The sequence below is a fragment of the Sycon ciliatum genome, chromosome 7, assembly GCF_964019385.1.
Source record: "Sycon ciliatum chromosome 7, ocSycCili1.1, whole genome shotgun sequence".
Taxonomy (NCBI): domain Eukaryota; kingdom Metazoa; phylum Porifera; class Calcarea; order Leucosolenida; family Sycettidae; genus Sycon; species Sycon ciliatum.
In genome coordinates this window covers 4,577,477-4,648,967 of record NC_088649.1, presented here as the reverse complement: position 1 = coordinate 4,648,967, position 71,491 = coordinate 4,577,477, and the positions used below count along the sequence as shown (strand labels likewise).

The 71,491-nt window shown below is 47.4% G+C and overlaps 4 protein-coding genes across 4 annotated transcripts in view; 2 read left to right on the top strand and 2 right to left on the bottom strand.

Moving 5' to 3' along the window:
- LOC135821527 (probable poly [ADP-ribose] polymerase DDB_G0278045) overlaps nucleotides 1–7,955 on the bottom strand; it is a 15,505-nt gene extending 7,550 nt beyond the window's left edge. Inside the window, exons 1-2 of the mRNA XM_065334526.1 lie at nucleotides 7,481–7,955; nucleotides 2,466–2,555 (exon numbers count right to left, since the gene is read on the bottom strand). Coding sequence (XP_065190598.1) covers nucleotides 2,466–2,555; nucleotides 7,481–7,495 — 105 coding nt within the window. The 5' untranslated portion in view covers nucleotides 7,496–7,955. The remainder of the gene's footprint in view (nucleotides 1–2,465; nucleotides 2,556–7,480) is intronic.
- An 11,280-nt stretch (nucleotides 7,956–19,235) lies between these two features.
- LOC135821526 (uncharacterized) lies at nucleotides 19,236–20,918 on the top strand. Its single transcript, XM_065334525.1, has one exon. The coding sequence runs from the start codon at nucleotides 19,236–19,238 to the stop codon at nucleotides 20,916–20,918; it is 1,683 nt and encodes a 560-aa protein (XP_065190597.1).
- Nucleotides 20,919–22,241: 1,323 nt separating this feature from the next.
- On the bottom strand, nucleotides 22,242–26,486 carry LOC135821525 (uncharacterized). Its single transcript, XM_065334524.1, has one exon. It carries the CDS (start codon nucleotides 26,484–26,486, stop codon nucleotides 22,242–22,244), a length of 4,245 nt encoding a protein of 1,414 aa, XP_065190596.1.
- Nucleotides 26,487–33,345: 6,859 nt separating this feature from the next.
- LOC135821524 (protein NLRC3-like) lies at nucleotides 33,346–36,252 on the top strand. The gene has a single exon (XM_065334523.1). It carries the CDS (start codon nucleotides 33,346–33,348, stop codon nucleotides 36,250–36,252), a length of 2,907 nt encoding a protein of 968 aa, XP_065190595.1.
- The last annotated feature ends 35,239 nt before the right edge of the window (nucleotides 36,253–71,491 follow it).

The window sequence follows — 71,491 nt, the reverse complement described above, 5'->3', positions numbered from 1 at the left end:
CCAGTGAAGGTAATACTTGGTACTACTAGTGTGGGTGGCTAAATCAGAGTGGATCTGATACAAGCTTCACTAGCACCATTATTACACAAGAGTTAATCTAGCCAGAAGTAGTCCATGGTTAACAGGTATGTATACTTCAAATAGAAAGTATTTGAACCCTGAAACCAACAAAGGTGGTAGGTACAACAATACACAATATTACAATACAATACAATACACTCTCACACACATACATACACACATACATACATACACACACACACACACACACACACACATACACACACATGACAAACCCAAGGACTGATTTTCTAGCCATACCCCAACTCCTAGAGGCTATTGGAAGGCCGGAGACAACATTGTGATAAGCTGAGGATACAGGGGAAAATGGTATAACTGATCGGAACAGAAATTGTCATACACTCGGTTGAGATAGGTACACTGTAGCATAATATCAGTACTGATCATATCCACCACACTTGTACATGACCAACTCCACATCGGGGGGAAATCCCCTTGACGATACAATCGGTTGAGATCAGTACTCTGTAGCATAATAACACTACTGATCATATCCACCACACTTGTACATGACCAACTCCACATCGGGGGGAAATCCCCTTGTCGATGCACTCGGTTGAGATCAGTACTCTGTAGCATAATAACACTACTGATCATATCCACCACACTTGTACATGACCAACTCCACATCGGGGGGAAATCCCCTTGTCGATGCACTCGGTTGAGATCAGTATACTGTAGCATAATAACACTAAGGATCATATCCACCACACTTGTAAATGACCACCTCCACATCAGGGGAAATCCCCGTGTCGATACACTCGGTTGAGGTCAGTATACTGTACTGTAGCATAATAACACCACGGATCATATCCACCACACTTTGATAGGTGTGTGAACTGGTCCCATAAAGCTGAAGCAGTTTTCAATGCTAACAAATGTGTCCATGTTCCCTTTTGCAGACCTAAATCAAACCCATCTGATCCCAGGACCGTCACCATCGCCGGTACGTTACTGACCCAGCCCTCTTCCCACCGTCATCTGGGCATCATCCTCACTCCTTCACTCAATCTGTCCCCCCATACTTAACACATTACAAGGCAATTTCGAGGTCGGGTTTTTCTTTTAAACCACATGTCCAACTTCCTTCCGTTTCCTGCTGTGAATCTTTTGTATAAATGTTATGTTCGTTCCCTCCTTGAATATGCTGTTCCCGTTTGGCTGTTTTCCGTTTCAGCCACCATGTCCACAACCCTTGATAAACTGCAGGCTACTGCTGCTAGAGCATACTAAAATAGTAAACTCAAGCGTCGGCCTGACTGGACGACTTCCAAAGGAGACCTCAATGTTCTCTCCCCTTGGGAATCTTTAGCATGGCGACGGCAGATTCTTGGCCTTGTCCATTTCCACCATGTATTCTCCCAATACCCCTCCTTGTTGTCTCACTTCCAGCTACCCTCTTCCCAAAGCAGTCGTCACCCTTCATCCATAATTCTTCCTAAAGCTGGCACCTCCTTTCGTAGATCAACCCTTTTTCTTTGAGTGTTGCCTGGAATAAACTTCCTGAAGATATTCGTTCACTCTCTACAACAGTGAAATTTAGTATTGCTGTTCGTCGGTATCATTCGCAATCTATGTTTTCTTTGAAAGGTATTCCTGACTTTTGTGTCTAGGCTAACCATATCTATGATATTTTCAATAGTTTGTGTATATGTCAGGTATAGTAGTCCGCAATGCTGCTTTTCTAATTCTCATCATGATTAGCATGCAATGTACTACCCGAAGTACTGAATTTACTTCTTTTGTACTCTATATTCTAATGTATCTTCTACCTCTTCTCGCTTACGAACATACTTTCTCATTTTCCATACTTGCTTAGGAGACTCCCTTCGATAGGCATCTATTTGCCTCTGGAGGATCCGTGAAATAAAAATAAATAAATAAATCAATCAATCAATCACTTGTCCATGACCACCTTCACATCAGGGGGAAATCCCCTTGTCGATATAGATACTACTTGATTCTCTAGACATCCTGCTTTCACCATCAGAGACCATCTATGTATGTACTTGTATATAATGGAATCCAGGGGGGTGGCTGGTCATGAAACTGGTTATTGGTCCCCGAACCTTTGCACTTTCTATACAGAAGTTTCCCGGCATGAAAAAGAGCTAAATGTACATGGTGAATAAACACTGGGCTGCTAAAGGCAGGTGGTCACTAAAGACAGGTGGTTACTAAATGCAGGTGGTCACTTGATGCAGGTGGTTACTAAAGACAGGTGTTCACTAAAGACAGGCGGTCACTAAAAGACAGGCGGTCAATAAAGAAAGGTGGTCACTAAAGAAAGGTGGTTACTAAATACAGGTGGTTACTAAAAGTTGCAGATGATTGTTCCCCATAGCAACCCGGTTTACCGTACAGGTTTCATTCTATATTCTTACCTGCTTCAATTCCACGTCTTTAGTCTGCGACTCCCATTCTCGTGGAAGTGGATAGTCTACCTGCTTGGGGACACTTTTAGTCTTCCACAACTGTCACAGGGAAAGTCAAACATTGCGACGCAGAGAATTAGTCGGCGTGGAGACAATGATTTCAATAAAGCCATGAACAGTATCAAAGGCGCAATCACGAGGAGTACCAAACCGATCTCGCCTACATGTGTGTACATGTATATACATGTACAGTCGACCTACCCTTATAACGATAACCTCTATAACGATATTACCCTTATAACGATATTTTTCTGCCAAACCAAATCACTCCATTGACTTTTGTATACAATGCCCTACCCTTATAACAATATTGCTATAACGATATTACCCCTATAACGATATAAAATGGGCAGACCAATCAACATTTTCCATTTTATAACAATATCTAGCAGGGAAGATGTCGAGCCCACTATCCAGGTAGGGCAAGCTTCACTTGATAAGTCGCTGGGACATGACGACATGCAATGGGGGCACCAGTGGGCACCTTGCTGTGTACATAATGTGCATGTATGTTAGTTTTTTATGCTAGGAAGAGTGTAAAAAATGAACAAAATCCATGCATCATGACGTATGTGTATGAAATGAACCAGTTACCCCTATAACAATATTACCCTTATAACAATATTTCTTGGTCCGACGCAAATATCGTTATAAGGGTAGGTCGACTGTACATGTACATGTGTGCGCATTTTATACTGTTCATAAGTTTAGAGCCCGGAGATTTGATTTATTTCGAAAACAAATACTTGTTGCACTCCTACAGGTACACTAGATTTCTACCGATTTATATATTCTCACTTTGTTGTAATGATTGATTACCTGAACAACACATATTTATATGTTCTCACTTTGTTTTAACGATTGATTACCTGAACAACACATATTTATATATTCTCACTTTGTTGTAAGGATTGATTACCTGAACAACACATATTTATATATTCTCACTTTGTTGTAAGGATTGATTACCTGAACAACACATATTTATATGTTCTCACTTTGTTTTAACGATTGATTACCTGAACAACACATATTTATATATTCTCACTTTGTTGTAAGGATTGATTACCTGAACAACACATATTTATATATTCTCACTTTGTTGTAAGGATTGATTACCTGAACAACACATATTTATATGTTCTCACTTTGTTTTAACGATTGATTACCTGAACAACACATATTATATTCTCACTTTGTTGTGAGGATTGATTACCTGAACAACACATATTTATACATTCTCACTTTGTTGTAAGGATTGATTACCTGAACAACACGTATTTATATATTCTCACTTTGTTAGGCCTTGACAGATTATGCTAGCATAATTTTTCGCATAATTCCTACCAAAATCGAATAATCGCATTTTTCGAGGCAAATTGCATACGAATCGCATAAAATTGGACTAATCCGCCTGTTCGCATCAAATTCCATACAGTTGTACATGTTCTACAAGTACAAGTGCAAGTAGACACACCAGGAAGTCGTAGGTTTACGACTCCCTTGATAACATGTCCAGTCCACTACAATCAGTGACCAGGGTGACGGTCGTAGCTAGGTCGGACGGTGCGTTGACCCCGTTGAACTTTTGCTACTACAGTACAATGCCCTCTACAAAAAAATTCACCTGTTATTTTGCACAGAACCATCATATACATCAGCAGCATATGTGAGCATAATGCCGCATAATATGATAACTTTTCGCATAATAATAGCATAATTCTGCAATTTTTTCAGCAATGCGAAAAGCATAATTTCACAAAAATATTAGCATAATCTGTCAAGGCCTACACTTTGTTGTAATGATTGATTAGGCCACCCTTTGTTAATTCATTGTTTAACGTCCTTTTTTTCGCGAAAAGGTACGCGGGAGGGCGGAAAAAAAACAAAAGCCCATTCCAAAAACTGGAAACCCCAATTAAACATTTTGACCAGTAAAGCATGTGATATATACAATATTTCTGGGTCTAACGGCACTTGCAGGCATAGAACAACACTCTTTGATGGTACATTGGAGCACATGCCTGATGAATCCAACAAAACAGGTACATAGCATGGAGTTAGCATGTCATGAATTCATTACATCTGGATTTTTACTAGGACACACACCGTACGATATTTAAAAGCCAACAAAAAAAGAAAAAGAACACAAGACAAAGGCATGCCCGGGAGGCAAGATTATAAGTTTAAGGTCATGATCGGCACACTGTGAAATTACACAATCATGTATTTACAACTTCGCATATTATTGGTACTACTACTTTCTTGTTTTTTTTCGGGTCGGAGGCAAAAAGGTACGCGGGCGCGGACGATAAACAACGAAAAAAGAAAGGGTGGCCTTACCTGAAAAACACATATTTATAAATTCTCACTTTGTTGTAACGATTGATTACCTGAACAACACTTATTTATATGTTCTCACTTTGTTTTAAGGATTGATTATCTGAACAACGCGTATTTATTAGACACCCTTAGCAAACAACGGTAACGCTATTTTTTACGGTACTCGTACCTTGATCACCCAAATAGCGTTGAAGCTGCAGCGTATAAACGTTATGGGGGCTGATTTATCGTTGTGACCAACGGTACGTGTTTTGGCCAAATATTGCATAGTCCGTACGCATTTCACCTTGTATCGCGTATATGGTGACAAAAATGCGCGAAATCAAAGCTATTCTCGTGGCAACAGCGTACTAAAAATAGCGTGCATCTTGCTAAAGGTCGAACCCAAATCACGGTATTTTCCCCCTTATGATAATACCGTTACAACATAACGTTTTTTATATCAAAAAGTATTCTTTCTAGACACAAGAGTGGTATATTTGATAACATTTAATAACGATAGAAATTTTTACGATACTTCTCCAGACGTTTCGTTGTTCTGAACAACATCGTCAGTGGATAAAGAAAATGATGTAATTAATGTTAAAATTCATTTTCTTTATCCACTGACGATGTTGTTCAGAACAACGAAACGTCTGGAGACGTATCGTAAAAATTTCTATCGTTATTACATGTTATCAAATATACCACTCTTTGGTCTAGAAAGAATACTCTTTGATATTACAATGAGAGTGAATAATCAACGGCTTGTCCACCAACTCTATAACGTTTTTTGCTAAGGGTGTCTATTCTCACTTTGTTGTAACGATTGATTAGCTGAAGAACACGGTTTTTTTTTTTGATTGATTGAAGTTTTATTTTACATCGCAAACCAAACGGGCATTGATGCCCAATATTATGATGGCGATAGAATAAAAAGGGTGTGGCTCGAATTTATAATGTTCTCACTTTGTTGCAACGATTGATTACCTGAACAACACATATTTATATATTCTCACTTTGTTGTAATGATTGATTACCTGAACAACACATATTTATATATTCTCACTTTGTTTTAACGATTGATTACCTGAACAACACATATTTATATATTCTCACTTTGTTGTAAGGATTGATTACCTGAACAACACGTATTTATATATTCTCACTTTGTTTTAACGATTGATTACCTGAACAACACATATTTATATATTCTCACTTTGTTGTAAGGATTGATTACCTGAACAACACATATTTATAATTATATTCTCACTTTGTTTTAACGATTGAGTACCTGAACAACACGTATTTATATGTTCTCACTTTGTTGTAAGGATTGAGTACCTGAACAACATGTAGTCAGCGGTTGCTCCTGCACTCATAATATCTCTTATCAATATGGTCTACAGTTCATTCAGAAAAAGATGAGCGCTGGCTCTGGAGAGCGCCCGTCTTTGGCGATTTCGTGGTACACTGTGAAGTGCTGCGAGATTCGAAACTTAAGAAAGGGTCCAAAAAGGTACCTCAACTGGGGTTCACACCACAAATGTACTGTTATGCAAGTGGAGTAAATGGCCTGGATTTTCGTGGTTTTTACCCAATTCAGTGCTTTGGGGGCCAAATCTGGCCCAAATCCCATTCCTGTTTATGGCTTGCTCTTTGGAGAAGTAGACTTTAAAAGTACAATTGGAAGAGCATTCCATGGGGGATTGCCAAAAATTCTGACGAAAACTCAAAATTTGACCCATTTATGGCCAAAAGCTAGGATATCCTCTTTTTCTGAATGGACTGTAGGGTCGGGAACTGTCTGTAGGTTGGACTTGTCCAGAACTCAGCATCAAGTACATTTTGATGGCGACCTGACAGACATCGGGCATATTACATCACTTTTCCACAACAGTTGGCAAAGAGTAGTGATATTTCACTGAGGAGCTCTCAATGAGCGAAACAGCTGTCTGGAGGATGTGCAACATCTATCAAAGAAAGATTTAACTCGCTATGGTGTTGTGAATGTGGGCCAAGAGCACAGTGTGGAGTGGTGGAGTATCTCAAAAACTAGTATTTTCAGTAAAACCTTGTCCAGACGGTGCCCAGTAAATCCAGATGCCCGTAACTAATTACTTGGAGGTCTGGGTAAGAGAGATATGAGCGTATGCAGAGTACATGTTCCCTGAATACCGTCATGAAACACGTTTCTCAGTGAGCTAGCGGTGCGTCCTAGCAGGTTTGCTAAGTGCATAGGTCGATGTGCTGCCAAAGATATTGTGAAAAAAATCATCAGCGTTCTATTTTCGGTGTTTTGGGTCAGTGCCAAATGTAGCCAAAATAATAAAATTTCGGCTACGTTCGACACCAAAAATAGCTGATGAAATGTTGTATGCATGTCCATGCATTTACAGTATCCTGTTCCTACATCACATGTGACATGGAACTATTACTTGGAAGAATTACACAGGTCACACAAAACACGGTGGACAGTTGTTTTGCCGTAATACTGAAACGATTATAAGTACTGAAACGATAATACTGAAACAATTTGGTATTATTACATGATCTCATCATCATTATTGTACGCACGAGACACACAATAGTTAGGGTGCCAATTTGTCATGAATACCCTGTCTGTAGTGATTGATACTCACCGAGTTCATAGCCATACGTGATTTCCTCTCCCTATCCCCTCTCGAGTGTTTGACGTCACGTCTGCCCGCGTGTACCGGTGAACGTCCACTTGCCTCGCTACCGCAGTGTGTAGTGTGGACGACAGGACCTTGACTCGACAGGTAGTCAGCACGGCCGACAAATCCCCACACCACCGCTCACTGGTGTTTGTTCGTCGCCGCACTGTCTTCACTAACGTTACTGTCTCGTTTCCGCTTGGTGACTGTTATGTTTCCAGTGCCGTTCCGTTTCTCTACATTTCCACCCTACAGATGATAATTACACCGGGGACCGATAGCTAGTAACAAGCGGAAGCCGTCTCTGTTTGGCAAGTAGATAAAAGTGAAGCCAACAGCAGAACTAAGAAGGTCTTGGTTGAACAGCTAAAATAGTAGTGCACCCCACGGCAGGAGAACTAGCAAAGGGTTTTGTTCCGCTGTGAGCTCGCAAATCGAGCCTAAAATCGTCCGACTCAAAATTATTATACCATACAGGGCGCAACTAAACTAAAGACTAAAGTTTTAGCGGGCTGTGGCCGTGGTGTGAGCCCGAATCTCATTTCAGTGCAAGACAGGGATAAGATCGAACTTTACACTCATCAGTCTGCAGCGCCAACGACACATACCACAGACACAGTGCTGCTCAGTGGAACCTGTCATTCAGCGCCTTTCACCATGTCGCAGACCAGTGTTCTGTTCGCAGGTCTAGGGCTGCGCAACGTCCAGTCACGTGTACTTGAGTCACGTGACTGGATTTTATCGAGCAACACTATCTATAACTATTTTCTAGACGTGTTTCAACGAGCTCCTTCATCCTCCCTCCTAGCTACCGGCAGTACAGTATCTGCATAGCGTCATGTGCAGACGGCAACGTCCAATGCTGCCAAAGTACTCGGTGCGGTGGTCGGGTGCACCAAACAACAAGATTTCGCCGAACAGAAAGTACTGTGCTTGGGAATCAGAATGGCAGTCAGCTAGCGAGGACTGAGGAGTTTCGACGAGAGTTCAGCCAGTCGACTGTACTAACTAGACTACTAGATGGGTATAACAATTATTAACATAGGAGGGAGGCTGAAAACCTTTTGAAGGAACTCCAGTTTACAATCCATTTGGCTGTGTTAGAACGGTTGCCTGGCGATACCTTTACTTCACATGGGGACTGAATCAGCAGTGACCTTTATTTTGACAGTTTGTTTCGAGCGGATAATCATGGCAGCGTAGGGACACACCCCATTCTCTTGCTCGATTCTCACCACCCACACTTCCGAAGCCTCTGCTTCGTTTAGGCCTTGACGGATTATGCTAATACTTTCGTTAAATTATGCTTTTCGCATTGCTGAAAAAATTGCAGAATTATGCTATTTTTATGCTAAAAGTTATCATATTATGCCGCATTATGCTCACAAATGCTGAAAAGCAATCATCAGGAGACTGGGGCTATAGTCGGGGTTGTGTGGTCTTATTCACTATAGGTGTCGTCCCATGGCAGGTATGCAATGCTAGTGTTTCAGCGCGAAGGCGGTATAAGTGATCAGTAGAGTGTTATGCGGTTGGCATGGGAGTACATGTATTATGAAGGCAGTGTAAGTGATCAGTACAGAACTATGTGGGTGGCGTGGGGGATATTATGACACCAGCCATGACGCTACCGGACGGCGGGGCAAAGGAGAATACAGGCAAAAAATGCTAGCCATGCCATTTTGGCTTGGTGAGAGTTGGCACCAACTCGGGGTGCTAGTGACTCGGGGAGGGCGCTAAGTTATAAAATTGCAGAGGTAGAACCTTGATTCGTGTCGGCACTTTGACACCAGCTCTGTGCGCTTGTTGAGGGACGTTTCCTTGTCTGCATTGCTGATGTATAGCTTCTCTGTTAGGCACAGGTCACACCGCTTGGTGGTGTTGGTGTAGGGACGCGCCCTGCGGGCGCTGTCGGAATCCACGTGAATTTCCGTCATGTACGGTAAATGAGTTCGTCCGTTAGGCACTGTCCGTTGAGCGGGCAGGCTCCCTTGGACCTGCAGTTGCACATTTACGTTTTTCCGATTTTTGGATTTACGTGGATTCCGACAGCGCCCCACCCAAAATCTACCATGGACTGTCCGAGAATACAAGTACATTCAAGCAGCGCCTCAACAGCCACAACACCTCATTCCGTCACAAGAAGTACGAGAAAAGCACACGGCTGTCGAGATACGTTTGGGAGTTGCAGGAGTCGAACAAGACCTACAAGATCTGCGGGTCGATCCGAGGCAGGGCGCATCCCTACACCAACACCACCAAGCGGTGTGGCCTGTGCCTAACAGAGAAGCTATACATCAGCAATGCAGACAAGGAAACGTCCCTCAACAAGCGCACAGAGCTGGTGTCAAAGTGCCGACACGAATCAAGGTTCTACCTCTGCAATTTTATAACTTAGCGCCCTCCCCGAGTCACTAGCACCCCGAGTTGGTGCCAACTCTCACCAAGCCAAAATGGCATGACTAGCATTTTTGCCTGTATTCTCCTTTGCCCCGCCGTCCGGTAGCGTCATGGCTGGTGTCATAATATCCCCCACGCCACCCGCATAGTTCTGTACTGATCACTTACACTGCCTTCATAATACATGTACTCCCATGCCAACCGCATAACACTTTACTGATCGCTTGCACTGCCTTCGCGCTGAAACACTAGCATTGCATACCTGCCATGGGACGACACCTATAGTGAATACGACCACACAACCCCGACTATAGCCCCAGTCTCCTGATGATTGCTTTTCAGCATGAAACTCGTGAGTAGAGACATTTAGTCACTTTTTTTTTGTTCCACCGGATTTTCGTGTGTACTAGTCTATACTAGGCTCTGCACGCTGTGTATCGAGCACTGTGACCGGTAGTCAAGGTTCTTCTGTGTACATGTCAAGTACTTATAGCTATACAGTCTAGTAGTGTTAGTATTAGCATCTAGCCTAGGTCTCACACGAGTCACACGCGTGCTACTCTGTGACTCGTGTGTTAACGTATAACATGTTACTGCTCTGCTTCCGCATTGCAATGCGGAATCGCATTGCAATGCGGAAGCAGCGCAGTATTGAGCACTCTATCGAACCGGGGGGACTCCGCTCTCTGTAGTCTAAGGTCTCCATGATAACAGGCGTATGATCGTATGTCTGTGCACAATAGCTAGATATACCAGGCACAAAGACTAAAGTGTCAAGTACGCCTGTGACACCACTGGACACCGCCTCATCACCATACCAGTATCACCCAAACACTGGCCTCATCACCGATCCCCGGATTTCGCACTTCCCACCTTACAATACGTCACCCAATAAGTCATGCTTTGGACCCTCAGCTCAGGCTCCGGGACTGGTACCTGTATGCCGTTGACATTGGAGGTTGCATGCTTCCCTGACTACTGCATACAGTAGATCTACTTACGGTGGACTCATACGATTGGAAGACCTCGACGCAACTAATTACTTGGATCATTGATCGGGGAGGATGAAAACTGTGACAGATGAATGAGTCAGGCGTCAACATCATTCGGACGGATGTATACGGTGTGGCTGAGGATAGAGTAGATCGCAGAGACGAGAGGATTGCGTCTGTACAATGCCATTGTCCTCCCTAGTCTCCTATACAACTGCGAGGCATACAGACTGACGACAGGAAACCGCTCAAACCTTGACGTACTCCACAGAAAGCAACTTCCATGTATCCTGGGTATCAAGCTGCAAGACAAAGTCAGCAATGAACGCCTGCGCGCACATTGTGAAACCTTTTGCTGTATATGGCTATGCCAGCATTACATGATTTACTCAAAGCCGTACATCAGTGAATAATAGCAAGAAGGGAAACCAAGGAGGAATCCGGGTTGAACAGGAAAAGCAAAGACAAGACTATTGAACGGATCGAGCACGCAATACGCGTCATTCCCATCGTGGATATGATAATTATTCAATTGACATCCCTATGTAAGAAGCAGGTCGCATAAATATATACGTTCTATATGCCAATACAGGGGAAACAAGAAACTGTTTTGATGGAACATTAAAACAGTTACACGCACTCGTACATGTAGGTCATCTATGAATGCAAAAAAAGACACAAACATTCACACGCAAACACAGAAACATACACACACGAGTACACACACACATACGCGCACACTCACATACGCGCACGCACACACACACACACATACACACACACACACACACACATACACACGCGCGCACACACACACGCACACTCACACATTTTAACACAAATACTTCCACGTTGTGTGTTCTCTAAGTAAAAATGAATTGGTCAAGAGAAGACGTTAGAAAGACAGTCCAGGACTGTGTGAGTCTTGCAATCGCACAGGATTGTCAACAACACCACCAGAGCCAGGGGGCAACTAACCACGTGTTTTTAGTAAGTTGAAACTTTTTACAGTGCACCACGTGGACCGGGTAGATTACTTCATTGCTGGTAAGATGTGTTCTCAAGGCTGATACGTCTTGTCATCTTTCCAGGATTTGATCTGTCATAAAAGCTGTTGATGATGATTTTGATGTGTCTTGAGAGCTGTTTATGTTCTGATCTGTCATGACAGAGAGATGATGATAAATTGATCTGTCATGAGAGCTGTTGATGACTTGAAGGATTCCAATGCCAGGCAGTGTGAGAAAGCGCATAATATCCCTGATCAGCTACAGTCATGCAGTGAGGACAGTAGCACTGTCTCCCGTACTGACATGTATGCACTAGACTAGCAGAATGACAGAGAAATTCTCTATCATTACACAGTTCACCGGCATTGCTAAACTATTCACATCATCTGCATCATTTGCATCTGCCTACAGTAGATTGGTGTTTGTCGTCATCTACTGATCTGCTAAACTGTCAATCCTACAACTGACAGTGGAAAGATCTTGACAGGACACGCTCATCCTCGCCTACGTCACTATGCACATTTGATCACTGACAGTAGATTTCTGGTATGCTGGAACTGCATAGCATCATACTAACGTATGGAATGTCAGTCATTGAACAGAGCTTCCATGTCTTGTGTCTGAGCACTTGCAATGATCTTATAAAGTGCACGAATACATTTTCAAGACCTGTCTGCCTCAGTACCAAGTATACACATTGCCATGATGTGCACACACTTGAAAGGGATCAACTGCTTTTCTGCTGTTTCTGCTGATTTTGAAGTTGTAATTGCTTTTGATTCCTTTCAAGTGTGTGTACTAGGCTCTGCACCTTGGTGTATTGAACACTGTCATGAACAACCTGCAACTCTCTTCGAGTATGCATCTGTATGTGAAAGCTGAGACCACCATTGGTAACGGGTCATTTGCGTGTTGAAGACGATACTGTTCACCCAGTACTTGTCCTGCCGCCTCGTTGAGACTGACATTCATACATGTACATATAGCTGGCTGGTACATCAGATACTAGTGATAGCTGATATACCAACAAGGTATGCCAGTTATCCCCCTAGCTTTGTAGTGACCTGTGTGTGTGCGCGCGTGCGCGCGTGTGTGTGTGTATGCGTGCGTGCGTGTAGAATGTAGCACAAACTGTTTGGAGACAGTTGTGAGTCTGGCAGCAGCAGAAGCGCAGGGTGTGATTTCCAACCCTCTCAGTTTCAGAAAGAAGAACATTGTTCGTGCATCTATCTTTGTACTCATGATCTCTTTGTTGTCGATAGGCATGGGCGTGTAATGCTAGTTTTTTGCAGCGATAATGCTAAAGGCAATGCTCATAATATGAGGATATAAAGCCACTAAATTTAAAATAATAATCTACTGCATAATGCCAGTTTGAAAGTTGGAAAATTCGATTTAAGAAGGCCGTCTTGGATCAAGGCCAAAGCGTTGAAGAAAAAAAACTTAAATAGCAGTGAGCATGTTGTCTGAAACAATCCACTGAAAAGGTTTATTTGCAACGCCAAGTCTCCGGACGAAGCCGGACGGGTTCAGATGCACGATTTTCGGAACTGGACCTAGCCAGCTTCATGCGTGACACCGTTGTCGACCGGCAATTATGCTTGTAATGCCAATTTTGCATGCGAAATGGTGTTATAATGCCAGCATTATGCCACCTGGAAAAAAGGGACTATAATGCCAGCCATAATGCTAGCATTACCCGCGGCGCCCATGCCTATTAATCGATGTCAAGAGCACATCACATTTAGTGTTGCCTACTCTCCAGTGTATATAGTGGAGAGTTGTACTGGGAAGACATCTGTTACATTTCCAGTATCTACAGTACATGTATGATCATTAGTCACGGCAAGAGCAGCAGTGCCACCATCAAGTCATCTCCACTACCCTGATACCTGCCAACACACACCACATAGATTGCTACAAAGTAGCAGGCATCATCAGGGAGAATGGATTAGGCTAGCTTGGACATAACGCACGGATATATGACAAGCGTATGTCAAAGTCTGGTATGTTTGGACAGCTCCGTGCAATGCGTTCTCAGCATGGTCCTCGCAGGCGATGGTGTGATTTGGATGGTGAATGATATGCAATCCCTTAGTCAGTCCCCATGCAATCCCTTAGTCAGTCCCAGTTTGGAGAGCGAGTGACGCCGCTCGGTCATGGCCGTCAGCTTCGGCTGGCCCATGGGTAATGTCTTCTTCGCCAGGAAACAGGCAAGCTTGTGGAAGTATTTTGAGTGGTGGAGCAAAAGGCGAGGGCTTGTTTCGCATTGGTACGTTCAACGTCCGTGGACTTACTTCAAATTTCAAAAAAAATCAACTTATTTCAGACCTCAATAAATACAGAGTTGGACTCTGCTGTCTTCAGGAGACTAAAATCTCCGAAGGCTACGATGGAAATATTGACAACTACCGTCTACTGTGTCTCTCGTCGTCGTGTCGACATTATGGACTCGGATTCGTGGTGGAAAAGCAGTTACTGCACCGAATATATAGATATTGGCAGGTGTCGGACCGTATCGCCGTGCTACAGTTATGGCTCTCCGGGAGAACGCTGTGCTCATTTGTAAATGTCTACGCCCCGACGTCAACACGCGTTGCAGCAGACCATTCATGCCTAGACGAGTTCTACAACAGCTTGCTGGAAACAATTCAAAAACTAAGGTCTTCATCGCTGCTGTTCCTGATGGGAGACTTCAACGCAAAACTTGGGAAACGACCACCCAGTGACTGCCACTCCGTATCCTATGCTGGTTCACACTCAAGGGGCCATCGCAACTACAGCGGCCAGACTTTGGCTGATTTCGCGTCCAGCAATTACCTATTTGCCTGTAACACGGCGTTTCAGCACCGTGCAGAACATATCACCACATGGACAGGCTGGCGCCACAACCCTAGTGGAGGTCCACCTTTACCCATTTACAACCAAATAGATTATATCCTTTGCCGTCACAGTGAAAGGTTTGTGGTGACGGATGCCAGATCATACGCCGGGACAAGCTTAGAAAGCGATCACCGTCTTGTGCTGGCAAACCTCAACCTGACTAAGTTGTACAAGAAGCTCAAGAGGCCGCCAGTAGCCATATCCAGCAACGCAAAATTCAATATATCCGAATTTAGTGACCCGACCAAGAAAGCAAAGTACAGAGAGGCTATCAACGAACATCTACAGGACCTCGGCAGAGAGCAGGAAGGTGTCAATGCGGAGCAACATCTGCAGTATATTGTGAACGCTATGAGTGAGGCAGCAAACACATCGGTGGGCCGCGTCCCTAAAACAAACAAGACGCATAGAAATGGCTTCAGCGGGGAAATTGAAAAGCTAGCAGCAGAGAAACGCAAACTGCGTCTCGACATTACGGTGTGCAGAGATGGAACGAAGGTAAAAGAAATGAAGACGCGACGCAACAGGCTGGCACACCAAATTCGCCGGGAATGCCTCAAGTTAGCATCGACTCGACTGGACGAACGTGTAGCTGAAATAGACCAAATGAAAGACGACGCGAAAATGTTCAAAGCAACACGACTACTGCGCCGACAGCAGCAGTCACCAGTTGTGGTTGAAGACTCTGATGGCAAACTCATTGCACAACCTAGTGAATCAGTCGAAGCATTAAGGCAACACTTCCGTGCTATATTCTGTGATCCTGCTCTGGAGTCATCTAGGCTCTTACGGACAGAGGAAGACCTTAAAAACCCTATAAAGCAGCCAGAGGTACATGCCGCAGCTAAGCGCTTGAATAATGGCCGAGCTTCGGGACCAGATGGGATACCTGCTGAACTTATCAAATATGGAACACCAGCACTGTTCTCGAACATTGCCACTACATTCAACAATTATGCCAAAGACAAATCACTCAAGCTAGGCGATGGGCTACTGATCCCGATACCAAAGCCGGGAAAGAAAAGAGGTCCTCCTGGAAATGTAAGGCCAGTTACCCTGTTGAACACCCTACGTAAACTTCTTTCATTGGTCATCCTGACGCGGATCAAGCCAGCTATCAACGGGTACTTGTCACTGAACCAGAGCGGGTTCCGGTCAGGGAGAAGTACTGGAGACGTGGTATATAGCTATCGGTGGTTATCAGCAAGATGCCAGCGTGTTGCGTCGGAGATCTCAATCTTAGGCATTGATATGTCAAAGGCATTTGACACTATATCAAGGGTCAGGCTGATCGATATACTGTCAACAGTCATTGATCATGATGAGCTGCACATCATCCAGTGCCTTCTGACAGACACCACAATAAAAGTAAAGCTGAATAACATTCTCAGCCAACCATTAGTCACACACAATGGAACCCCACAAGGTGATTCTCTATCGCCAGTCCTGTTTACTGTCTACCTCGAGGCTGCATTGAGGTTGATTCGAGAGCGACTCTCACCGCGACCAGCATTGGATATTCAGCTTCAATTGCCCAATGAAACAGCGTATGCGGATGACGTAGACTTCATCAGCACCAGCCTACAATATTTGCATGACAATCAACCCATACTATCATCCTCGTTAGCGGAATACAATCTAAAAATGAATGAAGCCAAAACCGAATATACTACAATTAAAAGAGAAAAGGACAGAGTAGACGAGCGATGGCGGAACACGGTCAAACTAGGATCGATGCTTGGAGTGGAGGAAGATATCAGTCGGAGAAAACGTCTAGCAACATGCGCCTTACATCAGCTGTGGGTGATATGGCTAAGAGGTAACCATGCCCGTGAACCCCTTCGGATTAGGTTATACGGCAGCTTTATTCTCCCAATACTTCTTTATAACTGCGGCACATGGAGCCTGACAGAGACTCAAGAAAAGAAACTTGACTCGTTCCACCGCCAGCAGTTACGAGCAGTCATAGGGGTCAAATATCCCCGTATAATACGCAATGAAGCACTGTACAAGCGCACTGGCTCCAAGCCACTCAGCAGAATCATCCAGTCTGCTAGGTGGAGAATGTTTGGCCACATGCTTCGACTAGACACCTCATCCCCGGTCCAGCAGGCTATGTCGGCATACTTTCAGCCAGGAAGCTCAGGGTTCCGAGGCCGCCCGAGAACAACACTCCCGCGATCCATCAACAACGACCTGAAAAATTCCAGATCCACAAACTCCCTCACATCACACGAGGATCTAGTTGCACTGAGGCAGCTCGCCCAGGATCGTCGAAAGTGGAAGGATCTAATGTGTGCTGTGTGTAATGGCTGAAGTTATACAATTACACTAGATACCCTTAACAATAATAACGGATACAATTACACTAGATACCCTTAACAATAATAACGGATACAATTACACTAGATACTCTAGATACTAGAGACTCGGTACTCTAGATACTAGATACTCTAACAATTTTATCAAACATTATGATAATTACCACATCAAATGCTGCGGAGACCTATCCAGAATCGGCAATATGCTGGCCCTGGCCTGGAGATCTGCAACTATAATCAGCTTCTACTTTGCAACACTAACGGATTAGTCCCCTTTGTCGATTGATGGATCAATCGGTAGATTCGGCTCTGTTTTTCTTCCCTTTCTTTCTTGTTTTGAATTGTACGTTGAACTCATTGGATTTCTTTGTATTCTGTATCTCGTTATCGTTATATTTCCCTCTAGCCCTCTCGCTTAGGATGAGCTTTCTTTTTTATGGCAGCTTAAGCGAAGGCTATATACCTGCTTTATGCAGGTTGATGCCAACGCGAACAAGCAAAATAATAATAATAATAATAGTCAGTCCCTGTTCTCCGTTGACTGCTGCTATACTGGTGTCCAGGTTGGTTTTGTTTACACACACGTTGCTCATGGTCGTAGTCACACTGCACCTACTCCAGGTCGAGATCGATCAAGGTTTACACTGTAGAACACACAAGGTCTGTAGTGAATACGGACATCTCAACCATCACACACCATACCGAAAAGTAGGTAAATACATCATGTAGTCTCCCCGTCTCTAACATTCACTGGGTTATCTACACAACTTGGATCTGGACAACGGACTATGATAATATGTACATGTAGTTCAGTACTACCCTCGCTCAACACTGATTCATTCATTGACTGATTTCGCTTCTCTTTCGATTTGCTCTCTCCTCCGTACTCTTTTCACTACACGTACAGCACTGTACTGTTAGATAGGAATACATACATTATTATGACATGCACATGTACTTGACTTTTTACACCAGCCTCACCTTCTATCCTCTTTTACATGCACTACTAATACTATACTATGCGCTGTATTCATGTATTGTTCCCACTCACTTTCGAGGTTGACCTGATAGCACACTGGAGACCTTTTGATGCATTTCACTTTCAGCCACCCTTTTAGTTATCTACACTAACAGCTGTACATACATGTACATTGTACATCCTAATGCCCCTTTCAACAGTTGTCCTCCTGGTATTATTGCACGCCTACATGTACATGTATACGATGTATGGTACACCCTTCTATTCAGTTCTTCCTCTACAACGTATTCCTCTTGCACAGGTGCCATGTCCCGACCTTTCCCATTCTTCTGCCCACACAATCATGTACCTTGTAGTTTGACCTTTCTTCTTACTTCTCTCTGCTCTACGTATCCCCTGACCATAGGCTAGCTTACTTACTCACCCTATAAAAGCTGCTGCCTTTCTAGTTTCCTACGGATTAGTTTCATGCTAGACTACAGTGTATTACCTGAGAACTCTTTCTCTCTCTCTCTGAATAAGTGTGCAATTCCGTATGATAACCATTACCCATTACTGTACCCTCGTGCTCTGCTGACTGAGCGAAACCGGGACTTAACAGTACACATACCTGATGCATGCTGTTTGAGGCCGGGACCGTTCATAATAATACATGTGCATGGTGACGTGTGATACAGGATCTGTTGACCTGCATTATACAGATATTCACGGTAGAAATAGCTCCTCTTATTGAGTTGAGCACTTTCGTCGAAATCTGCAACCATGGATGAACCGTCACGTATGAACCTGGGATACTCATTGAAGAACATTCCGTTGCCATCGCCAAAGGAGTACAAGAAGAAGCTTATCGAGAAAGTCGAGGACGTTATCCTCCGCATGAGGTGGAAGGCCATCTTCTTCCTGAATGGCCAGGACAGCCAAGAAAAGAACACATACGGATTCAGAACGAAGAACTGCCCCCAGAAGGTCGCGGAGTTGAAGGCTTTCGAAGAGGATATGTACACCATGATCGAGACTGTGAGCTTCCGCAATGCCGACAACGACCTCCAGCAGCGCATGAAGGATGACCTACGGTCGGTAAGGACTTCGAGTGACATTATTGTTCCTGCTGATTAAACGAGAAACCTGTACCGCATGTCTGCCAACAAGTACATGTATAACGCATTGCTCACCGAAAATGTCACAAAAACGTATAAACATGCAACTAATAGCGCCGACAACGAAATCAATAGTGAAGCCAAAGTCATCGCTGAGCGGTTGGAGATTGATGACCGAGTAAACGTCTTGGCGAAGTCGGAAGCATTCATCACATTAAAAGATCACAAAGAAAACTTTGAAAAGAAACTCCCATGCCGCCTCATCAACCCCGCCAAACCCCAGCTAGGCGTTGCGAGCAAGGAAATTTTGGAGTCCGTCACTGAGCCTCTGCGGAGCCACGTCAATCTATGGAAGAACACGCACGCCGTCATTGATTGGTTTAATGGCATCCAGAACCCAAGGGAGTGTTCGTTCGTCGTGTTCGACATAGTCGAATTCTACCCGTCCATCTCCGAGGAACTGCTGAAAAGTGCCCTGGAGCATGCAAGTAGTAATGCTCTCACCCGAAAGAGCAACGTCGATATCATGATGCACGCCAGAAAATCACTGCTTTTCGCGGGTGTTCGAGCATGGATGAAAAAGGACAAAGACGAGATTTTTGATGTTACCATGGGATCGCATGATGGGGCGGAAGCCTGCGAGTTGGTTGGCGCTTTCATCCTCAGTAAGCTAGTGCCGATCTTCGGGAAAGAAAACGTGGGTCTCTACAGGGATGATGGCTTGGCCATACTCCGAAAAGCTAATGGCCACCGCGCGGACCGGGTCCGTAAGGATGTTATTGAGGCATTCAGGAAACTCGGCCTGAGAATAACAATAGATACCAACATGAAAGCCGTGAACTTCCTCGACATTACCATGAACATCGCAACCGGCATCTACAAGCCCTACAGGAAGCCTAACGACACGCCACTATATGTCAACACAAAGTCCAACCACCCGCCTAGCGTGATCAAGAGCATACCTGTTGGCGTCAACAAGCGGCTCGTATCAATCTCATGCACCAAGGAGGTCTTAGAGCAAGCGCGGCCGCTTTTTGCCGATGCCCTACGCGCAAGCGGTCACGCAAGTGAACTGTCGTTCCCTGATGAAGACCAACCGGCACCGGCAGCGGGCAGTCGTCCCAAGAAGAGAAATCGTGACCGCAGGGTTATCTGGTTCAACCCGCCATATAGTGCGAGTGTGGCCACAGGCATCGGTGCACGGTTCCTGAGCCTCATCCAAAAGCATTTCCCTAAGGGCAGCAAGATGCACAAATTATTCAACAGGAACACTGTGAAGATCTCATATAGCTGCATGCCGAATATGGCCCGACTCATTAAGGCCCACAACAAGAGAGTGTTGCACCCACCAACACCGGACAAGGACTGCAACTGCAGGATCAAGAACTCGTGTCCACTCGAAGGAAAGTGCCAGGCGGACAACGTCATCTACCAGGCCATGGTGTCGGACGACACTCGTAACGCCAAGGTCTATACCGGCATGTCTGCGCCGCCTTTCAAAGCTCGCTACTCCTACCATTTGACTACGCTCAGGCATGACCGCTATGAGAATTCCACCGAGTTGTCAAAGCATGTTTGGTCGATGAAGCGGGACAACAGACACTACGTCATTGACTGGAAGATCCGCGACAGGGCCACCTCGTTCGATAACACGTGCATCTGCATGTGGCCTCTGCACTACCGAGAAGTATCACATCCTCGAAACCGACGCCCGCACTAGGCTAAACAAGGGAAATGAGATTGTGTCAAAATGCAGGCACGAAAGCATAGTATGTCCTATCAAATTTTGTGCCCATCACATAAGGACAGTGATCATTATTCCATGGCCTTGGTAGCGCCTCTATACCTGTTACCTGGCATGGCACCACTCTGCGCTATCACCTTTCCCTAGGCACTCTGTGCAATCAAGAGTACATAACCCCCCAGAGTGTGCAACGCCTGATCCAGCTCTGCATAGGGTCTTGGTCGAGCGGAATCGGATCTTCGCGTCATAATACCGTACACATCTGAGGGGAACCCGGGGAGTCGCGGGTACTCTTGGATCAAAAACAATGGTGCCCTGCCTCGAGACCGGCCTTGCGCTGGTGTGAAGTGTACGCATGACATCAGAAGATCCGATTCCGCTCGACCAAGACCCTACACAGAGCTGGATCGGCGTTGCACACTCTGGGGGGTTATGTACTCTTGGTGCAATGCATCATGAAAAATGGGCTGGTCACACCCCGCAATATCATCACCCTCATCTAGCACCTAGGCACTCTGTACAATGCATCATGAAAAATGGACTTGTCACATCCGGAACCCGACATAATGATAATTTTCACACTCCATAGTGACGGAGTTCACACCTTCTGAGTATATAACCAGTGTATCATACTTTGTTTGATCATCCATCTGATGATCCGTTGCTTGAACGGTGAAACACTGTGTAATGGAATTATTATTTGATCTCTGACGGTTTTTCCGCTTGTGTGTGATATTCACGGTATACATGTGCATGGTCACGTGTGATACAGGATCTGTTGACCTGCATTATACAGATATTCACGGTATACATGTGCATGGTCACGTGTGATACAGGATCTTGTTAGATAATCACGACCGCCCCAACTCACTCCCGGACACGCACTCACAACAACGTCCACAACGAGTTCTTTGGCGAACAGTGTTCATATAATTATTGGAGAAGAAGCAGAGAATGTGGGAGAGCGAAAAGCACAAGTTTGTTCCACGGCCAACTCTAAAAACTAACTGGAACTGATGTAGTTCTTCGTTGTACGCACTGTACGCATGAGAGCACGCCAGTTGCATGCCAGCGCGCAAGCGAGCAATGAACATGAAACGGACACCAGAAGTAAAAGGATCGGGCGGTGACACAAAGTCAAAGGGAATGTATTACATGTCGGGAGACCATCAATGAGCCACGGTAGCCGGCGGGTGCAACAAGGAATGTAAGATAGAAGTTAGAGCAACGAATACCATGCATACTCTCACATCACCCCTTAGTGACTCATGTCACTACCGAATAGCTACAACATAATCATCAATATCGAGCAGGTCGCACGAGCGTAGACCGGTCGCGCAATGATGGGCCTGCAGCAGGCGGCGGCGTGACCGGGTCAACGCTCAATACCAGAGACGGAACAGGGCCCGACTCGGCTTCATCGCTGGCACCCGGAGCGACGGGCGGCGGGGGCGGCAGATCGTCCTCGGCGGCACGCCTTAATAAGTCGACATTCACGATCTTGTCACGGCCGGTGCCGTCGACCCGATGAACCACCACCGTCGAGGGGCCCACGATCGACATAACTTGCCAACCAGGCTCGTACGGGGTTAGGCGCTTCTGGCAGCGCTGAGGCCGGCGAAGCATGACAGCATCGCCAACAGTCAAGCGGCTCGGTGTCGGCTCGTCGATGAAGTCGAAGCGGCCGAGCGCAGACTCGATGTAGTCTCGCATCGCCGCTGCCCGCTGCTGGAGGTCGTCTACCCATGAGCCAGCTGAATACGAGTGCTGAGGCCGATCCACGACCAAGCCACGGGGATGCCAACCAACCATGGCCTCCATCGGGGAGACGTTGGTGGCGCTGTGTGGCCGGATCCGATAGTAGTACAGGAGCATCGCCAGCTCCTGTTCCCAGTCGTGCGCCTCATCCAGAACCTTCCGCACGAGGGTCAACAGGGTTTGGTTGAACCTCTCAGCCACGCCTTGCGACTGGGGATGACGTGCCGCGCCGTAGCAGACATGAACGCCGAACGCCTCGTAGACGGAAGACATGACAGCGTTCTTGAACTCTGTGCCGTTGTCGGATCGAACCACGCGAGGAGGACCCCACCGAGAGCACACGTCGACGAAAGCTCTAGCCACACAGATGCCGTCATGACGCTTGAGGGGAACCACCTCGACCCACTTGGTGAATGCATCCACGCATACCAACACGCAGTGGTAACGCCCGGACCGGTTAACGCCGAGCTCGAGGGTATCGATGTGCACCACATCCCAGGGGCCGTTGGCTGATACCGGACGAGTGGGCCCGGTCGCCTCTCCGTGGCGTGGGTTGGCGGCTTGACAGCTGCTGCATCCGGACACAAACGCTTGGCAGCGCTGTCCCATGCCCAAGAAATGGCACTGGGATCGAAGCAACTGCCACGTCGCCTCCCAGCCACTATGGCCAGACACCTGGTGGGCTGCACGCACGGCCCGCTCCTCCAGCGCAGCAGGAAGCACAGGAACGCACTTGACGTCGTTCGGCGGAAGCTTGACGCTGCGCTGTAAGACGCCGTCTTGAACTTGCAGCTGACCGCGGATGTTCCGGAAGCCGCTGTCAGGCGGGAGGTCGTCCCCAGCGATCACTGCGGCCTTCACTGCCTGGAGTGCACCATCGTCCTCCTGCCCGGCCAGGATCTCGGCCATCGACAGACTCGGCATGATGGCGAGGCTGGCAGCAACATCCGTCACGCTGTTATCCGATGTGCAGGCCAGCCAGGACGTCGGAACGCGCGTGAGCTGGTCGGAGAGGTTCTGTTCTGACGGAACCCAGTCCACCTCCACGTCAAGGCGAGCTGTTGCGACGATGTCGTCAATGATCTGCAACCGACGCTTGACGAGCAGCTCGTGGAGCCCGCCAACCTTCACGCGGCGCTCGTTCCCGAGGATCTGACGAAGCCAGCCATGCACGGTCTTGGAATCCGTGTGGAGGCGGATCTTCCGCGCAGGCCAATTGGCAGCCGCGTTGAGGCCCTTGATGACGGCGTCCAACTCAGCGATGTTGATATGCCGTTTGTCGTCAGCCGGGCGCAGCCAGCTGCGGTCCTCGATGACCTCGCCGTTGACTTGCACCACGACACCCAGCGCGATTCCCGACGCATCGCACCACACGTGCCACTCCGTTGCGTCGTCATGCTGCACCGACCATACGCCATGCACCGGATCGTGCTCGTTGACTTGGGTCTGGATGTCGCGGCAGAGCTGCAGCAGACGAGGTGGCACGGCGATATCCCAGCCGACGGATTCGCCGATCATCCGCTTCAGCCAATTCGTCGTTGGTCGCAGCCACGCACAGACGGGGTAATGGCTGACGAGCTTGCCACACCAGCTGAACACGGCGCGCTTGGTGGGCGCCTCAGGTAGCTGCAGGCAGACGTCACGGCGACGTTGCCAGTTGATCGTGCCGTCTTGAGTCGAGAGCTGGAGGCCCAGCACCCGAGCAGTAGGGAGCTTCTCGGCAGGCTTGCACTTCAGGCCGTAGCGCTCGAGCTGCTGGGTCGTGGCCACCACTTGGGAGTCCGGCACACGCAAGTCGTCGACATAGTTGTCCACGCCGTCGAGGTCTTTGGTCACCCACTTCACGACCATGTCAAGGATCTTCGGCGCGACGTTGAGGCCGAACCCCATGCGCGTCATGGCAAACAACTCTCCTTGCCACACGATCGCTTGATAGCGGTACAGACGGGGAGCCATCCGGATCTGGAGGTACGCCTTGCTCAGATCAAGGAGGGCACAATCACCGTCCCCGAGTCGCCACTCGCGCAGCTTCTGGCCGCAAGCCGGCGCATCCAGGCCTGGGTGCGACACGAGACACTCATTCAGAGCGCGGTAGTCCAAACACGGCCGCACGGGAGTTGACGCCTTGTGAGCCTGGTCGACAGCCATCAGTGGAAGAACACAGGCCGGTTCACCGAACGCTTCACGGTCGTACGGGACCAGCCAGCCGTTCTCGCGCCACATCTGGACCTCCTTGACGAACTGCTGCTCTTGCTCTGGGTTGAGTTTCTTGCGCGGATATTCTCCAACACCAGAACCAAGAGGAAGAGACGGCTCCGTGTCGGCTTTCCATCGCCAGGTGGCTTCCCAGAAGCCTAGGTCGTCGCGCCAGGTTGCCTCAATGTCGTCCATCCGCAGCGTGACCTGACCATCGCCGTCGCTGACCGAGATATGCCGTGACAGCTTCTCCGTGGCAGCCGCCACGCCGGCCGAGGCGACGTCACGTGCGGGGCCGAATACAACAGACGATAACTGGCCTCCCGGCTGATCATGGGAGATGCTGACACCACCAACTTGGGACACGATGTCCGATCCGATCACGATATCGGTGTTGAGGGCGTCGAGGTTCGGCACGACGAGCAACGAAACCTTGATCGTCGGTAGGTAGACCGAGCCATCCTCGCGCTTCAGCGTCATGTCCACGCTGCCGGTGACGTCCAAGGGTGTGCCGTCCACCGTGATCAGCCGGTCGCTGGTCTCCTTCAGGCTGGACTGCATACCCAGCTGCTGGACAACTGGCCACTCGATCAGGGACCGAGTGCAACCCGTGTCGACAACCGACGCTTGGCGGCTCCAATGAGCGTTTTCGACCTGCACCTCCACTGCAACTCGAATCAGCTGCGACGAAGGCCGGGGCATAGCCAGGCAGAAATTCGTACGCGGGTGCGACGCTGCCGGGGCTGGTGCTGTGGCGGCCACACGTCCAGAATCTGACCTCTGAGGACAGTCTTTCCTCAGGTGGCCCACCTGATGACAGCGATAGCACGTGGGTCCACTCCTCTTGGCTGGAGCATCCGTGGTCGTCCTTGGCCAAGTCGACTGCGGGGGCCCACCACCGCCACCTCGCTGTCCACCGCCACCGCGCTGTCCACCGCCACCGCGCTGTCCACCGCCACGACGCTGCTGATTCGGGCAGCTACGGCGCATGTGACCCACTTGGCCACAGCCATAGCACATCAGCGACTGACTCTGGGGCGGGGGACCAGATCGGGCTGCAGCCACCGCCTGAGCGACCCCTGCCGCTGACTGCATCGTCCTCACCTGTCCAGTCAGCTCCGCGACGGTAAGGCTCTTCATGGCGTTGGCCAGCCGGACGGTTTTCCCATACTCGTGTGGTAGACCGCTGATCAACTGCTCCACGAGCAACGGGTCTTTCCCATCCGCAGCAACCTTGTGGCCTGACAATGTCAGCAGGCGCGTCAGGTCTGCTACGTAGGCGTCGACAGGCTCATCCAGGGCCAGCTGCCGCCCTACGAATAGATGGTAGGACTCCGCCGGGCTGGGCGCGAACGCAGCCTCCAAAGCAGCCTTCACCGCCGCGGTCTTCTTCCGATCCTCTGCGGACAACTGGTCAAACACCAGGAACGCCGGACCATCCAGCAACAATGGCAGATGCGCCATCTGTTTTTCCTCCGAGTCCCATTTGTGCAGTTCTCCAAGGACCAGGAACTTAGACCAAAACGCAGCAAGGTTATCACCTTTTCCACGAAACGGCCGAACAAAACTATCAAACTTCAACGTCGACATCGTATTGCACACTGCTACTCCACCAAACCGGGTTTCGGCACCAAGCTGTTAGATAATCACGACCGCCCCAACTCACTCCCGGACACGCACTCACAACAACGTCCACAACGAGTTCTTTGGCGAACAGTGTTCATATAATTATTGGAGAAGAAGCAGAGAATGTGGGAGAGCGAAAAGCACAAGTTTGTTCCACGGCCAACTCTAAAAACTAACTGGAACTGATGTAGTTCTTCGTTGTACGCACTGTACGCATGAGAGCACGCCAGTTGCATGCCAGCGCGCAAGCGAGCAATGAACATGAAACGGACACCAGAAGTAAAAGGATCGGGCGGTGACACAAAGTCAAAGGGAATGTATTACATGTCGGGAGACCATCAATGAGCCACGGTAGCCGGCGGGTGCAACAAGGAATGTAAGATAGAAGTTAGAGCAACGAATACCATGCATACTCTCACAATCTGTTGACCTACATTATACAGATATTCACGGTATACATGTACATGTGCTTGGTCACGTGTGATACAGGATCTATTGACCTGCATTATACAGATATTCACGGTATACAGTAATGTGCATGTACATGTAGGTCGGCAAAGACTGTACTAGCTGTAGCCCCCATTGTAAGAGTTACTTTGTGTAGTTTCTGCCAAGTACTAAAAATGCCGCGAAAATTTCACGCTTTACAGTAATGTCCTGTTCATTCAGTCTTGCTCTATTTCTTCTTATGTGTTCTGTCACCTCTTGTCTATTTCTTTCTTTCTTCTTATGTGTCCTGTCACCTCTTGTCTATTTCTCTCTTTCTTCTTCACATATTACATTATTAGGCTTCACAGTGCTGGAGAAACCAGTTTGAAGTGGAAACTCAAGATTTCTTCGCTCCTGTACACTCCTCTGTGTTTTGATATCCACCAGGTACACACTGCAACTAGTTTCTCCATCGATATGCTGGTTGTCTGGGAGACACTGATCGGCTATAGGGCTTGAAAGTGCTACGTCACTCCATAGCAATGGCATAGCAACAATTTGAAAAATTCGAAAACTGGATCCACCTGGATCCAGTTTTTGTATGGATCCAAGCACATTTCAAGCGGTCTCACTCACAGCAAGGTGATGTTGCCAGTGAAACTGACTGATTTGGCTAGTGGGGGCGGGGTGACAACTGGTGGCGAAGTAAAAGTTGCACCTGCATACGACATGAGTGGGTTGCTATGCACCCACATACTGAGGCAATAGCAAAGTCACACCTCAGTGGATCCAAAATAGAAATCTGATGTCAATTTACTACTCCCAGGCCGTTTTTGACGTCATCACTTTCAAGCCCTATTAGCCCTTTCCCAAAGGTGCTCTTTGAATCACAAAGATAAGTGGTCCTTGATGAAGAATTCCATTCTCTGCTGCATTCATCATACCGTCCAGTGACCAGTGGAGTGATATACTGTATGGCTGAGACACAGGTGATTCCCGTATGTCACATGACTGTCGCCTTGGAGTCGACCAATGACAGATCAAATTACGCGGGCTGGAAAGCGCGATCCTGCCTGCGCAGCTGGTGATGGAACTAGTTCCACTGCCCGTCGTCAAGTGACGGCGGGCAGTGGACGGAATCCACTCATGAGTCTACCATTTCAATGACAAGCTTCTGTGGTCTGAAAGTACATGCAAAAGTCATGTACTGAGTCTGTAGTCCGTGTACGGTTGTCGAAGTCCCTCTCACTCAGCTCACACCTGTCCTGTCCTGTCCTGTCACAGAGTCACAGCCTCATACATAGGACTCGAGTCACAGAATGGTTCATGTAAACTCAAACGTCAAAGATTGTGAGTCAGAGTGATCTCCTTGCCCTTGGCTTGGGTGCATACGGGAAACACGTTCCAGTCACTCATACTCGGTCAGTACCGCTGCTATGCTCATCCAGCCCTTGCCGCTATCGCGGCGCGGGCTGGATTCCGCGGTACTGCCCTCATAGTACTCGTGCAGGAACCTGTACTTGTCCGTGATATCCGATTTCAAAAGTATATTACATGGCATAATGAGAAAGCAGCAGTGCAGCAGAAGCAGCAGCAGAAGCAGCTCTCCGTGTATTGTACATGACTATGCAGTGATGTATCACAAGCACACAAGGAACACACTTGACTCGTGTACGGTGTAGCCAGTGAGGGAGACCTGCAAAAATACATGACACTAAGTACTGCATACAGCACAGATATCACACTACAACCCTCCCGCACATACAATCATTGTACTCATACAGTAGAATACCTACTAGTACGTATGTATTACTGCACAAGGACCAGTGCAATACCGGCCGATATCTGCACGAGCGGCGAAGCCGTAAGTGCAGATATCGCACCCCACGTGAGTGTTTCCATGGTTTGAGCCAATCAGCGGCCTTACTGAGCGTGCAATATTCCCCAGTACACCGCCAGCCAATGTGGATGCACTGCAGTGCGATATTGCACCCCGGCGAGTGAGCGTGCAAATAACCTATATTTGCACGCTCACTTCGAAGTGAGCGTGCAAATATAGGTTATTTGCACGCTCACTTCGAAGCGAGCGTGCAAATATAGGTTATTTGCACGCTCGCTTCGAAGTGAGCGTGCAAATATAGGTTATTTGCACGCTCACTTCCAAGTGAGCGTGCACTTCGAAGTGAGCGTGCAGATAGGTTATTTGCACGCTCACTCGCCGGGGTGCAATATCGCACTGCAGTGCATCCACATTGTCCTCTGGTCATTGGCTGGCGGTGTACTGGGGAATATTGCGAGTCGCTCCGCCAAGCAGTCGCTGCTGACTTGCTGCAGCACACCAAATAATAATTGGTCGAGGACGCTGTCGCGGAAGCGAATGTGGACCCGGCTTGCGTCCGCCAAGTCAACTTCACAAGCTCCGTGAGAGTCGAGACAGCAGACGCCCAAGTATTGGAGAAGACTGTCGACAGCCGATTTGAGAAACTGTCCGACGCCGCCATCGACAGCCTCGTTTCTGAGCAGAAAAACAAAAACACAGAGCAGGCAACTGACAAATGGCTCCGCTTATTCGACGAGTACTGTAAAGACACAGGACGTCGCTGTGACCTGAGTACGGTTACGGCAAGCGACCTAGCTTACATTCTGCGACATGCATACGTCGAATTCCGTCCGAAGAAAGCTGGAGTGAAGTTCTACTCTGCATCAAGCTTGCTCGGTTTCCGTTCCGCAATACATCGCAAGCTAGTCGAGTTGAAGCGGCTCATGAACGTCCACAGTGACCCAGCGTTCAAGGACGCAAACATTGCATTGAAGGCTTTCCTCCTGAAGTCAAAGAGAGCGGGGAGAAGTCAAAGCGGTGGAGCACAAACACCCCATCAACGACGACGACATGAGCAAGCTGTCCCGCTACTTCCATGATCTCCCGGGAGTGTATACAGCAGCTGCTCGAAAGAAGTGTTCCTCTAAAAATGAACGCGACTGGTTGTGCTGTGTTGTATGACTGTGAAATGATAGCAGGGTTGCATGCAGTAGGGTTGCACCAGACCGTGTCAAGTCACACACACAAGTGTGTGGTGACAGACTGTGTGGTGGCAGGGGTGCGATAAATGTATTACTGCACTCGGACGCGTGCAATACCGGCGTCGATATTTGCTAGTACTAGCAGTAGTTCCACTAGTACCAGTATAGTACGGGGGCCAGGGTTGAGAAATGTGAAGTTTCGTTTCCACTGAGAGCGCACAACAAAAGATGTACTTTATCTTGTAGCCCTAGTCGTGTAGAGTCGCCTGATATATTTTTCACCACTGGAATCGGGATGGAACGGTGTGGAATTGGCATTTGAAAGTTTCCCATGGGTTGCCATAGCAACCGCATAGCAACAGTATGGCAACAGCGTGTTTTTCATGTTATTTTCTTCCATAGATGCCCCAAATTTGTTGAGAGGTACATACTATGTATGTACTCGTGTCAACTGGCACTACTACTAGTAAAACATACATGTACATGGAGTATCATGCACATCGTGCACTCTATTGTATCAATGTGAATCATTGGTCATAATTATAGAGACATGTACATGTACTACAGCATTGTGTACATTATAATATACATGTACATGTATCATATCAGAATACAGTGTACTGGCATGAAGGAAGCAGCTGACTATTTCACCACACGCAGAGATAAAGCATACTTTATTCCACAGGGTACTTGTACATGTACAATCATGCCTTCCAGCACAGGAAGTCGGTCATAAGTACTGTATGTACAAAACATGTACATGCACATTGGTTACGATTCCAGCAGTCATGCGCATAAAAGTAGACAGAAGGCCAGTTTCGATGGCTCACAAGAACATGACATAATTATATATTTCATCGATAATAATGTGTACAAGAGCATGGACATTACAGATGCTGTCATCAAGTTTGACTTCAAGTCGACTCTGGAGAACCACAGAGCGGTTTGCAGGCATTGCAAACACAGGCTGAGTCGCCGGGACCATTGTCAATGAGCGCTTTCGCTTCGACGTTGACAGTGTAGGCAGAGAGATGGAAGTCGCTTCACTTGCTACCGATTCATCCTGCATAGAAGGCTGTACAATGATACCATTTGTACAGTGCGTAGTCGCAAGTCCGCTCAGTGTCTCCTCGCAAAGGTCATTGTTATCTCACACGAAATGGTACGGCTTGCGAGTGTCGATGGCGGCAGGCAAGAAAGACTGATTGTGCTGATGGCGTGTAAAAGACTCTGCCAAGCAAGTCTCCAGCTCCAGTACCTGGCTGTAGCTACAGCAATAGCCAAGACGATTCAACATGGTAACTATCTGCTTACTGCGACACAGGTGATGGATTGCCATGCCCAGCACAATGTGTTTCGAAGTTCGGTAACCAGTGCCGCAAAACATAAGATCCTGGCAGATGGCATGAATACGGCGTTGCAAAACACTCTCAAGAGACGGCAAGCGGCACGTCGAGAATTCGGCATCCTTGTCCAGGGTACATGCAAGAAAATTAAAGAGCTTGTCAGGAATCAATCGCGCGCTATCCTCAGGAGACAGCCGTGCACCGCTCAGGTCTTGCTTCGTGGACTTGACATGGTGCTCGATGGATTGGCGGAGGATATTTGCTGCATGATATAAGACTCTCCATTCCTCACACTCATTGGTCCAGACATGGCTACTCTCCACTTTGGCAGACTCATCCTCAGACTCCTCCCCAGACTCACTGCAATAAGGATCGGCGGGCACTAGGCCTAGGGGTTCATCTTCTGCAACTTCCTCCTTCAGCAGTGCAAACTGATCAAGTTGTCAGTCGAGCTAACAGCATACAACAATTCAGGGGCGTTGCAGCGAGCTGGCCTGACAAACTTAACAACGCCATCAAACTCTTTCAAAATGATGCTCTTCAGTTTTCGATTTCTGACCTGAGTGCAGAAGTTGCCACTTTCCTTGTTACAGCAGGTCTGGAAGATGGACTGGAGATCAGCAGAGGTCAGCAGTGCAGAATTGTCAAACAATTCTTGACGCACGACCTCAAGAAACTGGGCAACTACTTGTTCCTCCGAAGGAGCCTGTCCACCAATTCCCTGAGGGTCGTCACCAGGATCCTCGACCTCCAATAGTCTTGTGTACTCTCGGAAGCAGTGCCGATGGTAGTGAACGTCACGTGCTATGAGGCAAGACAGAGAACCAATAGCTATTACAACAGCCTCGTCTTTCCGCAACTTAGCTGCGTCTAGCACTTTCTGGGCAGCGTTGTGTGACTGGCACTGCGAAGTTTTCTGATACTTGTGCTTCTTTCCCAGCTGAAATTTCTGACAGAATATGCACTCCTTTCGCCCTGGCTCTACAACTGGTACAGATAGACTTTGCCGAGTTGTCCGCTGGGGACAGTCTGCCTGTGACATCGACTTTCCAGAACCTCACCACCCGAAAACAAAATACTTACTAGTATGTGTGAGAGTACAAAAAGGCAAAAACGGAGAAGAAGCGCAAGTATACTAGTAGTAGTAGTGGTACGTGAATCGAAACATCCGAGTTCACTTTTGAAACTTGACACTCCACGTGGACTGCTGAGCACGTGAGGTGTGAGACTAGACTCTGTACGCGTGTTTCGCGCAGCGCAGACTATGCTCAGTTCGCCGTACAATGGACGGGACAGTCCCGTGAGGAAAACTTACCGTTGCCTGACTGCTCGCGCGGAGAAGAAACTCAGCGCAAGAGACAAGCGGCAATGGCTGAACAGTTGCGAGAAAAGTTACTCGATGGAGGCCTTCCATTCGCATTTTGAAGCAATTTTTTGTGGATTCCGTGTCAGGAAGGCCACTGCTTTCATTATCTGCAGTCAAATTGTTGTGCGGACGAAGTGGAAACGAAAGTTTTTTTCAGCCACTTTTTTTTCGTACTAAGTACAGTCACGGGTAGTGGTGTTGTAGCCTGGGAGCAAGAACAAGACTGCTGTGTTCTTGTCAGAGTTTGAATGAAATGATCAACTGACCGTCTACAGTATCACACCTAGCAGAATACTGAAAAAATCAGTAAAATACAATTTGCACACCAGCCATAGCTATAGATTAGACGTGTGTGTGCTTGCTAGTTCTAGCATTTCCTATCTGCACACCTGTTACACTCACATCTATCACTGCTACTGCCTAGTTTAGAGTAAGTCACCGTCAACTGTAGCTGCCGCTGCTCAAGCAGCTGTGGGCTACCATGAAGAGATCTTACCCATCACCAAACCAGGGCAGACCTTAGACAAAGAGACAACGAAAATGGAACCTGGATGAGCTGCCAAAGGCTGTCAGAGAGCTGCGTGAGTCGCTATGTGCAATCTACACCAATGTCCGTACTCTGGTCGAGGACAGCAGCACAGAGGAGGTGAGAAGTTTGGACATGGATGAGATCTACGCAAACTTGCATGTTGTCTCACTTGAAGAGCTGAGTGCAAGAGTGCAGCAACTGAATGCTGACAAGCTAGGCAGCAGTGCTGGTATTGAGCAGCTCACACACTCCCTTGCTTCAGCTGCAAAGAAACTGTGCAAAATAAAGCTGGCCAACATCCTCAAAGCAAAGAAATCCATGAGACTAGCCCCGGGGAGGGAAACGTTCCGCACCATTGCCCTCTCTTGCGCTGGTGGGGGGAAGACGTTGCTGTTTACCAAGAAAGGTCCTTACGACTGGGCACTGGGTCGCATTTGGCAAGAGATGGCTCTGGTGTTCGCCCTTGAACTCCGCTTGCCTTCCGTGTGCCAAGCTACGTGTGCTGCTGAGCTTCTGGCTTTGAGGAGTCACGACATCATTTCGGATACTGATCAATCTGAGATCTGCGCATACGTGAAAGCCCATCCAGAGAGAGTCTGCATCATACTTGATGGTTTGGACGAAACGAAACTAGACGAGTGCAGCCCGTACGTCCAGGATGTCATTGCCGGAAAACGCTTGCCGGGTGTTCGCCTCGTCATAACGTCACGCCATTCCACGGAGGCAATGAATCTCATCCACAACCCAGAGGTTGTATTCCACCGACGCGTCGAGCTCCTGGGTTTCGAGCAGCAGGAGTTAGAGAAGTATGTTCACAAGGTGCTCCCAGCTGAGAAATCGTGCAGTCTCCTGGACAAGCTGAAGAGAAGTCCTCAACTGGCTGCAATCATGCGCACTCCACTGTACGCTACCAGCATATGCCAGCTCCATTCCAAGCAGCGAGATATACCGGATACGCTAGGCAAGATCTTCAACTCCATGATACTCAACGTCATCCAACCAAAGACGGAGAAAGGCCTTAAGAAGACTGAACCACACGAGAAGTTGAGCGATGTTCCTGAAGGAATCCAGGAAAGTCTCCTTGATCTCGCCAAGTTCGCTTTCCACATGCTCATCCGGCGGAAGGTCGTCTTCACGGAGGCTGATTTCAGCATATTTTCACTATCATCAGCAGCTCGTTCACTTGGTCTTCTCATTGCCTGTGATAAGCCACTGTCACAGGCCCATCGTCAATGGCGTTTTAGCCACCTGGCACTTCAGGAAGCTCTAGCATCTCGCTACTTCGCTAGCCGCAGTCCGAATGCAGCTGACGTCGCATGGCTTGTGCAGCGCCTTGGAGCGTTCACAGGCAGCCTCAACATGTTTTGGCGCTTACTGGCCACTGAGCTTGACAGTAACTCCGTCAATGTGTTGATTGAAGCCATTCTCAATGCGCAGTCCACATCATCTACTCAGCCACAGGATATCGACCAGCATTCGACAGGAGCAGAGGGGCACCATGTCACGTGTTTTCTCTTCACAACACACGACCATATCATAGAATGGGCCGACCACGTTTCTTCCTTTCTCTCCCTTGACGAAGCAGAACATCTTGCAGATGAATTACTGGCTGGCAGAATTGACCTGGTGTCAGCTTCGGAAATGGTCCGCCGCAGGATTGACCCAGCCGTCACCAAAATCACCTGCCAGCATTTCGTTCGTTCATTGCTAGCCATTTGGACGGATCGTGTCCCGAGTGCCAGTACTCAAATTCTGCACGACTGCCTGGCCAACGAGGCACAAGGATCGGCCATTCAATGCTTCACCGTCACTCCCACGTCCAAGCTACCTCCAGTGCCTCTATCCGCCGAAGCAGCTCAGCCATTCGCAGCTCTGGAGAACGCCAACGAAGGGGAACGAAGACAACGAATCCTCTACGCCTTCCGGGTCTTCGCGGAGCACGTCAACGCCAAGCAAAGCAGCATCGAAGACATCCCCAGCATGCAAGCCATCATCAAGCAGTACGGAGTAGATTTCGACAAGGTTCCTTTGACACCCTCCGACTGCCAGGCCATCAACGCAGTCATGATTCACCACCACCAGTTCCTCACCTGCATCAGCCTGCAGAACTGTGGTATAGGTGATACCGGGTACGCATGCATGGCTGATGGCATGGCGCTACTACGCAATCTTACGCTCATCTCCCTGTCACTGAACAACCTAACAGATCGTCACACGGACCATATCGCAGCGTGTATCGCATCCAACACGTCAACACTGCGACAAATCTACACAGCCCCGAACCTCTTCAGCAGCAATGCTATGGCAACCGTCAACAGCAACACACACCGCTGTACAGGACTGCTGGGAGTGGACTTTGGAGGTGAAAAGTGCACCGATCCAGCAGTCAACCTTGACGTCATCACCACAGTCTGCAGCAGCTGCCCAGATCTCCTGTACGTCGTTCTCGTTGACTGCGTACTGGATATGGAGGGTCTAACCCAGCTAGCACCATTGTTAGGAGCACTGAGGCTGAGAGGGCTGGGGCTGGAGAAGGTTGGGATGAAGCAGAACTCGGCTACGATCGTCAGTAGAATCATTCAACAGCAACACGAGAGTTTGAAATCCCTCTCACTCCGTCGCAATGAGCTAAGTGGAGAATTCCTGTCAACCGTTCGTGGTGAGCTGAGTCAGTGCCGACGCCTAGAGAGGCTGGACCTGGACTACGACTGCCTCTCGTCAGGAGCTCTGCCAGTGCTTGCGTCCCTGCTGCCCAGTCTGCCCAAGCTCTCCGTGCTCAGAATGGCGAGGAATGATTTCCGAGATGCTGACGACGAAGCAAAGCTGTTCGCCACCGCTGTCGAGAGCCGCTCATCTCTGAAGGAACTGGTGATGCCTGAAAGAGCTCTAGTGTCTCCACGGCTGCGTGATGTCCTAAGGGCCATGGCCAGAGATGATCAAGAAGTGCAGTATAGGCGACTTCGCTATTACGACGAAGTGGAGAATGACGAAGAAGAAGACGAGTACGGCGATGAAGGAGATAGTGAGAGTGAGGAATGAGGAGGTGAGAGGATTATCAAGGACGGATTTCTGTCCTTATGCAGAAAGCTTCGTTTTCGTCTATCACTTCCTCCTGGCATACAGTCCGTCTGTGTATATGATTAGTAGTACACGTGTGTATGTGTGCATGCGTGGTAGTATTGCTGTGTGTGCGTGCTTGTAAGTGTGTGTATGTATATGCTTGAGCATGTGCGTGTGTGTGTGTGTGCATATGTGCGTGTGTGTGTGTGCATGCATGTGTGTCTGTACGTTTGTGTTTTGACGGGACATTCCTTTCTTCATTTTGAGTCAGTTTGAGGTATCACTGTATTGACCTTTGACCTTTAGACTTTGGACCCTGTAACTAGATGTTTTCACTCCGTGATTTTTTGTCGATAATTCTAGATTGTCGCTGATAGAATTCTTGTCATTGAATTGTTGGTTTTTGTTGATGTGGTTTTAGTTGATATGTGTGATCATTTCTTTGCATATACATGTACATATACATTGTATGTCTGTTTGTATGTTTGGAGATTGTTTAGTGAATTTTGAATGTTTATTGAGAACTTATATTGATAGCATCATCACCTTGCCACTCACATTCATGTAGTTCTTACTTGTGCATAGTGCAATGTCTTTACTGGTGGCAGGTTTCTTGGCAAATGTTTTCATCTGGTAATAGTGTAGTAATGTTTAGATGTTGTTTTTGCAATTCACTAGTTTCCCCTCTAGTGGGATCTCATGATGATATTAGAATTATATGACGAGTATTCTTCAAGTACGTGTGTGTATAATACACACATACATATTATTATAGTTATTGTGTTCCTACATGTATATGTATATGCGTGTGTCTATGTGTGTGGGTGTGTATATGTTCGAGTGTGCGTATATGCCGTGACGTGTGCATGCATTTGGATGTATGCGTGTGTGTGTCTGTGTGTGTGTGTGTGTGTGTGTGTGTGTGTGTGTGTGTGTGTGTCAATGCGTTCTTGTATATGCACGTGGATTTATGTGTGTGTTTGTGTGTGTGTGTGTGTGTACATGTATGTGTATGTGAATGGTGTGTGTGTGTGTGTGTTTGTGTGTGTGTGTGTGTGTGTGTGTGTGTGTGTGTGTGTGTGTGTGTGTGTGTGTGTGTGTGTGTGTGTGTGTGTGTGTGTGTGTGTGTGTGTGTGTGTGTGTGTTTGAGCCCCTTCACAGCTGTGTCGTGTAGACCAGGCTGAATAGTGGTGGTCAATTCTTCAGCCTTGCAAGCTGTTGAATGATGCAATCCCAGCACAAGTTGCTGGCTTCTGCTGTAGCATCCCTATCATCGACTCGGATGATGGGTGTCAGAACGTCAAAAGAGGTGTGTGTGTGTGTGTGTGTGTGTGTGGACGCATGCACACACGCACGCACACACACAAAGATGCTCAACACCGCAAGGATGGAGCAGTACCACGTACATGTAGAAGGAGTGTTTAAAAAATACTTTAAAACGTTAGCTGTGTTGTTATGTACACGAACAAAAATAAGAACTTACTTGAAACATTCCGTTTGCAATCCAGAACGTATTCTTGTGACCATTATCAGCGGAAAATCGTCACTGAACCTCGATAACAAAAAATGCTAAAAGGGGAGTGCATACCATCCATTTTACAAACTACACAACCACGATGATAGTGGGAGGTATTTGTAACAAATAATTTGGGTTTACATCAAATTTAGTTATAACTGCTCATCATGGTAAACACACACACATACACACACCCACACACACACACGCACACACACACAAAACCACACACACACACACCCACACACACACACACACACACACACACACACACACACACACACACACACACACTCACACACACACACACACACCACATACACACACACACACACCACACACACACACCACACACACCCACACACACACACACACACAGACACGCACACACACACATATACACACACAGACACACACAGACACACACACACCTTTTGACCTTTTGACGCACATCGCCGGAGGGGATGATAACAATGCTACGGCGGAAGTAATAGCAACTAGTGCTGGGATTGCACCATTCAACAGCTTGCGAGGCTGAAGAATTGACCGTCACTATTCAGCCTGGTCTACACCGTACAGCTATTTGAAGTGACTTTTTCTGGCCAGTGAATCCCTATTTTTGGTCTTTTTCATTTTTTTCTTTTTTCGCACACACATCACACCACATACTCCGGCATGCACTGGTTGTTGGTAACCACCCAGGGGAATGAAAGAAAAGTCAGGAAGAGTCTGAGAAAGAGAAGAAAGACGTGTGTGGCCATAATCGTCGGGAATCTAACCCTTAACCTATCGATTGGAAATCACTGCACACACCACTGCACCATGTGGGACACACACACACACACAAACATATACACACACACATTTTCACACATTTTTACCCATCACCACGGGAATGCATAAGGGAATGATGACTTCTAGAATAGTACATCTTTTCTTCCGATTATCATAATTCTTTCCATCTTTCTTTCTTTTTCTTCTCCTGCCATAGCAGGCTAACCCCCTCTCCTTTGCATTGGCTTCTGCCATTGGACGTTGAAATAAAATAAATAAATAAATAAATACAGTGTACTAGTAGCTGTGAGAATACGTAACTTAGTTACTAGACTAGATTAGACTGTGTGATCATGCAGTACTGGAAGAAATTTGAACATCTGACTGTCTACCTGGTCAGTGTATGTTCTGCAGTGATATGTTACTACACAACCTATGTTCTATATAGCAATACAGGAGACCGGCAACACAGACTGCCTTTGCAACAGAGACTTTTAACGTTTTACGCACTCGTAGATCATCTATGAATGAAACCAACGCAAAGACACAAACGTGCATACGCACAGACACACAAAAATATGCACACACACACACACACGAGCACACATACAACCCCCCCCCCCCCACACACACACATACACACGCGCGCACACACACACTCACACATTTTAACACAAATACTATCACGTTGTGCGTTCTCTAAAAATGAACTGGGCAAGAGAAGACGTTAGTGAAAGACAGTCCAGGATTGTGAGTGTCTTGCAACCTCACAGGATTGTCAACAACACCACCAGAGGGCAACTAACCACGTGTTTTTACAGTGCACCACGTGGACCGTCTGCCAGGTCGTGTGATCTGTCCATGATTTGATATCTGTCTTGAGAGCTGTTGATGATTTGATCTGTCATGAGAGCTGTTGAGGATTTGATCTGTCATGAGAGATGATACTAGTAGTGAATTGATCTGTCATGAGACCTGTTGTTGATGATTTGAAATATTCCAATGCCAGGCAGTATGAGAATGCGCATTATCCCTGATCAGCTACAGTCATGCAGGAAGGACAGTAGCACTGTCTCCCATACTGACATGTATGCACTAGACTAGCAGAATGACGGAGAAATTCTCTATCATTACACAGTTCACCGGCATTGCTAAACTATTCACATCATCTGCATCATTTGCATCTGCCTACAGTAGATTGGTGTTTGTCGTCATCTACTGATCTGCTAAACTGTCAATCCTACAACTGACAGTGGAACGATCTTGACAGGACACGCTCATCCTCGTCTACGTCACTATGCACATTCGTAGTAGTATTTTAGTAGATTTTATGCTGGCACTGCATACCGTCATACTAACGTATGGAATGTCAGTCATTGAACACAGCTTGCATAATCATGTATGTCTCAGCACCGTGTTGTACGAACACACAAACGACGTTGCTTAGAATTGTCTGCTACTCAAGACAATGTGACAATAGTGGAGATGTCACAGAAGTACTGTAACAATAACGTATGCTGATTGTGTCGCTACAAGAGTGTTATCTTTTTTTAGGTTATGTTTGTTTGGAAGTTGTCCCCAGCAGTACAAATCTAGTAGGATTTACGAATACATTTTCAACACCTGTCTGCCTCAGTAACAAGTATGCATATGTATGTGAAAGCTGAGACTACCATTGGTAACGGGTCATTTGCGTGTTGAAGACGATACTGTTCACCCAGTACTTTTCCTGCCACCTCGTTGAGACTGACATTCATACATAGCTGACTGCTACATCAGATAGCGCTAGATGATATACCAACTAGTTATGTCAGTTATACCTAGTGTTGTTCGTGCATCTATCTTTGTACTCATGATCTGTTTGTTGTGGATGTCAAGAGCACATCACATTTTAGTGTTGCCTACTCTCCAGTGTATGTAGTGGAGAGTTGTACTGGGAAGACATCTGTTACATTTCCAGTATCTACAGTACATGTATGATCATTAGTCACGGCAAGAGCAGCAGTGCCATCATCAAGTCATCTCCACTACCCTGATACCTGCCAACACACACCACATAGATTGCTACAAAGTAGCAGGCATCATCAGGGAGAATGGATTAGGCTAGCTTGGACATATAGCACGGATGTATGACAAGCATATGTCAAAGTCTGGTATGTTTGGACAGCTCCGTGCAATGCGTTCTCAGCATGGTCCTCGCAGGCGATGGTGTGATGTGGATGGTGAATGATATGCAATCCCTTAGTCAGTCCCTGTTCTCCGTTGACTGCTGCTATACTGGTGTACAGGTTGGTTTTGTTTACACACACGTTGCTCGTGGTCGTAGTCACACTGCACCTACTCCAGGTCGAGATCGATCAAGGTTTACACTGTACAACACACAAGGTCTGTAGTCAATACGGACATCTCAACCATCACACACCATACTGAAAAGTAGGTAAATACATCATGTAGTCCCCCCCCCGTCTCTAACATTCACTGGGTTATCTACACAACTTGGATCTGGACAACGGACTATGGTAATATGTACATGTAGTTCAGTACTACCCTCGATCAACACTGATTCATTCATTGACTGATTTCGCTTCTCTTTCGATTTGTTCTCTCGTCCGTGCTCTTTTGACTACACGTAAATTATACACATACCTGATGCATGCTGTTTGAAGCCGGGACCGTTCATAATGTGCATGGTCACGTGTGATACAGGATCTGTTGACCTACATTATACAGATATTCACGGTACAGTCGTCCCTCTCTAATCCGGCACTTGTTAATCCGGAACCCTTGCCAACCGGCGCACTTTCTGATGAAACCGATTTTTTTCGTTCAATTCCTACATCGTAATCCGGCACTTGAATTCCGCCTCCGGCAGTGACTTTTTGAAACGAATCGCTCAAACTGCACGTAGTTTGATTTCATAATCCGGCAGTCGTAAATCGCGTTCAGTTATCGATCGAATTCAGTTGACACCTGTACTCGACCTCGCGCGGGAGAGTTCAGTTCGGTTGGTTGTTAGGACTTTTCCGAACCCGAACTCAATTTATACAAAGAGAAAGACCAAGGAACTACAAGTTACGCTATACTGTCTACTAACACCACCAGTTACAAAACAATCAGCGACGATGCACGACACTGACCGACGGTACTGACGTTCTACAACTAACTGGCTAACAGCTCTAGCACATTGGATGCGCACTCCAACAGCCTTCCAACTCTGGCACAAGCATCCCGCGCACTTGCTGATGCAATTGTTTGCTTCGAAGGACATCCGTCGTTCGACCTGCATGATGTCGACTGCTTGCGTGGCCTTCTCAAGAGGGTCAATGTTGTCCAGGAGACAACTGCTAAGCAGTCAACCATACTTTCTTATTTTAGCAAGGAGTAGTGTCTTGCCAATTTTCAGGCCTGTGTGTGTGTGTGTGTGTGTGCGTGTGTGTGCAAGAGTACATGTGAACATGTTCTCTGTTTTACTTTATCACTTCGTCACTGTGTATATTCCTGGAGAACAGTTGAAAATATAAAGTTGTGCATCAAATACTTGGATCGACACGGAAAAACCCTGCGTTTTGACGTATGACACATGCATGCAATTGGGTAGGGCCGGGTCAGAGGGCAGGATTTCTTAATCCAGCACCCTCGTTAATCCAGCAGAAAACGCCGTAGCAAAAGGTGCCGGATTAGAGAGGGACGACTGTATACATATGCATGGCCACGTGTGCTACAGGATCTGTTGACCTGCATTATACAGATATTGTTTGTTTGTTTGTAAACTTTATTTAGAGTGGGAAGTCCAAAACAGGCCCTAGCCTAATAACAATGGTCCCACTTGTAACAGTTTTCCCCTGTTCTCTATAACTTTACACTCCCTCGCACCTCATGCGTCTTACGCCTGTCTATTAGCACCTTCATTGGCGCCATTGCCACATGTATACTATCACATTTTGCATATAACTGGTCGAGGCGCGCTCAACCAGGCCTCTTACTTTTCAAGTTTGATTAAACCTGTTACACTGGTAGCAGAGGATGGTTCCTACTCTGCTTTTGGCAGGTGTTCTGGTCGCTCTGCTTACGCTCCTCGTACTCGTCGTTCGGCTGATAAACGATATCAAGACCGCTCAGCGCGTTAGCCAAGGAAACCGAACGATACATCCGAACTCGGAACCGTGGGAGCCAACACCCCGCCTTACGAAAGAGCCGCCTGTGTTTGGAGGAGATTCCGCTACATTCAAAGAATGGACGTTTGCAATGGACATGGCCCTACGGTCGTTGGCGCTCCCAAATGCGGCACAGAGGGTCGACTACGCGGCAGGATTTTTGACTGGAAACGCTCGTCTTTGGTTGATAGCGGCATTGGAAGCTAACCAAGTGTTTTCCGACTGGCCTGCTCTGAAAGCGACACTTGGCGATGTGTACGGACCACGGCACAACGAGGAAACATCGCGTATGGGACTAATTTCCGCAGCGCAGCGCGGGTCGCTGGACGCATACATTGCTGCTTTCACTCGCCTCAGCCTGCAAGTGCCGGAAATCGACCACCACACCAGAGCGCTGCTGTTCGTCAGGGGTCTAGTGCCGCACATCCAGCGACAGGTCATGCGTGAGCATCCACGTACCCTGGAGCAAGCTGTCATGGCAGCAAACACCGTGGAGCAGTCATCAGGGCCACCGGCGTCGGGGCCACCAGCCAGTAGAGAGTCGCGTTCCGTGCCCAGCTTCCGTGGTCAGACTCAGGGCCTCCGCAAGCTGACGGACCAAGAGCGTGTCCAACTGCGAGCAATGGGACACTGCTTTGCTTGCAGGAAGCCAGGCCACCTCGCTAAAGACTGTACTGAGGGTGGACAGCGCTACCCAAACGCTGGTCGCCAGTAAGAAAGGGGGTGCGCTTACTGGCGACGACCCAAGCACCCACGCCGGTACCAGTCGCTAACCGGTTCGGAGCTCTGGAGGTTGAAGACGTTGCTCTCCAGGAACCTACGGAGCCGGAGACACCCATAGCTGTAGGAAATTGTCCCGTTGCAGAAAGGTGTCATGTCAGCAACGTCAGCGTCGGCAATGAACCTGAACACGACCTACTGCGCATACAGGGAAAGATCGGCGGTCGCCGTGCAGTGATGCTGATAGATTCCGGTTCGACGCATGACTTCATTGCAGACAGTTTTGTTCGAAAGCATCATCTTGACACGGATGCAAGCTCAGCAGTGCTGAGCGTAACATTGGCGGACGGCTCGACCAGCGAGGTCCCGCAGATTTCCACACGCACGCTAAGGGTGACAGTCGGGGGCTTCAGTGAGGAACAGCACTTTACTGTGTACCCCCTGACTCGCTACGACGCTATTCTTGGCAAGCCGTGGCTTACAAGGAACAACCCCAGCATCAACTTCCGTACGAACGAAGTTCAGTTGGACGGTGAGCCCTTTGTTGCCAAATTGCCTTCAGCTAACCCGCCGACAGCCGACCGGCCATCTGTGGAAAGCATGTTTATCAGTGGCCGACAAGCTCGTCATGCCCTGAGGAGTGGAGCTGAGGGGTTTCTTGCATGGGTCACTGCTGCAAACGAGGAGAATCGTTCCGGGCCACAACTCCAGGAATCAGAGCAACAAGACATCCAGAACCTGCTCAAGAGGTACCAGGATTTATTTCCAGACGAGCTGCCGAATGAGCTTCCACCGAAGAGACCAGTCGACCATGAAATCCAGATAGAAGATGGAGCCAGACCACCGTCTCGACCCGCCTACCGCCTGCCGAAACCAGAGATGGACGAGCTCCAGTCACAGCTGTCAGAATTACTTGAGAAGGGATTCATTGAGCCAAGTAAGTCGCCATACGGTGCACCTGTGTTTTTTGTGAAAAAGTCGGATGGTACTCTGAGAATGGTGTGCGATTGGCGAGAATTGAATAGAATTACGATCAAAAACAAAGCTTGTCTTCCTAATATTGATGACTTATTCGACACGATCCAGGGCAGTGCATATTTCTCCAAGTTGGACTTGCGGTCGGGGTACAATCAAATCAGAATTCAAGACTCGGATGTTTCTAAGACGGCCATTAATACGCCGTTCGGCCACTTCCAATTTAGAGTCATGGGATTCGGGCTGACTAATGCCCCGGCCACCTTTCAGTCACTCATGAACTCTATTCTGCAACCGCATCTCCGAAAATTCGTTGTAGTATTCTTGGATGACATTCTAGTTTTCAGCAAGACCTGGGAAGATCATCAGCATCATCTTCAAACAGTTCTAGAAACACTTAGAAATAGTGAGCTGTATTGCAAACAGTCTAAATGCGAATTCGGCGTGAGAGAAGTTCTCTTCTTGGGGCATAAAATCAACGGCACATCAATTTCCCCTGATCCCAAGAAGATAAGTGCTGTGGAAACATGGCCAACTCCGTCGTCAGTAACTGATGTGAGGAAGTTTCTTGGCTTTGCAAACTATTTCCGAAGGTTCATAGATCGACACTCGACCATCTCTCGTCCATTAGAAGAAATCACCGGAAAAAATTCACGCTTTGAATGGAGCGCTGCTAGACAGAAGGCATTCGAGTCTCTAAAATCAGCATTACTCGAGGCGCCAGTGTTGCAACTGGCCGATGTTGAGAAAAGCTTCACGGTAGAAACTGACGCAAGTGACTTTGCCGTGGCGGGTGTGCTCCTGCAGCAGGGAGAAGATATGGATTTGCATCCCGTAGCCTATTGCAGTCGGAAACTGTCAGCTGCAGAACGCAACTATACTGCGGCCGAGAGGGAAACGTTGGCTGTGGTATTTGCATTAAAGTGCTGGAGAATCTATCTATTCCGCCACTTTGACCTGATGACTGATAATATGGGTGTTGTCTATTTACGAACCAAACCGACTCTCACCAAGCGTGAGGCAAGATGGGTAGAGTTTTTAGCTGACTATGACTTTACGGTCTTTCACAAACCAGGAAAGAAAAACATTGCCGACCCGCTTTCACGCCGTCCAGATCTGTTCAGTGATTCTGAAATAGGCGGGTCATCCTATCCTCCTAACATTCAGTTGAATGCCATAGAGCATACCCTAGAGATTAATCCAGACTTAGCGCAGTTAATTGTCAGCGGTTACAAGTGCGACAAGGATCTTGCTCCCATTATCAGGAGACTGAAAAATTCAAGCCATGACAATCTGCACGACCGTTACCTTCTAAATGAAACACCCGGTTATCTTTATCTCAGATCTTCACCACAGAACAGGTTATGCATTCCAAAGAGTAGCAAACTCCGACTCGCCCTGCTTCAAGAATACCATGACTGTGTGACTGCGGGGCATCCCGGTCGAGATCGCACCTACTTCAGACTCGCTAGATATTTCTATTGGCCCAGAATGGGACTGGATGTAAAGGCGTTTGTCAAGTCATGTGACGTCTGCCAACGAGTTAAAGGTGGCCAGCTAAAAACTGGTCTCTTGCAGAATTTACCAGTGCCCAGTCAGCCGTGGGCGGATATCTCGATGGATTTTATCATGGGTTTGCCTAGGACCGACACAGGTCATGATGCTATATATGTATTTGTAGACCGCTTGACAAAGTGTGTACATTTAGCACCTACTTCCTCTACTATTGACGCTAAAGGAAGTGCTGATCTGTATATTCAACATGTATTTCGACTTCATGGTTTGAGTTCTAGTATTGTATGTGATCGTGATCCAAGATTTACGGCAGCATTTTTTCAGGAATTGTTTGATCGCTTAGGAACGAAACTAGCATTTAGTACTGCCAATCACCCTCAGACAGATGGCCTAACTGAACGAGTAAACAGAATAGTAGAGGATGTGCTGAGGGCTTTTGTAAATCATAAACAAGATAACTGGGATATGCTCCTACCTCTCTGTGAGTTTTCTATCAACAGCGCTACTCAATCATCTACAGGAAACACACCGTTCTTCTTAAATTACGGTCTAAATCCCAGAGCACCACCCGACTTCCTCAACCCTATTCAGGGAGGCAGAGATTCAGCTGATTGGTTGCAAGCAAGACAAGACGCGGTCAAGATCTCACAAGATGCGCTAGTGGCAGCTCAAGCTCGTCAGGCCTTCTATGCAGATCGGACAAGGGTCGAGGGAAAGCTGAAGGTGGGAGATTTGGTAATGGTCTACCGGGATTTCCTCCTGACTCCTGAAGCTCGGGACCGACCATCCCATAAATTACGCCCCAAGTGGTTTGGCCCCTTTCCTATAACCCATGTGGTCGGCCCGAATGCCTACAAGCTCAAGTTGCCTCATACCAGCCGCTGTCACCCGGTATTTAATGTGTCGGCACTCCGTGCCTACGAGAAGAACGCTATTCCTAATAGGAGACAGCCTACGCCTCCGCCTATCACGGACCTTGATGGTCATGCCCGCTATGTGGTGGAGAACATTCTCAGTCACCGCCGCCGGCAGAATCAGCTTCAGTACCTAGTCAAGTGGCAAGGCTACTCTGATGCCACTTGGGAGCCTGAACATTATTTGTTGGATGAATCTGGTAATGACATTGTTCCACTTCAGAAGTACAAAACCTTGGCTTCTGCCCGCTGAGTTTTGCAGTTGAACTTCTAGTTTCACCTTACACATTTGTTGAGCTTATTACACTTTATTTGCATGGAGTTTCAGTCGTCTTATTGTGTTACTTCAGTGCGAAGCCTTTTTCGTCTCGCACGTGTTTGCGCTTATTGTACTCTATTCCACTTGAGCATTTGGGTTATAAGCTCCTTCCTCTCCATAGGAGGGGGATGATGTAACAGTTTTCCCCTGTTCTCTATAACTTTACACTCCCTCGCACCTCATGCGTCTTACGCCTGTCTATTAGCACCTTCATTGGCGCCATTGCCACATGTATACTATCACATTTTGCATATAACTGGTCGAGGCGCGCTCAACCAGGCCTCTTACTTTTCAAGTTTGATTAAACCTGTTACACCACTAGTGAGGGAATGCTGTATATCTGTGCATAAGCCTAGCGGATCAGTGAGTGTAACAGCAACTAGTAGGGAAAGAAAAAGAGAGAAGAAAAACAACTCAAAACAGGAGTTGCGACTTGCATAGGGAGAAAATAACGTAAAGAGCAGTGCATACAGCATTTGTAAAAAGGCTTATTTATCTGGTAAGCAAAAAGGCAAGAGCCATTGACTTAAAGCGATTGCGTTTTCTTTCTTGCCTGACCGCAGCGGGGAGCTGGTTCCATAAGATGGTCCCAGCATAGGTAACACGTTTGGCAAGATATGCAGTTGGGCTGGCTGGGACAATCAGTAAATTACTGTGCCCACCACGAGTTTGAGTGGAATTACTGCGGCTGAAAAAGTTAGCGAACAACATGCTGATGTTAGAGGAGTCATGGAGACAACGCCAGATAAAAACCAGAAGGTGCATGTTGGCGTATGTGGTCAATGTTTGGATGTTCATGCGCGTAAGAATATTGCTTGTGGGTGTCCAGGGAGGTACCCGACAGACTGTGCGTACAGCACGCTTGAAGAGCCCATTAAGCCGTCTACTTTGATACGCCGTGAGAAATGGTAAGTAAGCAGAAGCGGCATACATAGAGTGTGATAAAATGAAAGAACGAAAATAGGCTATGCGACATTGAAAAGGCAGGAACGTAGCGTATCGTCTGAGCACGCCAACTTTCGACGCGACGCCTCGTGCGACGTGGTCGACCATGGTGTTCCAGCTCATGTCCGCATCAAAGTGGAGACCTAAATATTTCGCAGAGCGAACAGTTGGCAGAGGCAGTCCATTACATTGCACTTGCAAGTCAAATGTTTGAGATCGTACTGGCGATATCGACATGATCTGTGTCTTCGTTTCATTCAAGATGAGACCGCGGTTCCTAAGCCAATCGGCGAGGTGCTGGACAGCACTTGAGAGATTTTGGGACACCTCATCCGTGCTCATGCCGCTGGATCTAATTGAGATATCGTCCGCAAACTGCAGGGTCGCAACGTTGTAAGGGGACAGCTCTTTCGCAATGTCACGGACGTAGAGAACAAACAACAGGGGCCCGAGAACTGACCCCTGTGGTACTCCGGAGAAGCTGGTGTATGGTGAGCTCTGTACCTGACCGACTTTGACATACTGTGTCCGATCTGAGAGGTAGTCTGCAAGCCATTGCAGCACCGTTCCACCAATTCCAACCTCGAATAGGTCCTGAATAAGGGTTTGGTGCTTCACCTTATCAAATACTTTTGACATATCTACGAAAGCAATCCCCGTGAAGTACTTTTTTGTCTGGGCTTGGCATATGCCCTCAACGGCTAATACAAGGGCATCACATGTGGAATGATGTGAACGATAGCCGAACTGAGTTGGTGAAAATAGATCATGTCGGCACAAGTACTGAGTGAGCTGATCATGGATGACTCGCTCCAAAAGCTTTGAAGCTATCGACATTAGAGACACGGGTCTGTGATTCTTTGCTATGCTGGGATCACCACCTTTAAACAGAGGTGAAATGCTGGCCACCTTCATAGGAGCTGGGAAATGTCCCTCCCTCATGGATTTGTTGAACAGTAAGGCCAATGACGGCGCAAGAACATCTGCATGAGCTCGAAGAAGGGCTGCAGGGATGCCGTCACTGCCAGTTGCCTTCGTCGGATTCTGTTGCTCTAGAAGCTTCCGGACTTTTGCAATAGATACAGGAACAAATTCCACAAAACTAGTTGCCGTTCGTGGCCCTTGGGGTAGGTGAAGATGAACTGGGCGGCTGGGATCTTCCACGATCTTGGCGAAAGCACTTCGAATTGCCTCAGCTGAGCACTGAAGCGGTGCCGATTTTCTTTGTTTCCCCGTCAACTGGTTGATGATTCGCCAGGTTTGTTTTACATCACAAGTCGCAAGCTGAAATTTTGTACTGTAGTACGCTTCTTTCAGCTTCCGGTTACAGGTAGTGGCCTCCCTTCTCGCCGCTTTGAATGTGGCGTACCTTTGCTCAGATCTGTCTGACAGGACCAGACAGGCACAGTGGGTTGGTCAAAGACCATGATTGAGATACGAGAGGTACCTGGTTCAAGTCCTGCCTGGGAGCGGTTTTTCCAGCCGTGCTGCTACCCACAGTCAACTGGGAACTTGTGGCCAGGCACAAGGGGTACATGGATGCAGCTAATGGGGTTTTTTTTTGCACTTGTGCCAGTGGTTGTGAGACTTGCCCACTCACCCCCACCGTAAGGCGCTGCATCTGCCGCTAGGGTTTATCGGGTGTTAGCGGCCGTCGTGAGTTCCCTTCGGGAACGGATACGATAATTTACTTTACTTTTACTTTACTTTGTCTGACAGCCACTTTCTGTGAAGCCGGTTGCGCTTACTCAAAAGGTGCAAGAGCTGGCTGTCCATCCACGGTACCGATTGTCGCTTGTGCTGCTTACAAGATCTAAGAGGGGCATGAGTGTCAAGCACCTGCAGGAAGCGATTATTCCACTCCGTCCACATGTCTGTTGGGCTGCCTTCGATGCTGCAAAAATTCTGCTGAATCAAGTCAGCTTTGAAGCGTTCATGATTGATCCTTCGGTAGTTCCGGCACAACATTGATGTCTCGGGACTCCTTGTCGGGTCAAGGTAGAATTCACTTATGACCGCTGCATGGTCGCTGAAAGCCACGGGATGGATCGTTGCCACATTGTGCTGGTCAAACGTATTGAAGAACAGATCCAATGTGGTGGGTGTGGAATTAGATGCAAACCGTGTATATTCACGTGCATGGTCACGTGTGATACAGGATCTGTTGACCTACATTATACAGATATTCACGGTATACAGTAATGTGCATGTACATGTAGGTCGGCAAAGACTGTACTAGCTGTAGCCCCCATTGTAAGAGTTACTTTGTGTAGTTCCTGCCAAGTACTAAAAATGCCGCGAAAATTTCACGCTTTACAGTAATGTCCTGTTCATTCAGTCTTGCTCTATTTCTTCTTATGTGTTCTGTCACCTCTTGTCTATTTCTCTCTTTCTTCTTCACATATTATGCTTCACAGTGCTGGAGAAACCAGTCTGAAGTGAAAACTCAAGATTTCTTCGCTCCTGTACACCTCTCTGTGTTTTGATATCCACCAGGTACACACTGCAACTAGTTTCTCCATCGATATCCTGGTGGTCTGGGAGACACTGATCGGCTATTCCACAGCTATCGCCAGCCTCTCTACACCCTCACTTTGCCACCCCTCTCTCCCCTGTCCCCATTCCCATACATAAGACAATCATGTACATGTAGGTATTAGAAACACCCATGTAAAGTTTTGAACTGGAAAACACAATACTGTACCGAGAAGTCTCTATTAGCATCACGAATATCCAGTTAAAGTTTGCGTACACTTTCCAGTCGAAACACTAATTCGCAGATTCGGGTCAGGAGAGTCAAAAATTTACTACGTAGTTCTGTGCACAAGGGGCACACGGATGTGATTTCTCCGCAATCGTGCGAGTTGTTGCAAGACTTATCCCCTCACCCCGACCGTTAATCGTCGCATCTGTCGCTAGGTTTACAGGATATTAGCCACCGTCGTGAACTACATGTAGTTCCGGGAGCGGACACTCTAATTTATTCTTTTTATTCTATTGACCGTCGTGACGCGACACACTTGAGGACGGGCAGTCCTGAACGGGATCAGTCCAAGCACGAAGTGACAAAATAGGGAATAACGCTTGAATGTACAGTTGGTTGTAGATTAGCTAGATTTGGGTGAGTCGTTTGTGAAGGTGGAAGTGAACAAATAAATGAAACAACAGTACATACACGTACTATGATGTACAACACAAATTCTGAAAATGAACAACTAAACCTACTACTACACTGAGAGGGGAAATGATAATGGCTGATGTGGTGACGTCACGTGATAGTCTCGAAGCTGCCAACTCTGTGTGCGCAAATACTATGAAAACATATTCTCAGAGTGTGAAGTAGTTCACTCAGTCAAACATCTGTTGTCTCTTGCTCTATCTGTTTGGTACAACAGTGCAAGCGAAGAGAGTTGCGATCACGTGACTGTGAGAATCTCTTGCCTTAAAGGGGAAGTTAAGGCAAAAGTAAAAATTTCACCAGTTGTAGTCTTCGGGGTGCTGAGTCGAATGGTCGTGGTCCGAGGAAGCTGAGACGCTCCCTTCCTACTTGAATCCCAATCGAACTCGCGTACTTCCACCGAAACTGGGTGACTGCGCCCTACTACATGTAGATGGGGATTTGTATGCAAAATGTCACTAAAAGCGCCATTTCGTTCTTATAAAAGTACGGATGACCGCGATTGGCCCATATGTTGTAGTCTTTTGGACGCTGAGTCGACTGGTTTTGGTCCGAAAAGGCTGCGATGCGGCGTTCCTCCTTTATTCCCAATCGAACATGGTTGAAGAAGCGGTCACGTGCTCCTGCGTACACCAGTCACCTGGTCACCGTGCCTGCAGGGTACAACTTACTAGCCTGTTTGACCTTTTTTGGGTGCAGTCCTGTCACTCGAGTTGAACTCGAGTTGAACCTTGGTGTGAAAGTTGTCACCTGCTGGCGTGGTGACCAGGTGATTTGGGCACGCAGTACCACGTGACCGCTTCTTCAACCATGTTCGATTGGGAATAAAGGAGGAACGCTGCATCGCAGCCTTTTCGGACCAAAACCAGTCGACGCAGCGTCCAAAAGACTACAACATATGGGCCAATCGCGGTCATCCGTGCTTTTATAAGAACGAAATGGCGCTTTTAGTGACATTTTGCATACAAATCCCCATCTAGTAGGGCGCAGTCACCCAGTTTCGGTGGAAGTGCGCGAGTTCGATTGGGATTCAAGTAGGAAGGGAGCGTCTCAGCTTCCTCGGACCACGACCATTCGACTCAGCACTCCGAAGACTACAACTGGTGAAATTTTAATTTTTGCCCTAACTTCCCTTTTAATGAAAACCCGGTATTACACCTTGCATGAACGACGTCACTGTTTGTATGATTGTGTAGTGTTGATGTGTAAACACTGAACAGATTTGTGTACACCGAGAAATCTGGTCGCTTGAGTTGCTCACAGCACATCGGCACGACGTCCCTACATCGCCTATGTTTTGTTCTTTTCCAAGTTTCTTTTTGTACTCCTCTTGTTTTCCAGTGGGGCTGTGATAAACTGATAAAAGAAAAAAAATAAAAAAAATAATAAAAATGCAGATGTTGAAATACACGTGATCTGACTACTACCGTACTGGCAATATCGCAACATATTATGTTGCCGCGTAACGCGTAACGCAGGGGGGTGCGGCGTAACGCGCGACCAGGCTAGTGCGACAAATTTTCGTTGCGTTCGTAACGCGCGTCAGGCGGGGTGCGGCGATCTTTTCATTGAATGCAGTTTGCACTGCAAAGGCTGAAAACTGTGAAAGCACGTGTACCGCGTGGCAAAAAAAAGGACTGCGGCAATATACATGTAGAAACCGGTGTATTACGGCTCCTGTGCGACTTTGCATGTAACGCCCTGCGTGCGGCAAACAAGTGCCAATGTAACGCTTCATGGCCTCACTGCGGCAACATATTGCCAGTACGGTAATAGGTCTTTTGCCAAAATTATACGGAGCATCAGCAAATCGAATTTTCGATTTGATTATTCGAATGGCAAAAAGAAAATCAGAGAGAAAATTCGAATGAAAAAGAGGTTCAGCATGTAGCGCAGTCCAGTATTTTCGAATCAATTTTTTTTTAGCTTGAGCAGTTGAGGACTGGGATTTTGAGATGTGCAATGAACGGAGTTGCTGTTGTTTCTCATTGCCTTTGGGGATGACGCGAAGCGGCGGATGCTTCATCCGATTCAGGCTATTGGCGATAGGATCTCTCTTGGAGACCCCTTAATAATATCTTTATTAGGATGACCCAGAGGCTTGTCGCCTATCAAGGGGTTCACCGCTTTGAAGGATGTACATGTACATGTACACGTATGAGCTAAAGTGAAAGTAGTGAAAAGTTGTGCAGCGTGAATGCGTTGGGGAGCACACGGGGGGGGGGGGGTTATGTACATTGAAAAGGCGGATCTCAGCCGAGCTCCTCCGCTATCCCTTGCATATCAGGAGACCCGCGGACGAATAGCTGAGGGTGGGCCCTACACTGCCTCAGCAGAATGAGATCCATGGTAAGGTCGACCCTCAAATATTTGGCACACTTTGAGTTGCCCTCTCCCTGCGGGGAACTCACCATAGACGCAGATGCCGAGACAACGCCAGCACGGCTACTGCAGTGCAGTACTGGGAGCAGGAGGCATACCGGGGCTGGTAGTTGGTGACAAAGCCATGATTCCAGGATACTTGAAATGAAACAAAATGCACACTTGATAGAACTTTTCACAGTTCGAGAGAGAGGAAAGCGTCAAGATTGACAAGAAGTCCGGTTCGACTGTCCCTTGTGCACTGACATGTACAACTACGACTAGTACTTCAGTCTTTAGTAAGAACTAGTAGCTACATGCACAAGAATGAGTACTCTAATTTCAGAAATTTTCCTTGCTCAATATTTTCGGTATGAGGGCAACAGGCCAGGTTAGGTGAACAGAAATTTTCGGTACAGAGAAGCCGTTCCCTATTGGATTATGTGTAAGTGTTTGTTCGGTGTATTGAATTTTTAGGTATGAAACAGACGCACCGAAAGTACCGAAAATAAAAGTACACCGAAAATTTGTGAAATTAATTACAGTACTCGTAGTGCGCCGTGTACTAGAGCACGCGCGGAGCATTCGAAAAGTATTCGAAAAGTATTTTCTGTTTGCGGGCATTTTTCAGTCGAACAAAGCCCTAGTTTCGACCAGGGAGTGTAACAGGTTTAATCAAACTTGAAAAGTAAGAGGCCTGGTTGAGCGTGCCTCGACCAGTTATATACAAATGTGATAGTATACATGTGGCAATGGCGCCAATGAAGGTGCTAATAGACAGGCGTAAGACGCATGAGGTGCGAGGGAGTGTAAAGTTATAGAGAACAGGGGAAAACTGTTACATCATCCCCCTCCTATGGAGAGGAAGGAGCTTATAACCCAAATGCTCAAGTGGAATAGAGTACAATAAGCGCAAACACGTGCGAGACGAAAAAAGGCTTTGCACTGAAGTAACACAATAAGATGACTGAAACTCCATGCAAATTAAAGTGTAATAAGCTCAACAAATGTGTAAGGTGAAACTAGAAGTTCAACTGCAAAACTCAGCGGGCAGAAGCCAAGGTTTTGTACTTCTGAAGTGGAACAATGTCATTACCAGATTCATCCAACAAATAATGTTCAGGCTCCCAAGTGGCATCAGAGTAGCCTTGCCACTTGACTAGGTACTGAAGCTGATTCTGCCGGCGGCGGTGACTGAGAATGTTCTCCACCACATAGCGGGCATGACCATCAAGGTCCGTGATAGGCGGAGGCGTAGGCTGTCTCCTATTAGGAATAGCGTTCTTCTCGTAGGCACGGAGTGCCGACACATTAAATACCGGGTGACAGCGGCTGGTATGAGGCAACTTGAGCTTGTAGGCATTCGGGCCGACCACATGGGTTATAGGAAAGGGGCCAAACCACTTGGGGCGTAATTTATGGGATGGTCGGTCCCGAGCTTCAGGAGTCAGGAGGAAATCCCGGTAGACCATTACCAAATCTCCCACCTTCAGCTTTCCCTCGACCCTTGTCCGATCTGCATAGAAGGCCTGACGAGCTTGAGCTGCCACTAACGCATCTTGTGAGATCTTGACCGCGTCTTGTCTTGCTTGCAACCAATCAGCTGAATCTCTGCCTCCCTGAATAGGGTTGAGGAAGTCGGGTGGCGCTCTGGGATTTAGACCGTAATTTAAGAAGAACGGTGTGTTTCCTGTAGATGATTGAGTAGCGTTGGCTCAATGAATCCCTTCTCAAGTAATTCTGACAGCTGTGACTGGAGCTCGTCCATCTCTGGTTTCGGCAGGCGGTAGGCGGGTCGAGACGGTGGTCTGGCTCCATCTTCTATCTGGATTTCATGGTCGACTGGTCTCTTCGGTGGAAGCTCATTCGGCAGCTCGTCTGGAAATAAATCCTGGTACCTCTTGAGCAGGTTCTGGATGTCTTGTTGCTCTGATTCCTGGAGTTGTGGCCCGGAACGATTCTCCTCGTTTGCAGCAGTGACCCATGCAAGAAACCCCTCAGCTCCACTCCTCAGGGCATGACGAGCTTGTCGGCCACTGATAAACATGCTTTCCACAGATGGCCGGTCGGCTGTCGGCGGGTTAGCTGAAGGCAATTTGGCAACAAAGGGCTCACCGTCCAACTGAACTTCGTTCGTACGGAAGTTGATGCTGGGGTTGTTCCTTGTAAGCCACGGCTTGCCAAGAATAGCGTCGTAGCGAGTCAGGGGGTACACAGTAAAGTGCTGTTCCTCACTGAAGCCCCCGACTGTCACCCTTAGCGTGCGTGTGGAAATCTGCGGGACCTCGCTGGTCGAGCCGTCCGCCAATGTTACGCTCAGCACTGCTGAGCTTGCATCCGTGTCAAGATGATGCTTTCGAACAAAACTGTCTGCAATGAAGTCATGCGTCGAACCGGAATCTATCAGCATCACTGCACGGCGACCGCCGATCTTTCCCTGTATGCGCAGTAGGTCGTGTTCAGGTTCATTGCCGACGCTGACGTTGCTGACATGACACCTTTCTGCAACGGGACAATTTCCTACAGCTATGGGTGTCTCCGGCTCCGTAGGTTCCTGGAGAGCAACGTCTTCAACCTCCAGAGCTCCGAACCGGTTAGCGACTGGTACCGGCGTGGGTGCTTGGGTCGTCGCCAGTAAGCGCACCCCCTTTCTTACTGGCGACCAGCGTTTGGGTAGCGCTGTCCACCCTCAGTACAGTCTTTAGCGAGGTGGCCTGGCTTCCTGCAAGCAAAGCAGTGTCCCATTGCTCGCAGTTGGACACGCTCTTGGTCCGTCAGCTTGCGGAGGCCCTGAGTCTGACCACGGAAGCTGGGCACGGAACGCGACTCTCTACTGGCTGGTGGCCCCGACGCCGGTGGCCCTGATGACTGCTCCACGGTGTTTGCTGCCATGACAGCTTGCTCCAGGGTACGTGGATGCTCACGCATGACCTGTCGCTGGATGTGCGGCACTAGACCCCTGACGAACAGCAGCGCTCTGGTGTGGTGGTCGATTTCCGGCACTTGCAGGCTGAGGCGAGTGAAAGCAGCAATGTATGCGTCCAGCGACCCGCGCTGCGCTGCGGAAATTAGTCCCATACGCGATGTTTCCTCGTTGTGCCGTGGTCCGTACACATCGCCAAGTGTCGCTTTCAGAGCAGGCCAGTCGGAAAACACTTGGTTAGCTTCCAATGCCGCTATCAACCAAAGACGAGCGTTTCCAGTCAAAAATCCTGCCGCGTAGTCGACCCTCTGTGCCGCATTTGGGAGCGCCAACGACCGTAGGGCCATGTCCATTGCAAACGTCCATTCTTTGAATGTAGCGGAATCTCCTCCAAACACAGGCGGCTCTTTCGTAAGGCGGGGTGTTGGCTCCCACGGTTCCGAGTTCGGATGTATCGTTCGGTTTCCTTGGCTAACGCGCTGAGCGGTCTTGATATCGTTTATCAGCCGAACGACGAGTACGAGGAGCGTAAGCAGAGCGACCAGAACACCTGCCAAAAGCAGAGTAGGAACCATCCTCTGCTACCAGTGTAACAGGTTTAATCAAACTTGAAAAGTAAGAGGCCTGGTTGAGCGTGCCTCGACCAGTTATATACAAATGTGATAGTATACATGTGGCAATGGCGCCAATGAAGGTGCTAATAGACAGGCGTAAGACGCATGAGGTGCGAGGGAGTGTAAAGTTATAGAGAACAGGGGAAAACTGTTACATTTTTCAGTCGAACAAAGCCCTAGTTTCGACCAGGGAGTCGTCAAATATGGTATTTGACGACTCCCTGGTTTCGACTGATTGAGTGCTTTTCGTGACGATTCTCGAATTTCACTTGAATATTCGATTTGCTGATGCTCCGTAATAAGACACACAGTGACTTGGCGGGGCATGGCATGCGTACTGAATGCGTGACACAGGCACGCGAGACATATACCAGATATACAGTGCATACGAGTCACGCGCGAGCTCTTGTTCCTGAACCGCAACGATCAATCACCGCGTTTGGGACCAAGCCGCTTTTACGGGCAACAATATTATGAATATAAAACGCAAGGTATTGTAAAAGCAATTTTCTGAAAATAATGATGATGATGATGATGATAATGATTAAAAGGCCTCTTTTACGGGCAAACAGAACACAATTGACAGTGGCATGGCGAATGATTAGAACACAACACCAAAAAATGAAAACAATTGTATGTGTGAAAAAACGCAAAAACGAGAAACAAAAAAACAAAAAACAAAAAACAATAAAAAAAACAAAAAAAAAACAAAAAAAAACAAAAACACCAAAAACAAAAACAAACAAAAAAACAAACAACAACGAGTTCATGGAATTTTTAAGGATTTTTATGTTATTCAAAATCGATTTTCGTGTTCCGCTCATCAGTGAATAGTATCGGAACTGAGGGTACTGTGTACAACAATAGAACATTTTATAACAGCATAATTAATTAAAAGTGTGAACAACAAAGGAAGTGCTACAGCATTACATAATAGGTGTCAAACATAGTGCTAACGTATATAACTGAGTGCAGCCACAAAGCAAGAGGTGATACAGTGCAACATGACACAACATTTACATCTGATAACCAGCTACGAGAACAACTTTAGCGCGAATAACATAAAAATCCTTAAAAATTCCATGAACTCGTTGTTGTCTGGCCATGTCTGCATCGATTATACTCCTAATTGCACTAATAAAATTGCTTTCTCCACGCCGACTCTTTAAAAAAACAAACAAAAAACAAAAATCAGGAAAATACAAGGGCACTGTCCTGCCCACCATCGTCTCCAAAACCTCACAGCCGGCCCTCCGAGATTGCCAACTCTCGCAATGCATTCACAGGACGGTGATATGACGATCGAGCACCGCGGATGCACATGATCGCCGACCGCAACAATGCAAACGCCAGTCGACACCGGACATATGTCATTGTCTGGGCATACAACTTCGTGTCCCCACTCGAAATGAGGCCACACAGGCGCTTAACAAATCTGGAGCACTCTGGCGCACAACAACCGGCCGTGGTGAAAACTAGTGGAGTAAATGTCCCACGGTCCACATTGATGATGCGCTCAGCATACTGCAGCTTCTTCTTCCTCTCATGCTCCGCCAACAGTTTGTCGAGAGGTTTGGTGGCATAGGACGGAGCATCGGGATGAAAAACCCGGACATCCAGGAAAGCATTCTGTGCCCTGGTCCACAGCCCTCGAGCCCGGATATCAGCGCGAGCATCGTTGGCGGTGATAGTTGAGGCTGCCAGAAACACCTCTCCCGAAACCGGAGCAAGCTGAGGCTCGACAGCGACATCCGAGCAAACTTCAGTAAGTAAATCGGCAAGAATATCGCGAACTTCATTGTGCCGAATGGTGGGGAAACCACCAGTAGGGCAACACATGGCATGGGCCGGACTAAACGGTTGGCCACACGCGTTTGGTGTACTCACCCACGCATCGAGAAAATAGTGACTTTATTTTTTTGTTTTGTTTGTGTCTTTCAAAAGCTATGTTTCTTCAAGCGATCGCGATCGACATTCTAGAATAAAATAATGAGGACGGTCGCTGGATTTTCTCTGCCTGGTTCTTGTAAAGGGTTTAGTTTTGTTTTCTAGAACATCTCTCCTGATTTTTTAGGCATGGGAAAGGCGATCACTGCTGCGTTCCGCAGTGTAACAGCGACTGACGTTCAGAAAAAAATACTTTTTTTTACGGAGCAGCTAATGACTTAGTGGGTATAAATGTGGATAGTATGATAACGTTATAATTTAGATTGCAATATTTGCAAACGTGCAATGAATAATAATACCCCTCTTGATTAATATTATTGCTGGCGGTTTATCAATTTCCATGGTCACAACAGAACTACAAGGGTGAATATAAAAGTATATTTGCAACCATACAATAGGTCCTTTGGTAGAGCAGAGCTGGACCTAAGACGAAATGTAGCTGCTAGAGGGATGATAATGCTCATTGCGTCGCTATGGGCTTCCACGAGCTCAGCGTCAACAATGCTCTGAATGCCAGCGGTTTTCCGTTTTCCTTGCCGATGCCTGCCGCCAAATATATCTGGAGTGCACAGTATTGGATCGATGTGATGGAACCAGGCCCTGAACAGATGGAGAAAGTTAGAATGTAAAACATGTATCGATAAAATTAATGTACTTTTTCTTGTGCGAAATGTTGAAGACTGCATCCTGAAGTGGTACCCGATCGAGCAAATCACCCCGTTTCCTGGACAATCCGGCTCCTCTAGCTCACAGGTAAGTCTTCAACTCGTAGATTGTCCATTTTTCAAAGGACTCGTTGTCCAAAGGCATCAGAAACCGAGCTTTGGGATCGCAAATTCAACTTGATTCTCCCTCGCAGGACTACTATCAACATTCCCTTCATCGCAACGTACCGCCACAAGAGATGAAGTGCTCGGCTAATTGATCGCTTCATCGGCCATGTATCAAACATATCAGAAAGGTCCAGCAAGAAGTAAATGCAAAAAAACCCTTTCTTCATATCGGACAGCAAAGAAGAAGCGAGAAGAAAACAGAATCCTTCGCTGTGAGTTTTTTTCCGATCCAGGATCTAGGAGAGTCCCGTTTTTCCTGGCCACCTGGGTGAGTACACGCCAAACGCGGTGATTGATCGTTGTGGTTCCAGAACAGGAGCTCGTGCTGGGAGGAATGCACTGCATGTCTCGCGTGCCTGTGTCACGCATTCAGTACGCATGCCATGCCCCGCCAAGTCACTGTGTGTCTTATTAATTTTTGCAAAAGACCTCTTCTAGATGATCATACTGGCGGTAGTCACACGTGACCACAGTGGTTAAAGAACTTTGTCTTTATTGAAAAATCCATGATTACGTGATCCGAAAAGGTGTTTCTGTGTTTGCATTTGTATTGCATTTTCATCCATTGTGTGTCTTTTGCCCGTAAAAGAGGCTCGAGTAAGCGTGGCAGTTGACAGTACTACGACCACTGTAATCCCACTGGCCAGAGTCAGCCACACACGTTACTTCTCTGCTTTCACCGAGAATCTAAGAAATGTTCAGCTGCCTACACACTCATGTCAACGAACACGCCATACTGTAGTGGAGCGTGCAGACACTAGATTACCAACACAACCTGCAGGTGAGCGTGCAGACACTAGATCACCAACACAACCTGCAGGTGAGCGTGCAGACACTAGATCACCAACACAACCTGCAGGTGAGCGTGCAGACACTAGATCACCAACACAACCTGCAGGTGAGCGTGCAGACACTAGATCACCAACACAACCTGCAGTGGAGCGTGCAGACACTGATCACCAACACAACCTGCAGTGGAGAGTGCAGACACTTGATCACCAACAAAACCTACAGTTGAAAGTGCAGAGACCAAATCTGCATCACAAAGATAAGTGGTCCTTGATGAAGAATTCCATTCCCTGCTGCATTCATCATACGGTCTAGTGCCCAGTGGAGTCACTGATATACTGCATGGCAATGACTGAGACACTGGTGATTGTCAGACACGTACACATCCTGCAGCTTGCAAACAGAAGGGGATTGTGTGTCCAACTGTGCTACTGCTGCTGCTACTGCTGCTACTGCCGTGCATGTGTGCAGTATAATGTGAAAAAGCACAAGTGCCTCAAGTACCAGCACTTGTCCGCGATATCCGATTTCTAAAGTAACGTAGTTTATCACACGGCATAATGAGGAAGCAGCAGTGCAGCAGCAGCAGCAGCATCAGCAGCAGCAGCAGCATCAGCAGCAGAAGCAGCTCTCCGTGTATTACTATCGTATTACGTGTACTAGTATGCAGTGATGTATCACAAGCATACATACAAGGAACACACCTGCGTGACTCGTGTACGGTGTAGCCAGTGAGGGAGACCTGCAACAATACATGTACTGCATACAGCACAGATATCACACTACAACCCTCCAGCACATACATGTACAATCATTGTACTCATACAGTAGAATACCTACTACTACTGCTAGTGCATGGTATTGTCAGCAGCTGTAGTACTAGTAGTACAGTAACGGCTAGTGGTGTTGTAGCCTGGGAGCAAGAACAACACTGCTGTGTGTTTGTCAGAGTTTGAATGAAATTATCAACTGAATGTCTACAGTATCACTCCTAGCAGAATACTGAAAGAATCAGTAAAATACAATTTGCACACCAGCCATAGCTATAGATTAGACGTGTGTGTGCTTGCTAGTTCTAGCATTTCCTATCTGCACACCGGTTACACTCACATCTATCACTGCTACTGCCTAGTTTAGATTAAGTCACCGTCAACTGTAGCTGCCGCTGCTCAAGCAGCTGTGGGCTACCATGAAGAGATCTTGCCCATCACCAAACCAGGGCAGACCTCAGACAAAGAGGCAACGAAAATGGAACCTGGATGAGCTGCCAAAGGCTGTCAGAGAGCTGCGTGATTCTCTATGTGCAATCTACACCAATGTCCGTACTCTGGTCGAGGACAGCAGCACAGATGAGGTGAGAAGTTTGAGCATGGATGAGATCTACGCAAACTTGCATGTTGTCTCACTTGAAGAGCTCAGTGCAAGAGTGCAGCAGCTGAATGCTGACAAACTAGGCAGCAGTGCTGGTATTGAGCAGCTCACACACTCCCTTGCTTCAGCTGCAAAGAAGCTGTGCAAAATAAAGCTGGCCAACATCCTCAAAGCAAAGAAGTCCATGAGACTAGCGCCGGGAAGGGAAACGTACCGCACCATTGCCCTCTCTTGCGCTGGTGGGGGGAAGACGTTGCTGTTTACCAAGAAAGGTCCTTACGACTGGGCACTGGGTCGCATTTGGCAAGAGATGGCTCTGGTGTTCGCCCTTGAACTCCGCTTGCCTTCCGTGCGCCAAGCTACGTGTGCTGCTGAGCTTCTGGCTTTGAGGAGCCACGACATCATTTCGGATACTGATCAATCTGAGATCTGCGCATACGTGAAAGCCCATCCAGAGAGAGTCTGCATCATACTTGATGGTTTGGACGAAACGAAACTAGACGAGTGCAGCCCGTACGTCCAGGATGTCATCGCCGGAAAACGCTTGCCGGGAGTTCGCCTCGTCATAACGTCACGCCATTCCACGGAGGCAATGAATCTCATCCACAACCCAGAGGTTGTATTCCACCGACGCGTCGAGCTCTTGGGTTTCGAGCAGCAGGAGTTAGAGAAGTATGTTCACAAGGTGCTCCCAGCTGAGAAAGCGTGCAGTCTCCTTGACAAGCTGAAGAGAAGTCCTCAACTGGCTGCAATCATGCGCACTCCACTGTACGCTACCAGCATATGCCAGCTCCATTCCAACCAGCGAGACATACCCAATACGCTAGGCAAGATCTTCGACTCCATGATACTCAACGTCATCCAACCAAAGACGGAGAAAGGCCTGAAGAAGACCGAACCACACGAGAAGTTGAGCGATGTTCGTGATGGAATCCAGGAAAGTCTCCTTGATCTCGCCAAGTTCGCTTTCCACATGCTCATCCGGCGGAAGGTCGTCTTCACGGAGGCTGATTTCACCATGTTTTCACTATCATCAGCAGCTCGTTCACTTGGTCTTCTCATTGCCTGTGATAAGCCACTGTCACAGGCCCATCGTCAATGGCGTTTTAGCCACCTGGCACTTCAGGAAGCTCTAGCATCTCGCTACTTCGCTAGCCGCAGTCCGAATGCAGCTGACGTCGCATGGCTTGTGCAGCGCCTTGGAGCATTCACAGGCAGCCTCAACATGTTTTGGCGCTTACTGGCCACTGAGCTGGACAGTAACTCCGTCAATGTGTTGATTGAAGCCATTCTCAATGCGCAGTCCACATCATCTACTCAGCCACAGGATATCGACCAGCATTCGACAGGAGCAGAGGGGCACAACGTCACGTGTTTTCTCTTCACAACACACGACCATATCATGGAATGGGCCGACCACGTTTCTTCCTTTCTCTCCCTTGACGAAGCAGAACATCTTGCAGATGAATTACTGGCTGGCAGAATCGACCTGGTGTCAGCTTCGGAAATGGTCCGCCGCAGGATTGACCCAGCCGTCACCAAAATCACCTGCCTGCATTTCGTTCGTTCATTGCTAGCCATTTGGACGGATCGTGTCCCGAGTGCCAGTACTCAAATTCTGCACGACTGCCTGGCCAACGAGGCACAAGGATCGGCCATTCAATGCTTCACCGTCACTCCCACGTCCAAGCTACCTCCAGTGCCTCTATCCGCCGAAGCAGCTCAGCCATTCGCAGCTCTGGAGAACGCCAACGAAGGGGAACGAAGACAACGAATCCTCTACGCCTTCCGGGTCTTCGCGGAGCACGTCAACGCCAAGCAAAGCAGCATCGAAGACATCCCCAGCATGCAAGCCATCATCAAGCAGTACGGAGTAGATTTCGACAAGGTTCCTTTGACACCCTCCGACTGCCAGGCCATCAACGCAGTCATGATTCACCACCACCAGTTCCTCACCTGCATCAGCCTGCAGAACTGTGGTATAGGTGATACCGGGTACGCATGCATGGCTGATGGCATGGCGCTACTACGCAATCTTACGTTCATCGACCTGCGACTGAACAACCTAACAGATCGTCACATGGCCCATATCGCAGCGTGTATCGCATCCAACACGTCAACACTGCAAGCACTCTACACAGCCGATAACCTGTTCAGCAGCAATGCTATGGCCACCGTCCACAGCAACACACACCGCTGTACGCGACTGCGGGGAGTGGACTTTGGAGGTCAAAAGTGCACCGATCCAGCAGTCAACCTTGACGTCATCACCACAGTCTGCAGCAGCTGCCCAGATCTCCAGTCCGTCGGTCTCAATGACTACGTACTGGATATGGAAGGTCTAACCCAGCTAGCACCATTGTTAGGAGCACTGAGGCTGAGAGGGCTGGGGCTGGACAAGGTTGGGATGAAGCAGAACTCGGCTACGATCGTCAGTAGAATCATTCAACAGCAACACGAGAGTTTGCAGTTACTCTCACTCCAGCGCAATGAGCTAACTGGAGATTTCCTGTCAACCGTTCGTGGTGAGCTGAGTCAGTGCCGACGCCTAGGGAAGCTGTACCTGGACGACGACTGCCTCTCGTCAGGAGCTCTGCCAGTGCTTGCGGCCCTGCTGCCCAGTCTGCCCAAGCTCTCCATGCTCAGAATGGCGAGGAATGATTTCCGAGATGCTGACGATGAAGCAAAGCTGTTCGCCACCGCTGTCGAGAGCCGCTCATCTCTGAAGGAGCTGTGGATGCCTGAAAGAGCTCTAGTGTCTCCACGGCTGCGTGAGGCTCTAAGTGCCATGGCCAGAGATGATCTGGAAGTGCAGTATAGGCGAGTTCGCTATTACGACGAAGTGGAGAATGAGGAAGAAGAAGACGAGTACGGCGATGAAGGAGATAGTGAGAGTGAGGAATGAGGAGGTGAGAGGATTATCAAGGACGGATTTCTGTCCTTATGCAGAAAGCTTCGTTTTCGTCTATCACTTCCTCCTGACATACAGTCCGTCTGTGTATATGATTAGTAGTACACGTGTGTATGTGTGCATGCGTGGTAGTATTGCTGTGTGTGCGTGCTTGTAAGTGTGTGTATGTATTTACTTGAGCATGTGCGTGTGTGTGGGCGTGTGCATATGTGCGTGTGTGTGTGTGCATGCATGTGTGTCTGTACGTTTCTGTTTTGACGGGACATTTCTTTCTTCATTTTCAGTCAGTTTGAGGGATCACTGTGTTGACCTTTGACCTTTAGACTTTGGACCCTGTAACTAGATGTTTTCGCTCCGTGATTTTTTTCGATAATTCTAGACTGTCGCTGATAGAATAATTGTCATTGAATTGTTGGTTTTTGTTGATGTGGTTTTAGTTGATATGTGTGATCATTTATTTGCATATACATGTACATATACATTGTATGTCTGTTTGTATGTTTGTAGATTGTTTAGTGAATTTTGAATGTTTATTGAGAACTTATATTGATAGCATCATCACCTTGCCACTCACATTCATGTAGTTCTTACTTGTGCATAGTGCGATGTCTTTACTGGTGGGCAGGTTTCTTGGCAAATATTTTCATCTGGTAATAGTGTAGTAATGTTTAGATGTTTTTTTGCAATTCACTAGTTTCCTCTCTAGTGGAATCTCATGATGATATTAGAATTATATGACGAGTATTCTTGAAGTACGTGTGTGTATAATACACACATACAAATTATTATAGTTATTGTGTTCGTACATGTCCATGTATATGCGTGTGTCTATGTGTGCGTGTGTCTATGTGTGCGTGTGTCTATGTGTGCGTGTGTCTATGTGTGCGTGTGTATATGTTCGCGTGTGCGTATATGTAAGTGTGCGTATATGCACGTGTGCATGCATGTGAATGTATGCGTGTGTGTGTGTGTGTGTGTGTGTGTGTGTGTGTGTGTGTGCATGTGTGTGTGTGTGTGTAAGCCCCTTCACAGCTGTGTCGTGTAGACCAGGCTGAATAGTGAGGGTCAATTCTTCAGCCTTGCAAGCTGTTGAATGATGCAATCCCAGCACAAGTTGCTATGGCTTCTGCTGTAGCATCCCTATCATCGACTCGGATGATGGGTGTCAGAACGTCAAAATAGGTGTATGTGTGTGTGTGTGTGTGTGTGTGTGTGTGTGTACAAACACACACACACACACACACACACACACACACATGTACACCCACACACACACACACACACGCATGCACACACACAAACATGCTCAACACCGCAAGAATGGAGCAGTACCACGTACATGTAGAAGGAGTGTTTAAAAAATACTTTAAAACGTTAGCTGTGTTGTTATGTACACGAACAAAAAGAACAGCTTACTTGAATTATCCGTTTGCAATCCAGAACGTTTTCTTGTGACCATTATCAGTGGAAAATCGTCACTGAACCTCGATAACAAGAAATGCTACAAGGAGAGTGCATACCATCCATTTTACAAACTACACAACCACGATGACAGTGGGAGGTATTTGTAACAAATAATTTTGGGTTTTCATCAGATTTAGTCATAACTGCTCATCATGGTAAACACACACACCCACACACCCCCCCCCCCCACACACACATACACACATACACATACACACACACATACACACACACACACACACACACACACACACACACACATACACACACCCACACACCCACACATACATCACACACACACACACACACACACACACACACACACACACACACACACACACACAAATGCCACACACACACACACACACCACACACACACCACACACACACACATCACACACACAAACCACACACACACACACGCAAACCACACACACACACACACCACACACACACACACACACACACACACACACACACACACACACACACACACACACACACACACACACACACACACACATTTTGACCCTTTGACCTTTTGACCTTGTGACGCCCATCGCCGAAGGCGATGATAACAATGCTACGGCAGAAGCCATAGCAACTTGTGCTAGGATTGCACCATTTAACAGCTTGCAAGGCTGAAGAATTGACCGTCACGACCGTACTGGCAATATGTTGCCGCAGTGAGGCCATGAAGCGTTACATTGGCACATGTTTGCCGCACGCAGGGCGTTACATGCAAAGTCGCACAGGAGCCGTTACATTAGTTTCTATATTGCCGCAGTCCTTTTTTTCGCTATTGCCGCATCACTTTTTTGCTATTGCCGCATCATTTTTTTGCTTTTGCCGCATCATTTTTTCTTGTGCAGTGCAAACTGCAATGAAAAGATCGCCGCACCCGCCGGACGCGCGTTACGAACTAAACGAAAATTTGTCGCACTAGCCTGGTCGCGCGTTACGCCGCACCCCCCCCCCCTGCGTTACGCGTTGCGCGGCAACATATTGCCAGTACGGTATTCAGCCTGGTCTACACCGTACAGCTATTTGAAGTGACTTTTTCTGGCCAGTGAATCCCTATTTTTGGTCTTTTCCATTTTTTCTTTTTTCGCACACACATCACACCACATACTCCGGCATGCACTGGCTGTTGGTAAGCACCCAGGAGAAGGAAAGAAAAGTGAGGAAGAGTCTGAGAAAGAGAAGAAAGACATGTGTGACCATAATCGTCGGGAATCGAACCCCCAACCCATCGATTGGAAATCGCTGCACATACCACTGCACCATATGGGACACACACGCACAAACACCCACACATCCACACACACACCCACACACACACACATACACACACACACACACACACACACACACACACATACACACATACACACACACACACACACACACACACACACACACAAACACACACACACACATAGCCCTTGGCGGATTATGCCGGCATATAATTTGGCATAATCTTGGGATTTCGTCAAAAAATTATGCTCCGGCATAATATACGGATCCTAACGTGTAAGGTCGGCATAATCTATCGGTTTAGACAAAAAATTATGCTAAGGCACATAATACAGCTTTGTCAGAAAGCCTGCAGATGTTTTTTTTTAAATACCCCAGTTACGACTCCTTGTCATATCCCTTGGCGGATTATGCCGGCATAATATTTGGCATAATCTTGAGATTTCGTCAAAAAATTATGCTCCGGCATAATTCTATACGGATTCCAACGTGCAAGGTCGGCATAATCTTTCGGTTTAGACAAAAATTATGCTTAGGGCATGGCCGTGTGTGTATGCATGGTTTCTCAATCCTCTATGAACAGCGTGAATACATAGTGGAACCGCGCATAATTCAGCATAATTCAGCATATTTGTTGGCATAATTGTGGCATAATCAAAAGCATAATTTGACGATTGGCCGAGCATGGTCCGCCAATGGCTACACACACACACACACACACACACACACACACACACACACACACACACACACACACACACACACACACACACACACACACACACACACACACACACACACACACATTTTCACACATGTTCAACCATCACCACGGGAATGCATAAGGGAATGATGACTTCTAGAATAGTACATCTTTTCTTCCAATTATCATAATTCTTCCCATCTTTCTTTCTTTTTCTTCTCTTGCCATAGCTGGCTAACTCCCCCTCCTTTGCATTGGCTTCTGCCATTGGACGGTGAAATAAAATAAATAAATAAATAAATAAATACAGTGTACTAGTAGGTGTGAGAATACGTAACTTAGTTACTAGTCTAGATTAGACTGTGTGACCATGTAGTACTGCAAGAAATTTGAACATCTCTCTGTCTACCTGGTCAGTGTATGTTCTGCAGTGATATGTTACTACACAACCTATGTTCTATATAGCAATACAGGAGACCGGCAACACAGACTGCCTTTGCAACAGAGACTTTAAACGTTTCTCGCATTCGTAGATCATCTATGAATGAAACCAACGCAAAGACACAAACGTGCACACGCACAGACACAAACGTGCACACGCACAGACACACACAAATATGCACACACACACACACACAAACACACGAGCACACATACAACTCCCCCCCCACACACACATACACACGCGCGCACACACACACACTCACACATTTTAACACAAATACTACCACGTTGTACGTTCTCTAAAAATGAATTGGGCAAGAGAAGACGTTAGTGAAAGACAGTCCAGGATTGTGAGTGTCTTGCAACCTCACAGGATCGATTGTCAACAACACCGCCAGAGGGCAACTAACCACGTGTTTTTACAGTGGACCACGTGGACCGTCTGCCAGGTTTTGTGATCTGTCCATGATTTGATCTGTCATGAGAGCTGTTGATGATTTGATCTGTCATGAGAGCTGTTGATGATTTGATCTGTCATGAGAGATGATAGTGAATTGATCTGTCATGAGACCTGTTGTTGATGATTTGAAATATTCCAGCGGCAGGCAGTATGAGAATGCGCATTATCCCTGATCAGCTACAGTCATGCAGGAAGGACAGTAGCACTGTCTCCCACACTGACATGTATGCACTAGACTAGCAGAATGACAGAGAAATTCTCTATCATTACACAGCTCACCGGCATTGCTTAACTATTCACTTGCATCTGTGTACAGTAGGTTAGTGTGTGTAGTCATCTACTGATCTGCTAAACTCTCAATCCTACAACTGACAGTGGAAACATCTTGACAGGACACGCTCATCCTCGTCTACGTCACTATGCACATTCGTAGTAGTATTTTAGTAGATTTTATGCTGGCACTGCATACCGTCATACTAACGTATGGAATGTCAGTCATTGAACATAGCTTGCATATCATGTATGTCTCAGCACCGTGTTGTACGAACACACAAACGACGTTGCTTAGAATTGTCTGCTACTCAAGACAATGTGACAAAAGTGGAAATATCACAGAAGAACTGTAACAATAACGTATGCTGATTGTGTCGCTACAAGAGTGTTATCTTTTTTTTAGGTTATGTTTGTTTGGTAGTTGTCCCCAGCAGTACAAATCTAGTAGGATTTACGAATACATTTTCAACACCCGTCTGCCTCAGTAACAAGTATGCGTATGTATGTGAAAGCTGAGACTACCATTGGTAACGGGTCATTTGCGTGTTGAAGACGATACTGTTCACCCAGTACTTTTCCTGCCGCCTCGTTAAGACTGACATTCATACATAGCTGATTGCTACATCAGATAGTGCTAGATGATATACCAACTACATGTAGCTATGTCAGTTATCCCTAGCGTTGTTCGTGCGTCTATCATTGTACTCATGATCTGTTTGTTGTGGATGTCAAGTGTACATCACATTTAGTGTTCACTACTCTCCAGTGTATATAGTGGAGAGTTGTACTGGGAAAACATCTGTTACATTTCCAGTATCTACAGTACACGTATGATCATTAGTCACGGCAAGAGCAGCAGTGCCACCATCAAGTCATCTCCACTACCCTGATACCTGCCAACACACACCACATAGATTGCTACAAAGCAGCAGCCATCATCAGGGAGAATGGATTAGGCTAGCTTGGACACATAGCACGGATATATATGACAAGCGTATGTCAAAGTCGGGTATGTTTGGACAGCTCCGTGCAATGCGTTCTCAGCATGGTCCTCGCAGGCGATGGTGTGATGTGGATGGTGAATGATATGCAATCCCTTAGTCAGTCCCTGTTCTCCGTTGACTGCTGCTATACTGGTGTGCAGGTTGGTTTTGTTTACACACACGTTGCTCATGGTCGTAGTCACACTGCACCTACTCCAGGTCGAGATCGATCAAGGTTTACACTGTACAACACACAAGGTCTGTAGTCAATACGGACATCTTAACCATCACACACCATACTGAAAAGTAGGTAAATACATCATGTAGTCCCCCCGTCTCTAACATTCACTGGGTTATCTACACAACTTGGATCTGGACAACGGACTATGATAATATGTACATGTAGTTCAGTACTACCCTCGCTCAACACTGATTCATTCATTGACTGATTTCGCTTCTCTTTCGATTTGTTCTCTCCTCCGTACTCTTTTGACTACACGTAACTACTTGTACAGCACTGTACATAAACCCGATGCATGCTGCTGGAGCCCGGGACCGTTCATAATAATACATATGCATGGTCACGTGTGATACAGGATCTGTTGACCTACATTATACAGATATTCACGGTATACAGTCATGTGCATGTACATGTAGAATTAGGACATGTACATGTACATGTGTCATGTAGGTCGGCAGAGCCTGCAGTCCCCATTTAAAGAAATACTTGGTGTAGTTCCTACCAACTAATGTCCTGTTCATTCTGCGTTGCTCTATTGCTTCTTATGTGTCCAGTCACCTCTTGTTTATTTCTCTCTTTCTTCTTCACATTTTAGGCTTCACAGTGCTGGAGAAACCAGTTTGAAGTGGAAACT

Coding starts and splice junctions, on each gene's coding strand:
- LOC135821524 (XM_065334523.1), top strand. CDS start 33,346: ATGGATGAGATCTACGCAAACTTGCATGTTGTCTCACTTGAAGAGCTG.
- LOC135821525 (XM_065334524.1), bottom strand. CDS start 26,486: ATGTCGACGTTGAAGTTTGATAGTTTTGTTCGGCCGTTTCGTGGAAAA.
- LOC135821526 (XM_065334525.1), top strand. CDS start 19,236: ATGTCTGCCAACAAGTACATGTATAACGCATTGCTCACCGAAAATGTC.